Below are 72,089 nucleotides of genomic sequence, written 5' to 3' on the forward strand. Positions count from 1 at the left end.
TTATAAAATGTAAAAACGACTAAATATGCTTGCAACCCTAGTAGCAAGGTTGTATATTTGCTCTAGCAGTTTCATATTTTCTAATGGGTTTACTTGTTGTATTTTACACTATAGAGGTCAATCATCCTTACTGTAAGAAAACACCCACTATGAACACTGCACACTAGCCATTTAGAGGGTTGTTAGATACAGATCTCAAATACCGTAAAACATTATACTAACAGGTGTTGGTTGTACTTAATAATTCAGGTGAAGGCAGGTGTCAATGCAAGTGTTAGTGGTACGTCTCAACTGAAGGCATGTGTAACGTTTTGACAGAGGGTTTAGAAAGAGCTGAAAATGGCATGCAAGTTCATATCAGTCATACAAGAAGGGCTTTCATGGGTTTCTTTAAATATTTTGCTCTTTTTGTTGTTAACCATTGTCACAAGTTGACTTCCATCTACATTTTATTACAAAGTAGGCCTACGGTTTCCTCTGTGCTTGAAGTTCCTATGGACTGGACATAGAGACGAGACCTGCAATTTTAGAATATCTTACAGTGCATAATCCTGATTGAACCTTATAATTACCAGGGCTTTAATCACTGTTTGTAACTTTAATAACGCCTGCTAGCATACAGAGCACACATCATAAGGCCATTCTAATGATATGGCCCTACACAGGAGCCAGGTTATATGGGTCAGCTACCCACAGAGACCTGGGGACGTCCCAAATGGCACCCCATTTCCTACAAAGTGCTATACTTTTTTTGTACCAAAGCCTTCTGGGTTCTTGTCAAAAGTAGTGCACTGTGTAGGAAATAGGGTGAGTCTTTGGTCCAAATGACCACTGACTGTAGTGGACTCTTTCCTCCCCTCGAGGTGGGATAAAGGTTATTTTTTTTACATTTCAGAATGTTCATAAGCTCCTCATGTGGCTTCATATTTCTATTTTCCTCATAGCTTTTGATCAAAGGGGGCATGGAGATTAAACCAACAGTGGTGCAGTCAGTAGTCCTGTAATGTATTGCACTTGCAAGCCACCCACATAGGCTACAGTAGGCCTACATGTGTTCCTGTACTTGTTTGTATGGGCTACAGTAGTAGGCTCAAGGGCTACTTAATTGGCCAACGTTCCTTACACCTGTTGGACATCTCCTTTATAGTGCCCCCTGGAACTCTCTCTCTCTCCTCTTGACAAATGTTGACGTGTGAATAGCAGGTTCTACTTTACATTTTCCTTGATGGCGAGTGAAATGAAAATGAGAAGTAGTTGTTTGAATGAGAGAGGTATTGAGTACAGGATATAATGCAGTACCATACGGGTGGCGCCCATGCTCGTTTAGTGCTGATGCGCTATATAACTGTAGCGTTGTGGTCCATCAGTTTTTTTTGTAACATAAACGTAGTCTACCGGCAGAAGAAAATGTTTATTATTATCTCGGGTAGGGAATCATACTAACGCGCCGTGCAATTCTAACATAATGCAATTATGTTTATAGCGGAAACGGTCTATCTATGGTCATATTGATAGCCATTCTGAGAACCATATCAGTAATTTTCTCTCTCTCTTTCTGAGCTGAGACTGGCTCTCCTTTCCTAGACTATACAGTGGCGGGATGGTGGGTATATACTGTAAGATACAACAGCCCACCTCGAAAATATTATCCAGGTGCTGTTAATAATTTCCTTCCTCTTTCCTTGTAGTTTGGTCATCTGTGCCATTTTCCGCGTCCTCGCTCTGCGCCGTAGTGCTATGTGGGTGCTTTCTACGTCACCAGGGGGAAACTCAACGAAAACAATGATCCTTCGCCAGAAACCGTATCTACGGAATAGCATGAGAGTAGATTAGACCTTCTCTATGCTATAGCCTACCCCACTCGTGGCTCAGCGTCCGGCGACCGCCACAATAGCCAGCTAGACAAGGGTAGAACGAAGGGGGATAAATAGGGTTGCCATCTCAATCGCCTCCAGATCACACGGGACTGGATGTAGCTTAGTCTGTTTAAAAATATATATATATATATATCGAAGTCCAGCCTGCAACTTTCCCCAGGGTACCGTCCTGATGGCTGGACACGAGTGGGAGTATAAGGACTGGTTCGAACGGGAGGAATTTATCGGACAGATCAGCGACATCCGAGTGCAGAATCTTCAAGGTATGTGGGGCAACCGTGGCTACCATGTGAAATAGAATGGAACCACGGCGTTCATTAGGCTTTATGTTAAAGCTTTGTATTGGTTGATTAGATTGAATCGGGGGACCCATAGTAAGTCAACCTCATCCGAATACCTTTCATGGTTGTAAAAAATAGTTTGTAAACATTCTACCGGTGCCATGCACAGACGGCTGAAGTTGGAACTTTTTGGGGTTTGTATTTTACCACACTCCGTCCGCGGCTATGGTTGATCTCATATCTCTCATCTAATTTCATCAAATCAGTTCGCGACGTGTAGGAATCTGAAAATGAAAGGGAGAAAACGTGACAATGATAAACTGAAGACGGCTATGCACCACTAGAAACCTCAAAGACAGGGAGACCATGTTTTCTTTTATAGCAGACAATACACTTTCAATGAGGGGGCAGACAATATTTGATTGCTAATTCACAGCTGCGTGTCTGTAAAACTTATAGAGCTACAAAGTTGCACGTCAAATCAAATTGTTTTTGTCACATGCGCTGAATACAACAGGTGTAGACATTACCTTGAAATGCTTACTGACAAGACCTTAATTAACCACTATGTAGTTCAAGAAATAGAGTTAAGAAAATATTTAAATAAAATAAAGTAAAAAATGAAATAAAAAGTAACACAAAAAATAACAATACCGAGGCTATATACAGGTGGTACCGAGTCAATGTGCGGGGGTACAGTTTAGTCGAGGTAATTTGTACATGTAGGAAGGGGTAAAGTGGCTATAGATAAATAATAAACAGCAAGTAGTAGCAGTGTAAAAGCAAACGGGGAGGGGGCGGTTGGTCAATGTAAGTAGTCCGGGTGGCCATTTGATTCATTGTTCAGCAGTCTTATGGCTTCGGGGTAGAGGCTGTTGAGGAGCCTTTTGGACCTAGACTTGGTGCTCCGGTACCGCTTATCTTGCGGTAACAGAGAGAACAGTCTATGACTTGGGTGACTGGAGTCTTTGACAATTTTATAGTCCTTCCTCTGTCCTTCCTAGTATATAGGTCCTGGATGGCAGGAAGCTTGGCCCCAGTGATGAACTGGGCCGTACGCACTACCCTCTGTAGCGCCTTACGGTCTGATGCCGAGCAGTTGTCATACCAGGCGGTGATGCAACCGGCCAGGATGCTCTCAATGGTGCAGCTGTAGAACTTTTTGAGGATCTGGGGACCCATGCCAAATCTTTTCAGCATGCTGAGGGGGAAAAGGTGTTGTTGTGCCCTCTTCAGGACTGTGTTTGGACCATGATAGTTTGTTGGTGATGTGGAAACCAAGGAACTACAGCCCCGTCGATGTGAATGGGGGTGTGTTCAGCCCTCCTTTTCCTGTCGTCCATGATCAGCTCCTTTGTCTTGCTCACATTTTTGCATGTGACATTGTTACTTCTCTTTGACCTGTTGTTTCTGACAGTTTCCCTGTGGTGTCAGTCTGAGTCGGTAGCCTATAACCTGCCCTACGGTAGCATAGTCTGTAATGACTAGGCTATGTGCAGTGAATAAACAAGAATTGGGCAGCAAATTGGAAAAAATGTATTTAATGAGTGTTGAGAATGAGAGCTTTATCTCAGTCTCAAGAGGACGGATCACACATTAACTGAGGCCTCCGCAATGGACACACACACGCACGCACACACACACACACACACACACACACAAACACAAACACAAACACACACACACACACATTTCTCCAGACGGACATATGAGCCTTCAAACACACTTTGTGGCTGCTATAGCCTGCCAAATGCTTTTCACTGAAGCCAGATTGAGCCATCCACTACAACAAACATTACGTCTGTCTCTGTGGTTCACCTAGTAGTGCAATGAAATAAATGTAAAACGGTCTGATAATGCATAAGATATGTAAGACGTGTTGGATTGTTTGTGTGTGTGTGTGTAATGCACACGCTATAGGCCTATGCATATCCATGAAGAAGAACCTAAGACATGCTCTTGACATTTGAAGTGTGAAATGGTACACGAGGAGAGGTACCTGTTCCTGTTCTGCTCTGTCAAGCATCTGGGGTTGCTCCCCCCAGCTCTCTGTCGTTTTATCTTCCCCACTTTCTCTCTCCCTCCCTCTCTCCTTCCCTCTCATAACACCAACTGGTTTGACACTTCCATCTGATGACTAGCTGGCCCTGGAGGCTTTGTGGTTGGAAGAAAACATACTGAGGAGAACCCAGTGCATTAAAACAATGCTCTGAAGGGCCTTACATAAGTAATACTCTCTCACCCAGCAGAGAAAAGAGCAATGTCCCCCCTCTCTTTCTGTCTCTGCATTAGAGCGCTGAAATCTCAGAACTGTATGTTCCCACACAGCACACAAACCCACTCACTCACTCACTCACTCACCACCACTCACCACCACCACCACCACCACTCACCACCACCACCACTCACCACCACTCACTCACTCACTCACTCACTCAGGATCTACCATGGTCCACACACACCAACACAGTCATGAAGAGGGCACGACACGCCTCTTCCCCCTCAGGAGACTGAAAAGATTTGGCATGGGCTCAAAAAGTTCTACAGCTGCACCATTGAGAACATCTTAACTGTCTGCTTCACAGCTTGGTATGGACACTGCAAGGCGCTACAGAGGGTGGTGCCTATGGCCCAGTACATCACTGGGGCCAAGGTCCCTGCCATCCAGAACCTCTATACCAGGCAGTGTTGTCAAAGACTAAAAATTGTCAAAGACTCCGGCCAGCCAATTGACTCATCACATTGACTCATCACATACGCTGCTCCTACTGTTTATTATCTGTCACTTTATTCCTAGTGATATGTACATTCATTTAAAGTCATAGGTTTACATACACTTAGGTTGGTGTCATTAAAACTCGTTTTTCAACCACTACAACAATTTCTTGTTAACAAACTATAGTTTTGGCAAGTTGGTTAGGACATCTACTTTGTGCATGACAACAATTGACAGATTATTTCACTTATAACTCACTGTATCACAATTCCAGTGGGTCAGAAGTTTTACACACACACTAAGTTGAATGTGCCTTTAAACAGCTTGGAAAATTCCAGAAAATGATATCATGGCTTAAGAAGCTTCTGATAGGCTAATTGACATCATTTGAGTCAATTGGAAAAAGACCTCAGAAAAAGAATTGTAGACCTCCACAAGTCTGGTTCATCCTTGGGAGCAATTTCCAAACACCTGAGGGTACCACGTTCATCTGTACAAACAATAGTACGCAAGTATAAACACCATGGGACCACGCAGCCATCATACCGCTCAGGTAGGCGTTCTGTCTCCTAGAGATGAACGTACTTTGGTGCGAAAAGTGCAAATCAATCCCAGAACAACAGCAAAGGATCTTGTGAAGATGCTGGAGGAAACAGGTACAACAGTATCTATATCCACAGTAAAACAAGTCCTATATCAACATAACCTGAAAGGCCACTCAGCAAGGAAGAAGCCACTGCTCCAAAACCGGCATCAAAAAGCCAGACTACGATTTGCAACTGCACATGGCGACAAAGATCATACTTTTTGAGAAATGTCTTCTGGTCTGATGAAACAAAAATAGAACTGTTTGGCCATAATGACCATCGTTATGTTTGGGGAGGCTTGCAAGCCGAAGAACACCATCTCAACCGTGAAGCACCGTGAGGCCTACAAACCTGACTCAGTTACACCAGCCCTGTCAGGAGGAATGGGCCAAAATTCTCCCAACTTATTGTGGGAAGCTTGTGGAAGGCTACCCGGAACGTTTGACCCAAGTTAAACAATTTCAAGGCAATGCTACCAAATGTTAATTAAGTGTATGTAAACTTCTGACCCACTGGAAATGTGATGAAAGAAATAAGAGCTGAAATAAATCACTCTCTCTACTATTATTCTGCAATTTCGCATTCTAAAAATAAAGTGGTGATCCTAACTGATCTAAGACAGGGAATTTTAACTATGATTAAATGTCAGGAATTGTGAACCACTGAGTTTATATGTATTTGGCCAAGGTGTATGTAAACTTCCGACGTCAACTGTATCTACCTCAATTACCTCATACTCCTGCACATCGACTCGGTACAGGTACCCCGTGTATATAGCCACGTTATCATTACTCATATTTATTATTACTTTTATTATTATGTTTTTAGATTCATTATTTATTATTATTTTACTTTTCTGGTATTTCTTTTTTTCTTTCTCTCTGCATTGTTGGGAAGGGCCCATTAGTAAGCATTTCACTGTTATTCTACACCTGTTTACGAAGCATGTGACAAAAACAATTTGATTTGATTTGACCCTGAGAGCCTCCCAGCTCATTGAGATGCTCATGGACCTCTTTCTCAGCTGGTGGGTAGTTCTCTGTACTGACCTGAAGCATCTTTCATTTGAAACACTCCACTCATCACTAGTTTACAGAGAAGAATGACTATTGAAACATCTCAACTGCCTACAGTATATAGGGAATAGGGTGCCATTTGGGATGCAGACAGTGGCTGGAGGGGGATGTGTCTCTGAGCTCAGCATGAATAAATGATGCATAAAAGAGTTAATCAATATCGGACATGTTGTGCTGGACAAAGATCGTAGTAGCTGAGCTTAGGTCACTAGCACAGCTCAGGAGTGCATGTGTGTGTCTGTTTTGTGTACGTGGACACACCTGCTGCTAAGTAGAGAGACCAGTCGGCAACATCAGTGTGTACACTCTACCTTTAGGGACTGGACATCTGTTGAAATAGTTTATGACAGTCCTCCACTGAACGGAGCCTTCTGCTGATGCCATACAGTACCTCACAAAACGCTCTAACAAGCTAGAGCCGCTGAGCCAGAGTGAAAGTCTGCAGTCACTGCTGCGGTGGACTTGACTTTCTACTCGGAGAGAGAGAGAGAGAGAGCGAGAAGGCTTTTCTTCTAAAGCCCAGTGACAGAACAGATTTTCATACGATGTGTGGGGCGAGGAACTGCCTCAAACACTCACACTTGTTTGAATGTGATGTTCTTGAACGCTCACCAGGCCAGTCGAGTCCCCCACATCTCAACACTTTTTCAACACAGAGTGACTAAGGGGGAAAGGCTGAGCACACACAGTGCTGCTTCCCTCACATTCTGGTTTGAGTTTGAGGAGGGTAGGGTATAGAGAGAGATGGGGGTGGAGGCGAAAGGACAATGGTCTCTTCTCTTTCACTCACCCCCTGGCTTATTATCATTTTTGTTCCTCCTAAATTCTGTGTTGATATTCAGGCAAGGCAAGTAAACGAGCTCAGATGTCCTCTTGATTCAGAACAAATTCAGTGTCCCTTTGATTCTCCCCCTGAAGCCCTCCATGTTTATTCAACTATACTGAAATCGTTGGTGAGACAAACGAAACGCACTGAGTAATCACTATCAATGCACGCCATCCATCGCAGTGTTTGGATAACCTAACAGCAGTACAACCTTACATTATTTGTTGTGTTCCAAATGGAACCCTATTCACTATATAATGCACTACTTTTGACCGGGGCCCATACGGCTCTGGTCGAAAGTAGTGCACTATCTATGGAATAGGGTACCATTTGGTTTCCGTATGTTGTGTGCATGACCATCACTGACCTTCAGCTTGGTTTTCTCTTGGACAGAGCCATTATATTGCAGTGTAAAAAGGGAACCAACTCAGATTAAATCAGTGCATAGTAGAGGTCGATCGATTATGATTTTTCACCGCCGATATCGATACCGCTTATTGGAGCACCAAAAAAGGCAGATTGCGATTAATCAGCCAATTTTTTTATTTTATTTATTTGTAATAATTACAATTTCAACAATACTGAATGAACACTTACTTTAACTTAATATAATAAATCAATAAAATCAATTTAGCCTCAAATAAATAATGAAACCTGTTCAATTTGGTTTAAATAATGCAAAAACAGTGTTGGAGAAGAAAGTAAAAGTGCAATATGTGCCATGTAAGAAATGTTTAAGTTCCTTGCTCAGAACATGAGAACATTTGAAAGCTGGTGGTTCCTTTTAACATGAGTCTTCAATATTCCCAGGTAAGAAGTTTTAGGTTGTAGTTATTATAGGAATTATAGGACTGTTTCTCTCTGTACGATTTGTATTTCATATACCTTTGACTATTGGATGTTCTTATAGGCACTTTAGTATTGCCAGTGTAACAATATAGCTTCTGTCACTCTCCTTGCTCCTACCTGGGTCTCAAACCAGGAACACATCGACAACAGCCACCCTCGAAGCAGCGTTACCCATGCAGAGCAAGGGGAACAACTACTCCAAGTCTCAGAGCGAGTGACGTTTGAAACGCTATTAGTGCGCACTCCGCTAACTTTGCTAGCCATTTCACATCGGTTACACCAGCCTAATCTCGGGAGTTGATAGGCTTGAAGTCATAAACAGCTCAATGCTTGAAGCATTGCGAAGAGCTTCTGTCAAAACGTACGAAATTGCTGTTTGAATGAATGATTACGAGCCTGCTGCTGTCTACCATCGCTCAGCCAGACTGCTCTATCAAATCATAGACTTAGTTATAACATGATAACACACAGAAATACGAGCCTTGGGTCATTAATATGGCCAAATCCGGAAACTATCATCTCGAAAACAAGACGTTAATTCTTTCAGTGAAATACGGAACCTTTCCGGAACCGTTCCGTATTGCAATGAACGCAAGAGAAGTGACACAATTTCACCTGGTTAATATTGCCTGCTAACCTGGATTTCTTTTAGCTAAATATGCAGGTTCAAAAATATATACTTCTGTGTATTGGTTTAAAGAAAGGCATTGATGTTTATGGTTAGGTACAGTCATGCAACGATTGTGCTTTTTTCGCAAATGCGCTTTTGTTAAATCATCCCCCGTTTGGCGAAGTTTGCTGTCTTTGTTAGGAAGAAATAGTCTTCACACAGTTCTCCACGAGCCAGGCGGCCCAAACTGCTGCATATACCCTGACTGAAGTGACACAAAGAAATTCATGTTAGCAGGCAATATTAACTAAATATGCAGGTTTAAAAGTATATACTTGTGTATTGATTTTAAGAAAGGCATTGATGTTTATGGTTAGGTACATGTTGGAGCAACGACAGTTGCGAATGTGCACCGCATCGATTATATGCAACGCAGGACACGCTAGATAAACTAGTAATATCATCAACCATGTGTAGTTAACTAGTGATTATGATTGATTGTTTTTTATAAGATAACTTTAATGCTAGCTAGCAACTTACCTTGGCTTCTTACTGCATGTGCGTAACAGGCAGGCTCCTCGTGGAGTGCAATGAGAGGCAGGTGGTTAGGGAGTTGGACTAGTTAACCGTAAGGTTGCAAGACTGAATCCTCGAGCTGACAAGGTAAAAATCTGTTGTTCTGCCCCTGAACAAGGCAGTTAACCCACTGTTCCTAGGCCGTCATTGACAATAAGAATGTGTTCTTAACTGACTTGCCTAGTTAAATAAAGGTGTAAAAAAACATGTTTTTTTTTTTTAAATCAGCCAAATCGGCGTCCAAAAACATCGGTTACCGATTGTTATGAAAACTTGAAATCGGCCCTAATTAATCGTCCATTCCGATTAATCGGTCGACCTCTAGTGCAGAGGATTTTAATATTGCTCTGTATTATTGCAGCCTATCCTGTCTGCCTGTGCCGAGTGAAGTTCATACAGTATTCAGACATTATCATGCAGTATTCATTTGCTTAGACAGTTCTGCTGCTGCCTTCGCCTCCTCATCATCTCTTTCTCTCCTTTTCTCTGTCTCTCGCTCCCATCCACTCTGAGCCTCTATGTAAAACCGTGGGATCCGCGGTGGGTAAAAGAAAATCAGAATTAAGGTCATGTGCACTCTCTCTCTCTCTCTCTCTTACAATGCAGTTCTTGTAAGCACAGGAGAAAGAACCACTTTCATCCTCCCCTGCTCCTCCTCCACCTGCTCGTTATTCGAGGATTGCCTCGCTGCACGGTTCTCTAGAGCATCACTGATGTAGCGAGGTTCCGGGAGGCCGTAGATGTACAGCAGTGGACTTCTGAGTTCTGACGTCTATATTTAGTCTATTTACCACTTTCTCTGAGTAGCATGCATGAGGGGCTGACTTCCCTGACACGTACCAAGTGTGTGTAGTGTGTTGAAAAATATGCAGCTGAGAGCTAGAAGCCTGCGCAGCAGAGCTATTATGTAAGCCGTGTTAACCCTGTCATATCTGGATACAGGAGCATGCTGTTGCTGACATGGACTAAGCGTGTGTGTGTAATGTGTGTGTGTGTGTGCATCTAGGGCTGGGTTGATACCAGTATCGCGATACTCGATAGTATCGTGGCAAGGAAACAAAACGCGAAGCGAATTCACATTGATTCATTTTCCAACTATAGCACACAATATTTTACATACAGAAGGTGTTTTAAAGGGCCAAAGAGTTAGATCTGCTTCGTGTTTTCATTTATGCCATGGAAAAGATATTGCAATACTGTTATCGTCCCGGCCCTAGCGCATGTGTGTGTAGTACAGAGGTTCAGTAGCATACCGTCACTGTAGCAGCCAGACAGTGAATGTGGAGTTATCAAATATGGACGATTGCATCACTATTGCAAAGTCTCAGTTGACATGCAAGAAGGGGAGCAATGTTATTGTGAACTGAATAGTGAATAAACTCAACTGAATGGTGTCTGTATCTTTGAAGAAGCAAGTATAATGTGGACAACACTGTCCTCATAGCGGTGGTTTTCTAATGGGCAGAGATATTACTAGGGCCAGACCGACAGTTCCAGGATGATGGTCGGTCCAAGTCAACTGTTCTTATTTTATCTTGAGTGATGATAAGTCTAAAGTTACGGTTTATGCTTCAAAAAGCACTCCTTTTGTAGAAGGCCCATTTTCCACTCCAAAAATACCATGGCGCATTTTAAAAGGTCAACGGTTATATTGTCAAATAAACCTGCGGAGAGAGAGAGAGAGTGACGTACACGGGGTGAGTTTACTCTTTGTCTGAGGTCTGTATAAGTGCCAGTTTTATTAGATGCAGGTGTTTCTACCAATGGGCTGAAGAAAGAAATGGTCCAACAGAACTTTGAATAAGTAACTCTCATGGATTGCAGTGATGATGACAAATCAGGGCCGTGCTCTCTCTGCCGACAGCTCTGTTTTTATAAAAAGCAATGATTGTTGTTCTCGGGTTGACCTGTAGCTGTCAGGGTAAGGTAATCAGTAACCAGGTTTCTATCCAACCTTTTTATGCGATTAAAGTACATGTGGGGAAGAAAATGTGATGACAGGACGGATGGAAACAGAACATTTGTCGGTAAACTTTCAAATGTTGACAGAACTAAATACGCTAGACAAGATGGGATCTTTTTGTGTCAGTAAAATGTATTATTCAAGAAATGTCCATGGAAATGCTTTTATGCATGTTGTGTGGTCCTCCCACTACGACTCGTGAGGAACGCTTGCAATTTATTAGGGTTCAGATTCAATAATTTATGATGAACTTCACAGGGTGGTGAAAGTGCCAGGTGATGAGCTTGATGCCCCTTTGCAATAAATATTGAGGGTCATATTCTGGCATGATCATTGATGCTTGTCTGCCGTTTGACACAAAAAAAATATCGCTCTTTAATAATGTAACATAGACGCTGGGAGTTGAGAAGCAGTCGCAGGTGGTAAGTTTAATTAATATAACAAGTAACATGGAACGATACAATGTAGGAGTAGCATCTAGAAATGGACAACGGAAACAATACTGCCTGGGGAAAGAACCTAAGGGAGTGCCAGAAAAAGGGGTGGTAATGAGTGAGGTAATAGAGTCCAGGTGTGCCTAATGATGAAGCACAGGTGCGTGTAATGATAAATGCCAGGTGCAAGTAATGATGGTTCCCAGGATCGGTGGTTAGTAAACCGGCGACTTCGAACGCCGGAGGGGAGGAGCGGGAGTAGACGCGACAAAGAATCTCATCATGTAGGCTATACCCGCACTGTATCTGTGAGCTGTTGGCTACAGCACACATGCCAATACCAGAGTGGTATCGCTATATAACGCAACCTTTTTTGTAAGAAAACCATCAGTAGAGTTGAAAATGCGATGGAAACCCATTTCACTTGTATTTGTAATTTGGGGGGGGGGGGGGGGGTTAACCATTCCAATTGATTATTTATGTACACTACGTCATCACACAGTCTTTTTATCCCAAACTATTCAATTGGATGGAAACACATCTCTGATGGGAAAATGTGCATATTGTTTTTATGACAACTTTTTTTTTTTGCATGAAAGTCTGTCACTAATTGCATGGAAACCTAGCTAGTGAGTAGGTATGATCGGAGGAAAGAAAAACAAACACACGAAGGCTTTTTTTCCTTCCTTCTTCTTTTCACCAAGTTATGCTCTCCTTGCATATAATCTGATTTGAACTTCACTTTTAAAGCATTACTGATCTATAGTGCACTATATTTGGGAAGACAAAACAAAACAAAATTCCCCTTCAAATTGTTTTTACCAAAGATGACTCCTTCCACCTGATCCCTCGAAGTTATTCATGATTTGAACTTCACTTTTCATGTAGGTTACCTGAATGTCATTACTACATAATTACTGATGAGGCAAAGATTTAGCATGGGCCCTCAGATCCTCAAAAGGTTATACAGCTGCACCAGTGAGAGCATCTTGACTGGCTGCATCACCGCCTGGTATGGCAACTGCTTGGCATCCGACCGCAAGGCGCTACAGAGGATAGTGTGTACGGCCCAGTACGTCACTGACCGACCTTCATGTGTTAAAGTAATGATGGACTTCTGTTTCTCTACTCATTTGAGCTGTTCTTGACATAATATGGACTATTTGACCAAATAGGGCTATCTTCTGTATAGCACCCCTACCTTGTCACAACACAACTGATTGGCTCAAGTGCATTAAGAAGGAAAGCATTTGTACAAATGAACTTTTAAGAAGGCACACCCGTTAATTGAAATGCATTCCAGGTGACTACCTCATGAAGCTGGTTGAGATAATGCCAAGAGTGTGCAAAGCTGTCATCATGGCAAAGGGTGGCTACTTTGAAGAATCTCAAATATAAAATACATTTGAATTTGTTTCACAATTTTTTGGTTAATACATGATTCCATATGTGTTATCTCATAGTTATTCTACAATGTAGAAAATAGTCTAAATAAAGAAAAACCATTGAATGAGTAAGTGTGTCCAAGCTTTTGACTGGTTCTGTATATATTTAACATTTGTACCCAAATTCACCCTAACTAACTTATCTGTATACGAGCAAACAGCACAGTGCATACAATAAGCATGGGCCACGTTGGTTTTTGTTCAAAATGTGGACTAGATTTGTATCTTTTTGGTTTAGTTTAGTGGAAGCTTGTCTTTTGTATCTTTGTGACTGTACTTATCTTGTTTAGATATTTAGTCTGTTTGGAATGAGGAAGATGCAGCCTGTGACATCAGCACATATTTTCTTTATCTTCTCGAGCTATTCAATTGCCGGTGTGGCTAACATTTTCTTTAACTCAATCGTCTTTGGGAACAATCATCTTGTTCTTCAAGATAATGCCACTGTCAAAAAAAGACCTCTGTGATTTGAAGAATCAACCAGCGCATTGTTGCCATTTATGTGTCTTTCTGTCTCTGTTCTCCTTGGGAGTCTTTCTGTCGTCGCCCAAAGCACGGAGAGGTAGAGCCCACACTTTTAACCCTGATCTCTGTGAAAGGAATCTACCTGCACTTCAAACAAATTACACACCAAAAATGTGGGTTCCTCAAGGGTTCTTTGTGAAAGGCGATGGTTCTATGTGTGACCATAATGACTCAAAGTACCCTTTGAGCTCTTCAATGGTCCTTTACAGTTCACAAAATAATTTTTTGCTTTATTAGTGATAATTCAAATGGTTTGCGCACAGCTCTTATTGTGAAACTGTGAGTGAGAGTGTTATTCCAGTTTGTCTAATGTGTTGTGGTATGCCATTACGTAGTAAGTCTTGTGCAAGACTCATGTATGGGCTTGTGTCAATTGAGAACGGTTGACTAAATCAGTCAGTGGCTCTCTCCTCAGGGACCCCCCAGCTGTTCCAGAGCTGCCACACCTGATTCAACTAGTCAATTAACACAATAATAACAGCTACGGAATTTTACAATATAATATGGCTGACCAGAATAGGTTCTATAAAAAAAACATAGAGGGTTCTACATAGCTCCAAAAAGGGTTGTATCCATAGTGGAACCCTTTTTTGGTGTTTCTTTATAGACCCTTCGGGAAGGGTTCTTTATAGTGCCATACAGATACAATTTAGAACCTTATGAGCATGGTTCCTTACAGATCCTTCAAAAAAAGGGTTCAATATAGCACCAATGGTAACAACAAGCCAAAGAACCCTTACCTGGTACTACAATTTTTAGAACCATTTTTTGGGGATGTGTAGCTTTGACCCCACAAACACACTGGCTGAGACCCAAATGGGAGTCACATTTAGATTGAATACAAAATCCTGGAATTGTTTGCATATGGAAATGCTTCCGTGAGAGTGTTTTGGTTTCCCGGTATTGTCCATGTTGAATTCCCGGCACTCGCATTTAGGTAAGGTTTGAACAGAGGTTGTGTCCCAAATGGCTATGGAGCTATGGAGTTTAAGAAGCTACAGGTCTGTACTTCAAAAGTAGTGGGACCCATGCTTTCAGCTATTCAACCATGTTGGACCAGCTACCTCAAGGAAGAACGTTATGCCTTTCTGGTATGAAGAGTGATTGTGAAACATAAGCAAATACTAGATAAGGTGAAGGAAGGAGTGAACACACTTTTTTAGTTCAGGTATAGTTCAGGTTCACAGGTCTCTGTCTCACCCAGCTAATAATGGGTGATCGAATCACTACACCCCTCTCTCCTTTTATAATGGTGTGAATGGCTGAGTTTATAGGGCCAAAAAAGAACCTGATTGATCTTGGCTCTGTGACAATGAATCTGCACCAAGAATCACAATGAATGTATCCCACACTTACTGCTCATTAGTTTGCTGTATTAGTGATTGTAGTTCAGAAGATGTAGTTATTCTTCAGATGAAGTAGGCTAAATGTTGATTTCCTGGCTGCCAGTTATGCAACCAAAGGCAGCATTAATTCACAGTATATGCAGAAACTGGCCTGCCAGATCACATCCCTGGATTTTATTTGTGTGTAGCCTATGCATGTGTACAGTGTGTGTGTGTGTGTGTGTGTGTGTGTGTGTGTGTGTGTGTGTGTGTGTGTGTGTGTGTGTGTGTGTGTGTGTGTGTGTGTGTGTGTGTGTGTGGAGAGTAACAACACTTTTTGAAAGATAGATAAGGAAATTGATTTCACAAACCTCTGTTTGAACTATTGGTTACCTGTCAAATCATGTTGAGTCACGCTTGGAAAGAATCAAAATGTTATTCTTCTTTTCTGTTCGCTAATTTTCCCCAGTGGAGGTGTGCAGACAAATGAACACTTCCTTTTGAGTCATGTTCCTTTCGTCTATAGGGGCCATCCGGGATTGGTACAGTACATCAATTTTTGGACTTTTAAATTAATGCTGTATAGCCATTGACTCGAGTGACCGCTTTGTTGCTTTTTGAATCCGAGATCCCCCCCCCCCTTTTAAGGCGTGAGCTGAGGTAATTATTATGACACTGGACTGTTTCTATTGTAATCATACGCTGTTGGGAATAGTTATTTGTATCCCATTATCTTCTTACAGAAAAATACATATGCTGCATTTATATTGGCTAATCCCAAACATGTAGAATAAGATAAAGTCATTTTTCAATTCGACGTGGATGGTGAGGCCTATATAGAACCAGGAAAGGCACTCTAAAATGTGAACTAAAGAGAATTGATATTATACACCCTAGCAACTCTTCTAGTTATACAACCCCTTTGGTTAAGAGTAAGACACCAGCAGCAGTGTCTTTAGGGAATCCCCTATCATGGCAGTTTTTGTTTTAATATTTTAATATAAGATGAGCTCCACTTTGTGTAGCACAGTTGTATTTGTACTCTACACAGTGCAGAACGCAACGGCAGTAATGTGATGAATCCCAGCCAACCCACTGGGCACAGACGTCAGTTCATCGTTTTGGTTTTACATTTGAAATCGACAAAATATTTCACAGTCTCATTGGATTTAGGGTGAAAGTTGGGTGAAAAGCAAATACAAAATCCCCTTTATGTTGTTTCAACGTCTTCACATTGAATTTTTGTTGTTGAAATTATGTGGAAACAAGGTTGATTCAAGCCGTTTATGTCCAGAGGGGACCTCATCTCAATGCAAAGCAACATGAATCAACAGCAGGGATACATTAGGGAGGGTGAACCCATCACCCATCCGTCCAGCGTATTTAATTTCATCCTTCTTTCTGTAGATTTATCCAGCACATTTATTTCATCTTTCTCGCCTACTTTCAAAAGGATTCTGCACTTTCTGTTCCTTCCGAGTGTTCTGAGGTGCGTAGGAGGTGGTGCCAGGCAGGCAGTCAACCATGGCTTCTTCCGACATGGCACCCTAGTCACCCTATGCCCCCATAGGGCTCTGTCCATATGCAGTGCACTATATAGGGAATAGGGTGCCATTTTGGTTTGAGACGCACCCCAGGACATCTGGAGACATTCTGTTACCCAGGGAGGAAGATTCCTGTACCTCCTCCTCCCCGTGTTTTTCCTCCTTGTCTTCACAGCCTCTAATTGGCTGGTAGTGAGGCAGAACTCTGGAGAGGCGCTAGCTGCCCACAGAATTGCCCCCAATCAGACTTTGTTTTGTTTATTAGTGGTAATTACTCTCAGATGGAGGAATGGGACTGTTTGTCATATGGTGTACTTTGTTGGTGGTGTTGTTGTTGTTGTTGTTGGTGTATCTATTGTACACACTCCAATGGTCAGTGAAGGGAGTTATGTTGCTGAAAAAGGATGTCAGTATTGGATCAGATACTTTTCTTTTAGGCCGGGATTCAATCCGATCTCAATTTTGTTGACAATTCACCATTTAGAGTTAATTCCCAGTTTAGCAATCATATGCAGCATTTACCATGAATGAGGGAACAAAGCTGCATCGCCGACAAAGCGCGATCGGATTGAATCCCAGCCTTCGTCTCTTACACTTGTTTTTGCACACTTCCCTACGGAATATCTGCAGATTATTTTGATATGTTTACATCCAGAATGCTGATGCAGAGTTTGGTTGACTCTCAGCTCTCACATCTACTGTTTGTTCCTTTAAATGAGTGGATAATCACATGAACAGTAGGTGAATTTACACTGCAAAGAGACACTAACTAAAAGGCCTCGAAGAAGTGCCTTTATCAGCACACAGCTAGTATATTCAGATCTGTGTCAGTGTCATTATACACATCTAGCATGTACAGATCTGTGTTCAACAAAAGCACTGAGTTAATTGCCTCCTAATGATATTTGTTCAGTCCTACAGGGTTGTCCCTTCTCTGTTCAACTCTCTGCGATAGCATGAAAGAGTAACATTATGACCGCGTACCAAATGGCACCCTATTTCCTGCATAGTGCACTACTTTTGACTAGAGACCTACGGGCCCCGGTGAAAAGTAGTGTGTTATGTATGGAAGAGTGTGCCGTTTGGGACGCTGTTGCAATGTTTATCAGCTCATTCACATCCCAGTTAAAGGCTTTCTCTACCATATGATTGAGGAGTCGCAGACTTGCTCCCCCCACTCTGCATGTCTAGAGCCAGTCCCACCACACTGAGACAAAAGAGAGGCAAAGGGGTTATAGAATAGAATATGTACGTCTGGTTGACAACTTACTATATCCCATTTCGTTATATGATCATTTAGGATTATTAGATTGCAATCATATGATTTTCTCTGCTTCTCCAGACAGTGTTGCTTCAGTTTCCCCTCGATACCGAGTTAAATCCGATCAATCCTAACAATAGAAATGAGTATCAACGGCAACAGCAGCAATATGTAGTAATGTTTGATCCGCCTTCGATACTAACAGTAGCCTAGATAAGATTAGGGAAGATAGAGTGCAGAGAGAATTGCTTGTCACACTGTACACATTGACACGTCAACATTCACAGTAAGCTTGTGTTCAACATGCCAGTCAGACAAGAGGTACCGGTCCTTGGCAGTGTCCCAAATGACACATTATTCCCTACATAGTGCACTACTTTCTACAGAGGAAATATAGTGCACTATATAGGGAATAGGGTGCCATTTTGGATGTATCCCTCATGTCAGTCAGTCTGGCCTTATTTCCACACAGAGAATGACCTCATCTTTAATGGCAGTGCAGCCAGAGAGCTGAAATAATGACACCGCTCTGCATTCACCTGTGTTACTCAGGATGTGACATCATCCATGTATACAGTATGTATCCTATTCATTGTGCTCTTACCTTCTGAGACAGAGAGGGAAAACCATAACAAAACCACTGAGAACATTGTGTTCACGTAAACTAGTGCTAGTCTATGGATTAAGGTTAGAGTTGGACTCTCTGTGGGTGTTAACCCCGATGTCCCGGATACATTCCCAATCTGGCCCATACCAACATGGCCACCTAATCATCCTCAGCTTCAAATTGTCTCATTCAAAAAATAATGTGTTCTCAGTCAAATAAAGGTAATATTTTAAAAACACTCCCCCCACCCCTTACCATACTAGAATGGGGACCTTCCAGGTGACTGCTGTTCTAAGGACAGACCCCATCAAGGCTTTCTAAGAAATGTAAACTTCTGTGTTGTACTGTGTCTATAATAGAAAACACCTCACCAGAGCTGACTCTTAACGCTGCTCTTTCAGTGGGGAAAAAAAGCTTCGGCTCAGCATCCTGTATTTTTCCCAGTACAGAACCTGACCTCAACACTTGACTGACTTACTAAACTCATGCTCTGGCTTTACAGCGTTATTTCACAGTACGGTGTCGTGGGAGAAGAAACAACATAATCGTAAATTCCTCTATTTCCACCCCTGAGTTCAAATGTCAGGGGCTCCTGAACACATGGCTCTTGGAAGGCAGTGTCCATATTTGCCTGTGGACTGGTGGAGGCTTTCATTGAATGGAAGACATCTGGAGTTGACACATGTTGGTGGGCTAACAGACAGATTCCCTGGAGAATAGGGCCTGATTATACAAGCCTTTTGACAGATTGTCCCCAGACTGTCCCTAACAGGCAATGTTTCAACCAGCCGAGTCCACACTCCCCCGGACTCCTCTCCGGCGCAGCACTTGTTAGTATTCAAGAAGTGTCACCTTTTGTGTGGTAGGAATCTGAATCAGACACAGCGCTGTGACAGAGAGCGAGAGAGCGAAAGTAGGGATCATTCTTTTCCATGTAGGCCTGTCTCTCATTGCCTAGACGTTAGGTGTCATTCCCGTCATTCAGCACTGTGCTGTCCACACATTTGTGGGGACGGAAAAACAAACGAACGGTCTGGTTAGGAATTCTAGGCGCACAGCCACACACATGCTATAAATCACCACCAGCGCACAATGGTAGACATTCACAGCAGCACACACACTCCAACAGACTGAGGTATCCGAGTGGGTCCGGATGCAGCGTGCCATAGTAAGTCTCTCTGTAGAGCCCTCAGATCTGACAATACGTGCACCTTTCTATTTGGCCCAGGCTCTGTTATTCCTAAGAGAAACCAGTGCACCGTTTTGGATAATGTACCTGGAAAATTAGGTCAACAGTTATGGATGGCCACGGTTATTAATATTTCCAGTGGGCAGTTGGGTTTTCAGACATTTTTATTTAACTAGCCTTTCATGACGTTTTCTCACATTGGCTAATTGACTACAGAAATGACTCTTCTCATCACAGGGGAGGTGTACATGTCATGTACAATACCGTTCAAAAGTTTGGGGTCACTTAGAGATGTCCTTGTTTTTGAAAGAAAATCACATTTTTTTTGTCCATTTAAAATAACATCAAATTGATCTGAAATACAGTGTATACATGGTTAATGTTGTAAATGACAATTGTTGCTGGAAACAGCTGATTTTTTAAATGGAATTTCTACATAGGCGTACAGAGGCCCATTATCAGCAACCATCACTCCTGTGTTCCAATAGAAAATTGTGTTCGCTAATCCAAGTTTATAATTTTAAAAGGCAAATTGATCATTCGAAAAACCTTTTGCAGTATGTTAGCACAGCTGGAAACTATTGTTCTAATTAAAGAAGCAATAAAACGGGCCTTCTTTAGACTAGTTGAGTATCTGGAGCATCAGCATTTGTGGGTTCGATTACAGGCTCAAAATGGCCAGAAACAAATAACTTTCTTCAGAAACTCATCAGTCTATTCTTGTTCTGAGAAAAGAAGGCTATTCCATGTGAGAAATTGCCAAGGAACTGAAGATCTGTGTACTACTCCCTTCACAGAACAGCGCAAATGGGCTCTAACCAGAATAGAAAGAGGAGTGGGGAGGCCCCCAGTACACTAGAGTGTCTAGTTTGAGAAACAGATGCCTCACAAGTCCTCAACTGGCAGCTTCATTAAATAGTACCCGCAAAACACCCGTCTCAATGTGGCAGCTTCATTAAATAGTACTCGCAAAACACCAGTCTCAACGTCAACAGCGAAGAGGTGACTCTGGGATGCTGGCCTTCTAGGCAGAGTTGCAAAGAAAAAAAACATATCTCAGACTGGCCAATAAAAAGAAAAGTTTAAAAGGGGCAAAAGAACACAAATACTGGACAGAGGAACTCTGCCAAGAAGGCCAGCATCCCAGAGTCACCTTTTCACTGTTGACGTTGAGACTGGTGTTTTGCGAGTACTATTTTTAATGAAGCTGCCAGTTGAGGACTTATGAGGCATCTCAACATTTTCATAGACTATGAACAAAGAGGATACAATAGAATAGAACAGTCTCATAGAATGTAAACATTAGTTTATGATGACTAATAGTCTTATAAGCATAGTGTGATACTACAAACAGAAATACATGGAGAGTACATTGTTCATCTCTTGGGTTTCTCCAGACTGAAGCTCTTTCTCAGAGCAAGAGCAGGAGCCTGCTTTTACTTCTGTGTGTGTGTGTCACTTTTTTTCTGTGTCTGCATGTCTCTGCCTGATGTGTGTGTGGAGTGTCTCTGTGTGTGTCTAAGTTTAGGTGTAGGTGTGGCTGTGTGTCTGTTATTGTGTCCGTCTGTGTGTGTATAGGGCATGTCGCTATAATAAGGGGGCCATTTCCCAGCGCTCCAGCGCCAGCAACCAGCCAGCAACCATAAAGACACAAAGAGCCTAGCTGGTCTGGGCCAGGGGCTGGGGCTGGGTGACGGCTTTGAGCACTCAGCTGTGAAAAAGAGAGAGCGAGAGAAAGAGAGGGAGCGAGCAAGGGAGAAAGAGAGCGAGAACGTGAGACAGACAGAGAGAGAGAGAGAGAGAGAGCGCACATTGCCAAGGCTGAGAGTGAGGCCTACTCAGGGTCCAGTGATAGCAGCAAAGAACAGTGTCCAAACTCCAGATTAAACTTTTTGTTGATATGAAGACTAGCAGTACTTCTGTGTCTCAGCTGGAGTCAGCTGTTTGTGTTTTGCTGAATGGGGTGAAGGAACTCCTACATCTGTGAGTAAATGCCTCATTTTAGAACAATCACACACCAGAGGAATGAACAGATGACCCCATACTGAGAATTGCCTGGTGGCTGGTCATGGCAAATGAGGTTGTCATGAACACGAATGTTATTTTGAGAATGAATAAGGATGACGATTTCAGTGCTGCTGGCAATTGTTTTCTTAATATGGCACGTTATTAGCCTGGTTGCCAGTCTGTTTCTGCTCTCTTGTCAACTCCTTATGTAATTATCATGTTTGGTTTGAAAATAGAGTAGGCAAGAGCACAAACAGATCTGGGACCAGGTTGGGACATTATTGATTGTCTCTCCTTTTGTCTAATTACTACTCACAGTATGACTGTCTGTCTCTTCCCTATGTCTATCAGACCTCAGGATAAGACCTAGATGCAGACAGTTCGAAATAACAAATGTTTATTTACAAACAGGGGGCAGGCAAAAGACAGGTCAAGGGCGGGCAGAAGTCAGTAATCCAGGGCAGAGTCCGTAAAGTACAGAATGGCGGGCAGGCTCTGGGTCAGGGCAGGCAGAATGGTCAAAAATTGGGGGAACTAGAAAACAGGAACTAACGAGAAACATGAGTATGGGGGAAAAAATGTGCTGGTAGGCTTGACGAGACAAGACAAACTGGCAACAGACAAACAGAAAACACAGGTATAAGTGCACAGGGGATAATTGGGAAAATGGAGAGGGGTGGAGACAAACACAAGACAGGTGAAACAGATCAGGGTGTGACATTACCTCCCCTCTGGGGATGCTACCTGGCGTCCTACCAGGGCACGTACCTGGTTGACCGGGGTGCCGGCGGTGGAATTCAGCGATGAGGGCTGGGTCCAGGATGTTCCTAGCGGGGATCGAGCACCTCTCCTCTGGACCATAATCCTCCCAATCAAACATGGGATCCCCTGCCCCGAGGTCGAACACTCAGGAGACACCTCACCGTGTATGCCGGATGGCCATCGATGAGACGGGGGGAAGGGGTGGGCCTGGAAAGTGGAGACCGAAGGCTGTGAGACAGAGGTTTAATCCTTGATACATAAAACGTGGGATGTATACAGAGGGTGCGGGGCAAACAGCAGAGGGGCTAAGGATCTTGGCGATGGGGAAAGGTCCGATAAAATGAGGGGAAAGTTTGTGGGACTGTACCCAGAGGGTCAGATCCCGACTGGACAGCCATACCCTCTGCCCAAGACAATAGCAGGGAGCCGGCGTCCGATGGCGGTCCGCCTGTCAACGATATCTGGAGGTGGTCTTGAGAAGAGCGGACCAAGCTCTCTTCCAGGTACGCCGACAGCGGCAGACGAACATCTGGGTCGAGGGTATGTTGACCTTTTCCTCTATCTCTGGGTAGAGTGGGGGCTGATGCCCTTCGAGTGCTCTGTGGGTTGAGAGCCCAGTAGTCGAGCAGGGAAGGGTGTTCCGGGCATACTCCACCCACACAAATTGCTGTGTGGGTGATAAAACCTGGAGGACAGACTGGCCAACGACCCAATGAGTGTGCAGAATGCCTTTCAGAACCTGGATGAAAACTGAGGACACTGGTCAAAGACCATTTCCACCGGAAGTCCATGGATCCGGAAGACCTGCTGCACTAAGAGCTGGGCCGTCTCCTTTGCAGAAGGTAGCTTGGGGAGGGGAATGAAATGGGCAGCTTTGGAAAACCTGTCCACCACTGTGAGGATAGTGGTGTTGCCATCAGTTGAAGGGACACCAGTGATGAAATCCAGGGATATATGTGTTTAGGGCAGGTGAGGGACAGGAAGAGGTTGAAGGAGGCAAGCCGGAGCTTGCCGAGGAGTCTTGTTCTGACCACAGAGAGTACAGGCAGTGTCTGGGACAAACATCTGGTTAGCCAGAGCCCCTCCAGGGTCAAGCTGGGAATGCTGCACCTCACGGACCTGGTTCTATACTCCAGACACGACGTCGGAATGGTGGTTTCGGGGTCCAAGGGTGTAGATGCAGGGCTATAGCAGCGTGAAAGCGTGTCTGGCTTAACATTCTTAGACCCTGGGCGGTAGGAGATGGTGAAGTTGAACCAGGTGAACAACAGGGCCCATTGAGCTTGCCTGGAGTTGAGACGCTTGGCGGTGCAGAGATAGTACAGGTTCCTGTGATCCATCCACATTATATATGGAAGTTCCGCCCCCTCTAACCAGTGTCTCGATTCCCCACATCATTATTCCGCTCTGTTAAAACGATGGGAAGAGAAGGCGCAGGGATGCAGCTTAAGGTCCAGGGCAGAGCCCTGGGACAGGATGGCTCCCATTCCGGCATCCGACGCGTCTACCTCCCCCACAAACTGACTGGATGGGTCCGGATAGATCAATATGGGAGCCGTGGTGAAGTAGTGCTTAAGGTCCAGGAACACCCGGTCAGCAGCTGGTGAGGTGAGTACTGACAGGGGCAAAGCCAGGGTGCTGTAACCCCGGATAAAACGGCGATATAAATGGGCAAACCCTAAGAAGCGTTGCAGCTGCACTCTGGATGTGGGTTGAGGCCAATCCACCACCGCTCTTACCTTTCCGGGATCCATCTGCACATTCCCAGCAGCTATGATGTAACCAAGGAAGGAGATTGTGGAGTGATGGAATTCACATTTTTCGGGTTTGACATAAAGCTGGAGGACCTGTTGGACGTGGAGAACGTGTTCTTGAGCCAAGCGGGAAAAGACGAGGATGTCGTCAAGGTAGACGAACACAAACTGGTTCAACATGTCACAGATAATGTCATTAACCAGGACCTGGAACACAGCAGGAGCATTGATCAGACCGAATGGCATCACCAGGTATTCATAGTGTCCTCTAGCAGTGTTGAAGGCTGTCTTCCTCTCGTCACCTTCCCGTATCCGTACCAGGTGGTGGACGTTTACAGAGGTCCAACTTAGAAAGGTAGTGGCCCCCTGGAGCGGCTCGAAAGCCGAGGCGATGAGTGGTAGCGGGTAGCGGTTCTTAACCGTGATGTCATTGAGGCCCCTGTAGTCGATGCACGGGCGCATGGTTTTGTCCTTCTTCTCCACAAAGGAGAACCCTTCGCCGGCGGGGAGGCAGAAGGACGGATAACCCCTGCAGCCAGGGAGTCCTTGATGTACGTCTCCATAACCTTGGTCTCCAGACATGACAGTGAATACAGGCGTCCCCAGGGTGGTGTAGTGTCCAGGAGAAGGTCGATCCCGCAGTCATAGGGTCGATGCAGAGGAAGCGAAGTGGCCCGGGCCTTGCTGAAAACCTCCCGGAAGTCCTGGTACTCCGCGGTCTTCAGGCAATGGGCATAGCAGAACGGGCTCCAGCCCATACCAGCAGTACAGTTGATAAGGAGTTGTGGCACTGGAGCCAAGAAAACCTCAATACCATGGAAACCTGAGGAGACTTGATGAGCATAAACTGTATAGACTCACTGTGGTTCCCAGACACACGCGGGTGGATAGGAGTGGTATTGTGGGTGACCCTGCCTACAGAGCGCCCATTCGGTGCTCTAACGTCCATGGGAATGGAGAGAGGCTGAGTGGGGATGCCCAGCTCAGACACCAGGGTGGCATCCATGAAACTCTCGTAGGCCCCAGAGGCAAAAACCCAGAGAGATTTTGATTGGTCGCCCCACAGCAGGATGGCATGGAGAGGGGTGCGAGTAAGGGGAGAAGAAAAATTCTCTGTATGTTACACCAGAGTACTCATACCTACTGATGAGCCTAGTCCTTTTAATTGACAGGTAGACACATAATGATCGTCAGTTTCGCAATACAGACAACTCTGGGTGTTAAGTCTACGTATTTGCATCCAGTACCAAAGTTTCAATCCACTAAGAGAAATAGCCGTAGAATCACACTCCTCTGGCTAGGAAATGAGGAAAGATATTCATGAGGTTGTTGGATGGTACTCCAGTGAGACATTTAATGCACAACGACACACAGGTTAAGAGGTTTTTAAAAATAGCCAAGGAGTGAGCATGCAAGATATGACCATGATTCACCAACTACCTTCACCGTATTGTGTATGGAAATCAATACAATATATGATTGGATATACATTGGTGTGTGTGTGTGTATGTGTGGTGTATGCATGTGAGCATGTAGATGTGTGATGCTGTATGTTCATGCAAAGGTTCACATGCGAGGGTTGCATGTGTGTGTTTGCACGCTAAGTGCACCCCCTTGTTGCTATGGTGTGTTGACAGGTCATGACTGCAGGGTAGAGGTCTTGCTGATTAACGACTGGGGTGTGTCACAAATGGCAACCTATTCCGTATGTAGTACACTACTTTTGACCAAAGCCCTATGGACCCTGGTCAAAAGTAGCGCACTATATAGGGAACGGGGCTATTTGGGATGCTACTTGGTAGTAGATGAGGCTGTTGTCTTGCATGAGTCAGTATTGATGCTGCTGGTCTCTTCTCTGTATTCCCATCTTTTATTCACAGCCACCATATTCACATCCTCCTCTGTGTTTCTGTTACTTTTCTCTTGCAGTTGAAAGAGAGGTCGTTCAGAAGAGGACGTTCACGCGATGGATGAATCTGCATTTAGAGAAGGTAAGTCAGTCTACAGATCAGGGTTTGTGTCAATTCCATTTTAATTGAAAACGAAATTCCTATTTTCTTCAGAGCTCTATGAGAATTTTTTTGTTGTTGTTTTGTTTACTTCCTGAATTGACTGAATTGAAATGGAATTGACCCCAACCCTGCAACAGTTCCCCCCAAAAAATCCATCCCTCAAAATAAGCGTATCTTACCCAACACCACAAACTGGAGTATGTATAGACTTATTCCTAAACCTGGGTTATTTTACGTTTCCGAAGCATCTCATTTCAATTTTACTGCCCTTTTTCTGACAACACTTTGAGTCTGTCCCTCACACAAACTGAGTTGTAGCCTCTCCCTCTACCCTATAAATGATAAATGGAGACTGCTAATGCAGGGAGAGACCATGTAAAAAATTAATTTGTCGGTAAATGCTAATCTGATAGAATGTGTAGATGCTATCTGTCTGCCCTAGAGTAGATTTACTTCTACTTAATGATGTACAGGTAGTCCTGTGGGACTGCATCTCAAATTGCACCCTTTTTCTTATATAGTGCCCATAGGGCTTTGGTCAAAAGTAGTACACTATATAGGGAATAGTGGAGCAGACTGTATATGCAAATAGTGCTAGATTAGATGTAATAGGGTGATTCCATGCCAGCATGGCCCAAAAATAGTTCTGGTATCACAGATTTTTCTGGCAATTCACATTACAATCTTCATTGGGAGGAAAGGACGTTGAACAATTTTATTACATTTGTATTTTTTGGAAAATTGTGTTGAAAGTGGCAATTTCTACAGGCCCTTTTTAGACCTATACATGCCTCCTGTAAGACCCTATGATCCGTGAACCGTACATGGCACAGACAACATCTTGGTGTCATTATTAGACCCTCCAGGATTTTGCATGGCAAAATGCTATGATTTTGTCCAATTTGTCGTGAAACTGCACTGATGAGGGAAAAGGTTTGTTGACATTTGGCTTGATTGAACCATATTATTTTTTATTTTTTTAACTACGCAAGTCAGTTAAGAAAAAATTCTTATTTATTTTTAGACATATTATTTGGAACAATATACTCTTTAAAGACATCAGATTTCCAGAGTGGGTTCTCTGGTACTTTGAAGAAATTATACATTTTATACATACAAATTGACATTATAGATCATTAACCAATCACAACCCTCCTGTAGGATTGCACATTCAGCAAATCACCAGCAGAGGGTGTTCCCTTTAAATCCATTTTCCCATTCACTGTTTTGGTGGCGCTCATAAAATTGCTCATGACTTTAAAAGTAGGAGAGAGCCCACTCTGTAAATTTGACGTACGTGTAGAGTATATTGTTTAAAATAATATGTTTAAAAATGAACAAAATCAAAAAGGGTACTTTTGAGATAATAATATTAATAGTTTTAATGTTGAATAAATGAACGTGTTAAATTGTATTTCAGAATGTGGCGATACTCCATATTTTATAGCACAGTATTAGGAGTATAATGACCCTAAGGTGTTGTCTGTATCATGTACGGTTCCCTGATTATTGGGTCTTATAGGGGGCACGTATAGGTCTGAAGAGTCCCCAACATGGCTCCTTTTATCGGGATAAAAAAATGGTTTGTTACAAAAGTAATTAGCATATCAAACATCCTTTCTCCCAATTAAGTTTTTATGTGAGAATTGCCAGAACAATCTGAGATGCAGAAATATTTTTGGGACATGCTGACATGGAATAATCGCCAAAGGCCTTTTTTGTACTTTTTCCCCTCCTTTCTTCTCAGATTGCATTGTGTAATTTGAAGAACTGCTTTATTTACATGAATAGCATTCCTGAACAAATTACCAAGGAACTATGGTGAAAAGGCCCCCACATACGTTCTCTTTGTCAGCTAACCCACACGTACCCTCAGCCGTTCTGTGTTCCCTCCACTCTCAAGCACACATACACTTGTGCTCACAAATTGTTTACATATTTTTTTTTAATCTTTCCTTCCCTTCACCCCCACCTCCTCTGCTCTCTCTCGCTCACAAAGACACACACACACACACACACACACACACACACACACACACACACACACACATGCTGCCATTAGTCATTCAGTGAGTTTCACTACTCTAGCCTTACACCATTGTTTGCATTGGCAAGGCTGTTTTGTGCTTCTAAGGTTTCAGGCGACAGAGAGATGAGATGATAACAGAGCAGAGCCATGAGGCTGACTGAGAGAGAGGGTCCAAATAGTGATTAAGTCTTTGTTTCTCTCACACAATGAACCTCTCTTCTCTGACACTGTCTGGCGTTACATCAAATCTCTGACCCACTAATCGACAATCATACATTTGTCCGCTGGGTTTCGATGGAAAGTTTTGCTCACTCCCTCTCTCAAGTAAGCGTTCAGATGTAGAGAGATTGGTTCATGCATGGTTCGGTTCGATGTCATAGCTATTACTTAATAGCTGTTTTGACAGACTGCTCATTATACTGATAAGATCCATCTTTTGACAGTTATTGGCAGTCCTACCAGCCAGCATAAAACCAACACCAGAGAAATGTCAATGGTCGTTTTACTCCACTGCTTATGCTACATGTGCACTTAAGTCAGACATCAGACACACCCACTTTTAGCGGTTGCAGCACAATAGCATCATCAAAGGAAGACTGAAATGTGTTTTTAACATCATCAGGTCTGTTGAAAGATTAACTCTCCTCTCCTCCTGTCTTCAGTGCACTCCTCCGATGGAGGTAAACGACCTGTTCAGAGATATCCAGGATGGAAGAATACTCATGGCCTTGCTGGAGGAACTGTCCGGATGCAAGCTGGTGAGATTTCCACCAACAATATTACACCATCCACACAGTATTCAGATGTTAGTGAGGCTTTGTTGATTCATTCGCTTGCGTCACAAATGACAACCCATTCCCTAGTCAAAAGGCCCCGGTCAAAAGTAGTGCACAATGTAAGGGATAGGGTGCCATTTGGGAGGCAGCCCATGGCTATGCTAGATATGGAGAAGTTATGTGTTAAAGATTGTGCTTGAGTTCGATTTTGGTGGCTAACAATTCACCCAGCTGTTTATTGTATGGTCGGTGTCCTCCAGCTTCATGGATGGAAACAGTCCTCACATCGTATCTTCAGACTGAACAACATCGCAAAGGTCCTCACCTTCCTAGAGGAAAGAAATGTGAGTATCACAGCCAATCACTAATCACCTATTTAGGGAAGTGTCTAATAAACATCTTATAGAAGAAGGTTCAGCTTTATTCCCTTCAATGATATTTATAGCTGAAGCAATTTTCTTCATATTGGGAGGAGCACCAGCACACCACTGTCTAAATATCCTGTTGATTGGTTGGATTGTTTTCCTTGGATGTGATTACCTGCACAGGTGAAGCTGGTCAGTATTGACGCTGCAGATGTCGCCGATGGCAACTCTTCCATCGTTCTCGGACTCATCTGGAATATTATCCTGTTTTTCCAGGTAAAATCTCTCTCTATACTGTCTCTTTCTTCTCTCTCCTCCCTTTCTCTCTCCCCCCCGCCCTCTCTCTCTCAGATATTAAGTAATGAAATAAGTACAGAGTCTTCCTCCTTCTCTCAGATCAAGGAGCTGACAGGGAACATTAAGAGCCAGTTCCCCTCGTCCTCCAGCCTCTCTTCGCTCCCCACCAGCTCCGACTCCGACACCTCCCACTCCAGCACGCCCTCCGATGAGAGGCCACGCTCCATCGCCATGAGGGATCATGGGAAAGCCATCAAGACGCTCCTGCAGTGGGTCCAGAGACGCACCAGGAAGTGAGTTGTGATTGGACAGCAATCATATGTCAAATTCATAAGAGACAAACTCACAAATAGGATATGGTATTTGATGAACCTGTGAAAATTCTGTAATACATACACACAAGTTTGAAAGTTTGACTGCAGTCATGTTCAAGTGTTAGTGTCAGATGTTGCTGACTTGCGGAGTCTTGTCTTGTCAGGTATGGTGTGGCGGTGCAGGACTTTGGGAAGAGCTGGACCAGTGGGTTGGCCTTCCTGGCCGTCATTAAGTCTATTGACCCCAGCCTGGTGGACATGAGGAGAGCTCTGCTGAGGACAGCCAGGGAGAACCTAGAGGATGCCTTCAGGACAGCCCACTATAGCCTGGGCATACCCAGACTACTGGAACCAGAGGGTAAATTATTCAATTGAATTCAGTTAAATTCAAACCAATTCAATTCAATGAATTGAGACTTTATTCATTGCCACAAGGGGCAATTATGCCAGCCTGATCCCAGATCTTTTCGGGCTGTATAGCCAACTGCTATAGACGTTGTCTTGCCAAAATAGTTGACATGACAACGGCCATAGCAGTTGACAAGACAGCATAAAGAGATCTGGGAATGGGCTACAATTAGGCTGTACAATCAGAGTGTATTAGACGATTTACCACCAGTCAATCTTAAGTCCCTCTGTTATCATTCCCGCATTTCCCTCTCCACAGACGTGACCATTAACCCTCCAGATGAGCAGTCCATCATGACCTACGTGTCCCAGTTCCTGGAGCACTTCCCCGGGATGGAAGAGGTGAGAGAGACTGCATCCCATGGGCTCAGGTCAAAACTAGTGCATTATATAGGAAATGTGGTGCCATTTGGCTGCATAATATTTATCTCATGATCAATATATGATATTAGTTTATACAAACCACTAGATCAGGGGTGTCAAACAAATGTTACCCCGCGGGGCCGCATTCGGTCTTCACCGAGGTCTGGAGGGACGCCCTTAAAATCTATTATATTTCCCCAAAATGTTCCTTTATCCTTCGCTTTTCGTTTCCCTGATTGTGTAGCTTTCGTTTCAATGGCTATTAGCAGGCTGGACAGAGTGAAGAGACTATAAATGTCAGTCTATTATGATTTCTACACAGCTTTGATTTGGTTTTAGTCATTTCAATATTGATTAAAGATCGTAATTTTTTTAAAATTAGGCTCGTGGGCTAGATATTTGACACCCCTGCACTAGATACACAAACCACAGATAACTCTTTTTCTCTCTCTCAGCCCCAGGAGAATGTATCTGATGTGATACAGAGGAGTGTGTCGTCAGGTAGACTCAGCTGTCGTGTCAACGACTCCTCCCACGACCTGAGGAATGGCGTTCACCGGAGTCGGGACCGAGAGAGGCCCTTTGTGGTCCGGAGAGACTTAGTCCAGCACCCGCCCAAAATCTTAATCTCCTCTGTCTCCGAGGAGCTCAAGTCCCCCACATCACCGTCTGTGGTGGAGCGCTCCCCGGTCAACGAAGGCTCGACGGTAGGGACCACACCCAGCCCTGTCTTCACCGTCTCCACTTCCAGCTCTCCGCAGCCTTCATTTGTCAACTCCGTCATCGGCTATGTGTCCTGTGACTCCCCGATCAGTGACTCTGTGATCGGTTCGCCAGACTCCTGTTGGGAGTGCCTGCCGAGCGAGGCAGTGACGCCAGACAGGTCTGTGGAGAGCCGTAGCGATGGGTCGCTATGTGACAGCGGGGTATCCTGGGACATCCCTCCCTCCACACCCCATGGGGTCACACCTGATCTGGAGGATCCGTTGCCGTCGGTTATGGGGCCAAAGGCAGGAAAGCCTCAGGATGAGGAACAGGAAGTGATGCCGGAGCTGTTTATCGACGAGGGGAACTACTCTTTTAGCTCAGTGGAGAGCACACAGTACAGGACCAATACACAACTAGAAGAGGATGGGGAGGGAAGGGAGAAGAAAGAGATGGAAGATGAGGAGGAGGCGTATAGCTACATTCTGGAACTGAGTGAGGACAAGGCAGCCAAGCAGAAGCCTGATCAAAGAGAAGGAAAGAACATAACAGAGAGAACAGAAAGTGACTCAGAAGGAATAGACACAAATACACGTCAGAGTAATGGCGTCAACAAGGAGCAGGGGCGGCCATCTTTAGAGTTCTCTGACAAGCCTCAGCAGACTGACTCTGACCAGAAAAGGGAGAGTGTGTGTGTGGGTGAGAGTGTGTGTGAGGGTGAGATAAGTGGAGCTGTGTGTTCTCCTCAACACAAGGATACCAGCCATTCACAGCAGGAGACCCCTGACCTGCATGAAAAGCCAATTCAGCAGGACGGTGTCCTGGAGAAGACAGACAGAGCATCAGAATGTGCCAAGAATGAAACAGTGGAACCATCTACAGATTCCAGAAAGGCTGGAAACCCAGAGGAGGGGTTAGCTATGGAACGTTCTGATAAAGCAGAGGGTCAAGCAGAGGAAAGGCACAAGCAGGTCACAGAAGAGTCAGAAACACAAAAAAAGATAAAGGACGTTCTGAACGGCCACATAGAGTCACAGGAGATCACTACGACTCAGGAGGTCACAGAGCAGTCACAACCGTATATGGAGATGGACCAGACTCGGACTATCCAGGGGGGATCCTTAGAACCAGAAGAGGAGAGCCATACTGGGCAAAAGAACCCGGAATCTCTGTCTTGCACAGACAATCGGCAGAGCTCCACACTCCCAGCAGAGGACAGAGAAGATAGGACCCAGAGCCCAGAGAGAGAGGCAGAGGTTGGGGATGAAGACCCAGACCTGTGTGAGCCCCCTGGAGGTGGCTTGGTTGAAAAGAGCGAGACAGCCCCTTGTGGTGGAGATGCTAATGTGAATGTTGTAGTTCCTGAGAAGAAGAGAGGGGCAGAAAATGGCCATGACAGGGTGGATGCTACTGGGTCTGGAGCAACAGACAACAGAGAAACAGTAGTGGAGGTCCCCCATCAGGGCACACCAGTGTCCATTATCCCCTTGGACATGGTGTACTACCCCCACTATGATGTCCCCATCTCCCATGTCACTGAGGCCTTCGTGGAGCCTAACCCTGGACTGGTCCTCACTGGGCCGGTTCCTCGCTCTCCTCCCTCAGACACACACACCAAGAAACAGTCTTTATCCCTACCGCCTGGTCAAGAGAGAGACATAGAAAAGGATGCAGAGGATCATACTGAGGGCAGTCATAGTGAGACAGAGGCCTCTACTGTTGAAGAGACAGGGGACAAAATGTCAGACACAGAAAAGAGGGAAACCAAGAGTGTCAATGTGGCCTATACAGAGAGTGAGAGGAGCAGTGCAATGGAGAAGCCTGAAAGTGAACCAATGGACTTGTTCCAAGCTGACATGAGTGGGGCCCTTGATCAGACAATGACATTAAGTGAGACTCTGGAACCCATGGACCTGTTCTACCCGGATACAGATGACTGTGGTCCTGTAGAGGAACCAGAGAACGACGTGGAGACCTCACCGTGGTCCTCTTCCTTCAGCAAGTCAGTAGAGACCTGGCCCTCAACCTTTAGTGTTGCAGCGCTACAACCAGCACCGTCCTCAGAACCAGAACCAGAGACACACACAGACTTGCACACACATAGCCAGGGAGAGACTCATACAGAGACACACGCACACAACAGTCCAGACTCACACATAAAAAGCCAACTGGATCAAGAAGCTCTCAGAGAGGAGTCAACAATGCAGAAGTATGATAAGGTAAGCCAGTATGGATGGACAACAAGGACAGATCTGCGTATGTGTGTGTGTGCATGTATGCGCGCCTCCTGCCTGCGTGTGTGTGTGTGTGTGTGTGTGTGTGTGTGTGTGTGTGTGTGTGTGTGTACAAAGTGATCCAAACAACATCAGAGTGACGTGACATTTCACACATACACATAGGACAATGTCACTGTCTCATAACGTGCAATAATCTGTCTGCATGTGTTATGTTATCGGTCGTCCTTTTCTCTGGTTTCTATCTGACGTGTCTGTCTGGGCGTCTGATAATATATGCATTGTTTTGGTGTGCTAGATGTTCTGCATACCAAGTCTAATTTGGAAGTCATTTCATAAGCTGTGTTGACCAACCATGAATCATGAATCAATCATGAGAACGTTACCCCATGATTTAAAGGAGGGACATTGGAGCTACTGTTCAAGACAGTTAAAAAGAAAGAGTGGTATTTTTTTATCAAGTGCTTTATTCTACTCTATATGACTACTAAGGCTGGGAATTGAAAGGGATGTCATGATTCGATATTATCACAAAACTTAGGTGCCGTTGTGATATGTATTGCGATTCTCACGATTCTATAGGTATTTCTCACTATATGTCTTCTGCAGAGACAGGAGGGAGCATGATAGATGGGTTTTGATCAGTTATGGAAATAAAAGTCATGAAAACATGTTGGCTCACTATTTAAAAAGAAGATGAAGAACAAGCTATAGGATGAAAAATATTTGAGTTTTGGCACAGGCACACCTGACCAGCGTTAGCTAATGCTACCTAGCAAAAACAAAGAAACAAACAAAAACATACATATACATATTTATACACTAATGGTCAAAAGTTTTAGAACACCTACTCATTCAAGGGTTTTTCTTTATTTTGACTATTTTCTATAACAGTGAAGACATCAAAACTATGAAATAACACATATGGGATCTTGTAGCAACCAAAAAGTGTCAAATAAATCAAAATATATTTTATATTTGAGATTCTTCATTGCCTTGATGACAGCTTTGCACACTCTTGGTATTCTCTTAGCCAGCTTCACCTGGAATGCTTGCAGTATGCTGAGCACTTGTTGGCTGCTTTTCCTTGACTCTGCGGTCCAACTCATCCCAAACCATTTCAATTCCCAAACCATTCAAATTCCACAAATTCACTTTTAAGAAGGCACACCTGTTAATTGAAATGCATTCCAGGTGACTACCTCATCAAGCTGGTTGAGAGAATGCCAAGAGTGTGCAAACCTGTCAAATTTGAAGAATCTCAAATATAAAATATATTTGGATTTGTTTAACACTTTTTTGGTTACGACATGATTCCATATGTTATTTCATAGTTTTGATGTCTTAAACTATTATTCTATAATGTAAAAAAATAGGACAAATAAAGAAAAACCCTCGAATGAGTAGGTGTTCTAAAATTTTGGACCGGTAGTGTGTGTGTGTGTGTGTATATATATATATATATATATATATATATATATATATATATATATATATATATATATATATTTTTTACAAATCAATACTTAGAGTCAAAGTAGCTATATAATATTGTCCAAAATAATATTGTGATATGTAACTGTAGTGATTTTCCCCCATCACTGATGACTAGCCAGTAACCCTTTACCCCCGCACCCACTACATCCATACCCTATTATCCTATCCAACAACCTCCACCTTCCCCTTACACTCTAAAGTAGTCTCTTCCTCCCCCCCATGTATGCCCAGGAGGTTGAAGTGAGAGGGGGCTCCAGGCTATCGGGCCCACAGGAATGGTGCTCCGTGCTGGGTGAGCAGACGGGGGGAGATGGGGGTGTGGTGGAGACAGAGATGAAGACCCACCGTGGAGCTGCTGAGAGCAGTGATCTCACCAGGACTGATGAGGAGAAGTCTGCCTCTGCTGCCAGAGGAAACAATGAGACTATGAGGTAGGATACTATTCTTAGGTCCCTGGTACAGCTGGGCTGTGTCCAAAATGGCACCCTATTCCCTTTATAGTGCACTACTATGGGCTCTGGTCAAAAGTAGTGCACTGTATAGGGAAACGGGTACCATTTGGGACGCCGCTTGAGAAACACAGCACAGAACATTATTTTTGGGGCAATGTTAAGCAGCGAAAGACATGACTTCAGAACTGGGCCTCCCAGTTTGATAGAGCAAAATGCCTTAAATTTACTCAATGAAATGTGTTTAGATCTGGCTAGTCATTGATTAGATCTGGCTAGTCACTAATTTCCTCTCCACTAACATTAAGAAGCTCTAAGCAATTCAAATTACATAATGACATACAGTGCATTCGGAAACTTTTTCCACATTTTGTTACTTTACAGCCTTATTCTGAAATTAATACAATTATTTTTTCCCCTCATCCATCTACACACAATAACCCATAATGACAAGGCAAAAACCATTTTTTTGCCATTTTAGCAAATGTGTAAAAAATAAAAATGGAAATATCAAATGTACATAAGTATTAAGACTTTGTTGAAGCGCCTTTGGCAGCGATTACAGCCTCAAGCTTTCTTGGGTATAACGCTACGAACGTGACACACCTTTATTTTGGGAGTTTCTCCCATTCTTCTCTGCAGAGTCTCTCAAGCTCTGTCAAGTTGGATGGGGAGCGTCCCTGCACAGCTATTTTCAGGTCTCTCCAGAGTCCGGGCTCTGGCTGGGCCACTCAAGGACATTGAGAGACTTTTCCCGAAACCACTCTTGCATTGTCTTGGCTGTGTGCTTAGGGTCATTGTCCTGTTGGAAGGTGAACCTTCACCCCAGTCTGAGGTTCTGAGGGCTCTGCAGCAGGTTTTCATCAAGGATCTCTCTGTACTTTGCTCCGTTAATTTTTCCCTCGATCCTTACTAGTCTCCCAGTCTCTACCACTTAAAAACATCCAACCAGCATGATGATGCCACCACCATGCTTCACCGTAGGGATGGTGCCAGGTTTTCTCCAGACGTGACACTTGGCATTCAGGCCAAAGTGTTCAATTTTGGTTTCATCAGACCAGAGAATCTTGTTTTTCATGGTCTGAGAGTCTTTAGGTTTTGGAAAACTCCAAGCGGGCTGTCATGTGCCTTTTTCTGAAGAGTGTCTTCCGTATGGCCACTCTACCATAAAGGCCTGATTGCTGCAGAGATGGTTGTCCTTCTGTAAGGTCCCGCCATCTCCACAGATGCTCCACTCTGGAGCTCTGCCAGAGTAACCATCAGGTTCTTGGTCACCTCCCTGACCAAGGCCCTTCTCCCCCGATTGCTCAGTTTGGCCGGACGGCCAGCTCTATAACTCACCATTTTAGAATGATGGATGCCACTCTGTTCTTGGGGACCTTCAATGCTGCAGACATGTTTTGGTACCCTTCCCCAGATCTGTGCCTCGACACAATCCTGTCATGGAGCTCTACACACAATTCCTTTGACATCATGGCTTTTGGTTTTTGCTCTGACATACACTGTCAACTGTGGGACCTTATATAAACTGGTGTGTGCCTTTCCAAATCATGTCCAGTCAATTGAAATTACCACAGATGGACCCCAATCAAGTTGTACAAACATCTCAATGATGATCAATGGAAGCAGGATGCACCTGTGCTCAATTTCAAGTCTCATAGCAAAGGGTCTGAATACTTTTGTAAGGTATTTCTGTTTTTTTCCAAAAATGTCTAAAAAACAGTTTTTGTTTTGTCATTATGGGGTATTGGGTGTAGATTGACGAGGAAAACATATAATTTAATACATTTTAGAATAAGGCTGTATTGTAACAAACTGTGGAAAAAGTCAAGGGGTCTGAATACTTTCTGAATGCACTGTAATTCAATTATATATTCAATGCTGATGATGACTGATTCCGAAATGTTTTATTGCAATAGTAGTGGCTTTTTTCTCTCTGCTTTAATGAGTAAGATGAACAGTATGTTAGTCACTGTGTAAATAATAACTAACAAGATGTTTTCTTTGTTCTGAATGATAGTGTTCGTACATGTTATTATCTAGTAGAAACATAAATATAGCGCTCTCTCTCTGTCTCTCTCTCTGTCTGTCTGTCTGTCTCTCTTTCTTTCTCTCTCTTTGAACAGGAGGGAAGCTGACATTGATGGAACCACAGATGAACAGTGTTCTATGTGTTCTACACCACTCCACCAGAGGAAGGTGGCTGGCTCTAATGAGGTTTGTTGCAAAACATTTCAGATATGTAGGAACTATAATTATTTCCTATGTAAGTATTTTACCATAAGATGAGCCTACAAACAATACCTGTGCTTTTATCATCATCACTCATGTTTTTGGGATTGTAATCCCTTTGTCCCGTAGAAGGACAATCAGAAGAATGGAGCATCCAGCCGAACTCACAGTACCAAGTCTGACACCAGGTAAGAATATGAGTCAGTTGGCCTCTAGCCCCAAAGGGCAGGGTGCAGCATAACTGTTATACATTTATAGCTTATTATGTTTAAAACAGAGGTTTGTTGCACGAACTGTTTCTCTCTTACTCACTTGTCTGAGCGCTCTTGCTCACTTGTCTGAGCGTAAGTCACTGGGTGGGGCTATCGTGTAGTTGCCATGACAACCCTCCTGTATGAGTGTTGAGGTGACACATCGTGGGAATCAGAGACACACAATATTCGACTGATACCATCACTCCTATGGGGCACAGCTTGGCTGGTGTTGTAATTGTGTGAAACATTTACATCATTACATCATCTACAGCCCTCTGGGGAGGGAGATGCCATACAGATAGGCTGTGTCCTAAATGACACCCTATCTCCCTTTATAGCACACTACTTTTGACCAGGGCCCATAGGGTGCCATTTAGGTCACAGCCATAGAGATAAAGGAACACAGCTGTCTGTAGCTCAGGAACAAAGATGTTGTCTTAGTAGTTATTAGGAGGACCAGGAGGAAATCTGACCAAGAAAAACATCAGATGCTAGTTGTATGAAGGGTATAACTAGGACCCATAGTTGTTCCTGGTCGTGTCAAAACTCCCGTACCTAGTTACAGTATTAGTATGAGACTAACCTTATCCCATATCTCTTTTTGCTCTTGCAAACTCCATTGCTCATGACAATGAATGACAAGGAGTTGGCAATATAGCACAAGCAGGCTGGCATTCAGCCTATCCCAGACATAGTTCAATTATTAGTATCAGAAAGCTATTCAACATGAAAATAACTCTTCAGTCTGGATAAATGAAATCCATCCTGGGCTTTTGTTTTAGTGTCATTAGAGAAGCCTAACATATAACAGTTTTTTGTATTCTAAATTTTTATTCAATCTTTGACCCATTTTACCCTGAATTGTAGCTCTGCAGTTTATGTTGACATTATCTCTTCCCAGCTAGCACATAATGTTCTCAGAACCATATGTTTCATAGAGCTTGGTGAGGGGAAGGTTGTCCTATGATTATTTTCATCTAACCTTCTCACAACATTCTAGGAATGTTGCAGGATAGCCAGCAGGCGCATAACATTCTGAGAACCATGTTTCTTTGGTGGGAATTTCAGTACCTAAGCCTAACGTTTCCCACAGGTTTACTCATGGTTCTATATAATGTTCTCAGAATGTTCAGAGAATGTTAAGAAACAATGTTCTGTGGGGATTTCAGTACTTCAGCATAGCATTTTCTGCACCTTTCCTCATGGTTCTATTTAAAGTCATGTTCTCAGAACGTTAAGAAAACTTTCCAAAACAGTAGTAACATTCAAAGAACGTTCTAAGAATGTTATTTAAAAACATATACATTCCGTTCGCAGCATCAACAATACTCTCTTTAGCCTATCTTGTTAATTAAGTGTGTTCAGGTGTGTTGGCCGTGCCCACTAATTGGCCACACATAATCTTAATGAGTGTGTTTATTTCCTCGGATGGAAATGGGGTCTGCTTGAATAGACTACAATGAACAGCTTTGTATGAGTTTAAAAAAAAACATGGCACGCTAGCTCCATCCTGGTGGCGCAGTGAACTAATTCCATTGATATAGAACAAAAGATCATAGGTTCAGAATCTCACTGATGCCATGGCACAATAAAACAAATACATGTGTTTGCATGATTAATGCCTAAGCAAATTAATTTCCAGGTGTCAAATCTGTGTTGGAGTTCCAAACAGTTGACCTAAGCTGTCATTATTATTAAAAGTCTTATTGAAACATGTTCTCAGAAGATTATTTAATTGCCTTCAAATAACCTATTATTTCCGTTCTCAAAAGGTTAGTAAACCTCCTAGGAAAACTTTCAGAGAACCATAGTAGAATGTTTTCAGAACCTCCCTGCAACCTAAAAATTCAAGTTCTCAGAACAGGCAAAGTGGAAACCAAAAATGTACATTCACACAATTTCCAAGGAACCAAATGTGTTAGCTGGGTTTAAAGTCTGTTTGGTTCTGTCGACCTTCTGCTAAACCCGGTTTTCTCTTCCTTTGTGTGTGTGTGTGTGTGTGTGTGTGTGTGTGTGTGTGTGTGTGTGTGTGTGTGTGTGTGTGTGTGTGTGTGTGTGTGTGTGTGTGTGTGTGTGTGTGTGTGTGTGTGTGTGTGTGTGCGTGTGCTTGTAGCTGGAGGGAGATGAGGACTCCTACTTCATTGACAGAGTACTACATTCTCCTACTGCTGTGGCTGCTCCTCTACTGCCTGTTGGTGTTGCCACAGATCGACTACAGGAACCTGCCAAGCCTTCTGCTCAACTTGGAAAAATGAATACACACACATACTGCGACACATGTACATACTGATACACACATCGCAAACATGTCACACACACACGACACATACACACTCATGTACACGCAACACTTTTTTTTTATTCCAGAATAATTTATAAAGCTGTTTAGAGATTCTGCTCTTTGGCTTTTAATGTGGCTTGAATTGATATGCTTAAATTGTAAAGACAAACCTATAACTTTGTATGTTTTTCTGAGTTTATTGATGTACAAAGAAAGAAGCACTCTGAGGGCTATTTAATCCGTAGCGCTGAAGATCCTCTTCATAGCGCGATTGACAATTAAAGTCAATGTTCCCGTGGTCGCGGAGACAGCATTCACGGTAAATGCTGCATATGTACGTGGATCGTCAGCGATACTTTGGCAATACGGATTGAATCCAGCCCTAAGAATATAGGATTGCACGGTGCACAATTATAAAAAATGTTTTTGTAGGTATACAGTCCATGAAGCGTTGCAGTGGCCCATTTACATAAATGGCAATTTGGTGAGTGGAATAACATGTATGTTTCAGAAACGTCCCCGATGTCCTTTTTGAATTTACATGGAATTTGATAAGAAAAAGTGTGGCCAATGAGTTATGCAGAAATATTTACACATTTAAGATAATGCACAACCTCCATTGAGCGATTAACTTATTAAGGTCCTGCGTTCTCTTGAAGGTACTTGTCTTACAAGCTCAGTGGATTCTGTACAGGCTTGGGAGTGTGTCAGTTGCACTTTTGAACCAGAGTATGTGAACCGCCAAAGATACAGTGTTTGGAATGCTGGATAGAAAATACAAAAACGAATTCACCATTAGCAAATTATGAAATATAAGTGTAACACAGTTGAAATAGTTTTGAAGTGACAATACTGATTTACTAATAATGTTGGTTTTATTTTAATAATATTTTAAGAATGCTGGAGTAAATGTCTATGGATCAGTTGAAAATACAGTATATGAATGGATTTTTAAAGTGTGATTAATAATTCCTTTATTATATGCTATGTTTGTATGCCTGTGGGTTGTTTTTTTAAACTGCTGTTATTGATTCAGCCGTGCTTGAACTTGTTAGAGCCTTTCAATAAAAAGAGAATGCTTTATGATTAAATGTTTATTTATAAAATACCTTTTATTTTTAAACAACATCTGTAATTAAGTACAGTACTATCATCATTTTTTGCTGTTGCGTTCTTAATCATTTTATCGGCTTAGTTTACAGCCACCTAAATCTTCAATATAATTCCCCTAACAACAAGCACAGAATTCCTACACATGGATAAACCAAACTGGATTTACAGTGGGACAAAAAAGTATTTAGTCAGCCATCAATTGTGCAAGTTCTCCCACTTAAAAAGATGAGAGAGGCCTGTAATTTTCATCATAGGTACACTTCAACTATGACAGACAAAATAAGAAAAGAAAATCCAGAAAATCACATTGTAGGATTTTTCATGAATTTATTTGCAAATTATGGAAAATAAGTATGCTTCCTGCTTTAGTTTTTGCTTGTGAACAGGAAGCAGGAGGATAGAATTATGGTCAGATTTGCCAAATGGAGGGCGAGGGAGAGCTTTGTACGCGTCTCTGTGTATGGAGTTGAGGTGGTCTCCACACACAGAGGTTTTTTCCCTCTGGTTTCACATTTAACATGCTGGTCGAAATTAAGTGGAACGGATTTAAGTTTCCCTGCATTAAATTCCCCGGCCACTAGGAGCGCCGCCTCTGAACTAGGGTTTTCCTGATTGCTTATGGCCTTATACAGCTCATTGTGTGCTGACTTAGTGCCAGCATCGGTTTGTGGTGATAAATTGCCAGCTACGAAAAGCATAGGTGATAACTATTTTTTTAATGTTATTTTACTAGGCAAGTCAGTTACGAACAAATTCTTATTTTCAATGACGGCCTAGGAACAGTGGGTTAACTTCCTTGTTCAGTGGTAGAACGACAGATTTTTACCTTGTCAGCTTAGGGATTCAATCTTGCAACCTTTCAGTTACAAGTCCAACTCTCTAACCACTAGGCTACCTGCCGCCCCGGCACTCTTGATATATAGTGTGGTCTACAGCTTATCATACAGTTCTACCTCAGGTGAGCAAAACCTCGAGACTTACATATATTACATATATTTTTTCCCGCTGCCCTTGTTTTGAGACAGATGCATGATAATGGTCCATTCTAAATCAAAACCAATTTCACACATATATTATTTAGTATATGTAAAGATTAAATCAAGAATAGTCTGATGGGTGACAATATTAGCCTATCACTTATGAATGATGCCCAGCATAAGAAACAATGCCTTTTTTTGCCACTTTTTTGAATCGTTGTCGCACACTTCGTGTAGCCTAGCCCATAGGCCTATATGTTTTGATAAGGTTTGTAACACAACTCAAGTGGCCAAATAACGTTTGACCTTTTTTAGGAAATGGGTCAGCATTCTGAATTTTGGATGAGAAGTGTGCCCAAACTGCCTGCTCGTCAGGCCCAGAAGCTAGTATATGCATATAATTGATAGATTTGGATAGAAAACACTCCAACATTTCCAGAACTGTTCAAATAATGTCTGTGAGTATAACAGAACTGAAATGGCAGGCGGAAACCTAAGGAAAATCCATCCAGGAAGTGCTATTATTTTGAAATGAGTGTTTTTCCATTGAAAGCCTATCCACCATAAAATGGTTATGACCCAGATTGCGTTCCCTATGGCTTCCACTAGCTGTGAACAGTCTTTAGACATTGTTTCAGGCCTTTATTCTGAACAATTAGGGAGAATGAGCAGTTTCAATGAGAGGCCAGTGGAAAGTCCCCAACCTGTTTGGTGCTCAATCCCGAGAGCGCACCTTTCGTTGATTTTCATTTATATTGATGACGCTATTGTCCGGTTGAAATATTATCGATTATTTAGGCTAAAAACAACCTGAGGATTGATTATAAACATTGTTTGACAAGTTTCTACAAACTTTACGGATACTATTTGGAATTTTCGTCTGCCTCTTGTGACCGCATTTGAGCCATTGGATTACTGAACAAAATGCGCCAACAAACTGGAGGTTTTTGGATATAAAGAGGGACTTTATCGAACAAAACAAACATTTATTGTGTAACTGGGAGTCTTGTGAGTGCAACCATACGAAGCTCATCAATGGTAAGTGATTAATTTTATTGCTATTTCTGACTTTCGTGACTAATCTACTTGGCTGCTAACTGTTTGTAATGTTTTGTGTGCTGAGCGCTGTCCTCAGATAATCACTTGGTTTGCTTTCGCCGCAAAGCTTTTTTGAAATCGGACACGGTAGCTGGATTAACAACAAGTTAAGCTTTATTTTGATGTATTGCATTTGGGGTTTCATGAAAGTTAAATATTTATAGTAATTTGAATTTGGCGCTCTGTAATTTCATCGGAAGTTGTCGAGGTGGAACGCTAGCATCCCACTGATCCATAAGAAGTTTTAAAATTAAGCAGATCAATCCGCTTTACAATGGGGTTGGAACCTAACTGGCATATATAAGCAGCGCTTGAGTTTCAAGTTTGGGGAAGGTAATTTTCATTTAAAAAATGCGCCCTTATAATAAAAACATTACATGCATAATCGCATTTGCGGTCAGTTTTTTAATAATGGTGTTTTCCTGCTAATGGAACATTTGCACTTTTAGCCTGTTACCATGTGCTCATTGCTGTGCTTATAATGTGAAGAAATAGCCTCATAGTTTATTAACATTTTAAGCTAAATGTTTTGATCTGTTGCGACAGCCTCATTGCGTGAAAAAAGGGTATTTTGATACTAGTGTTGTATTCATTTGGGATCTATTGCATCCCACAACAAGGCCCTCAACTTTTGTACTATGGGATATAGCAGATTGCCATAGGCTAGTGCTTTTGCTGTTTGTTAGGCCTACTCATCTTGTTGGCTGATGAAAAGTAAATATGGACAGTTCTTCCAATATCTTTAATATGCACCTCGGAATTGGATAAGGACACAAACAGTTGCATCCCCAATGGGTCTGTCTTCACTTGTAGCCTGTGAGATAGACCCAATCACATGATGGAGAGCCATGTGAGGGAGAGATGCTTAGGAGCTCACAGCACTCCGGGAAAAGGGCACAACGGCCACTGGTCACAAAAGGCATGGATTTTTTTAGGGTGCATTACTGCCACAAAGGGGATTCCGACCATGAAATTTGAGGCATTATCAAGTGCTTGTCAAATTGTGAATGAGAGACTAATGAAGAGTGTACAGCCTGTGCAAAAAAAACAAAGAAGAGCTCATGCAACTTTTTTTCAAATCATCATTAGAGTTGTATCATGCAGCCTTACAATGTATTAAAAATCTAAACATACAGCCCAATGTTTGTAGAACAACTTAAGTTAGATTAATAACTCTAAATTAAGCATATAGGAGTACCTATTTGTTTGTTAACTTCTCAACAAAAAATAGCTGCATGTGCGCATTCCCTCAAATCGTTTGGAGAGCTTATGTATATTTTATTAAATTTTATTCAATTTCATTCTTCATACTATAAAATAATATAAATAATGCCATGGAGTTCTAAGCAAATCTTGTCTGCTAAGTTAACTAGAGTAGCCCACAGCCATTTGGCATAGCCAGATCAGGACCTAACATAAGGACAACTCAGAGTATGCTATTCTTCTGAAATAGACTACATTTGCTTCATATTATGCTTCTTTAGATCTGTCTAAAAATAAATAATGGATTTATTGTGAAGGTGTCGGTATATTACATGGATCGGCTATGTGTGGAAGCCAGGAGATGCTAAATGTGTTTATGTTAATTAACGGTCAATTACTGAGACCGACAGTTATTTGCTTGACAATGACGAAATGTCGTGACAGTCACAGCCCTAGTTGGACCATGTTAAACTCCTTAGTGATGTGGACACCAGGGAACTTGAAGCTCTTGACCTGCTCCACTACAGCCCTCGGCCCTCCATTTCTTGTGGTCCACGATCAGCGTGTTTGTCTTGCTGATGTTGAGGAAGAGGTTGTTGTCCTGGCACCACACTGCCATGTCACTGACCTCCTCCCTATAGGCCGTCTCATCGTCGTCCGTGATCAGGCCTACCACTGTAGTATCATCAGCAAAATTAAAGTTGTTGGAGTTGCACGCAACCACGCAGTTGTGGGTGTAGGGAGTACAGGAGGGGACTAAGCACCCACTCCTGAGGGGCCCCAGTTTTGAGTCTCAGCGTGGGGGATGTGTTGTTGCCTACACCAATCACCTGTGTGCGGCCCGTCAGGAAGTCCAGAATCCAGTTGCAGAGGGAGGTGTTCAGTCCCAGGGACCTGAGCTTAGTGATGAGTTTGGAGGGCACTATGGTGTTGAACGCTGAGCTGTAGGCAATGAAAAGCATTCTCACATAGGTTTTCCTCTTGTCCAGGTGGGAGAGGGCAGTGTGGAGTGCAACAGAGATCTGTGGATCTGTTGGGTTGGTATGTGAATTGGAGTTTGTCCAGGGTGTCTGGGATGATGGTGTTGACCAGCCTTTCAAAGAATTTAGTGGCTACAGATGTGAGAGCTACAGGGAGGTAGTAATTTAGACAGGTTACCTTCGCGTTCTTGGCCGTGGCAATTTTAGCATGTAAACCTTGGTGGGGCAAACAATAAAAGAAAATATGGGATGCATGTCAGCAAAGCCACTACACAACACTAAACAATACATTAATTGCACTATAACGGCGACAAACGGTTCCCACAAACTGTTCAGGAGTACATTAAGCTGTCCCAACACCAGAGCTTTTTTTCTCCACACCATGGAGTGAATCCTTACCACTGCTACATCTGGCTATCAGCGGAGCCTTGTCTGGTAGGGAAACAGTTAATTCAGTGTCATTTACTGTCTTTTTAAAATAGATAGCTGATATGGCTGACATGCCTGAACAAATGTGGTTTCCACTGACAATTGAGATGTACAAACGTTGTATCATGTTGCAGGTAAGACCCAGATGCAGACAGTGTCGAAGTAACAAAAGTTTATTACTAGTACAAGGGCAGGCAAAACGACAGGTCAAGGGCAGGCAGAGGTCAGTAATCCAGATAGGGTGCAAAAAGTCCAGAACGGCAGGCAGTCTCAGAGCAGGCAGGGGTCAATAATCCAGTGTGGTGTGGCAAGGTACAGAACGGCTGGTAGGGTCAGGGTAGGCAGAATGGTCAAAACCAGGAAAAACTAGAAAACAGGAACTAAAACAAACAGGAGCAAGGGGAAAATGCTGGTAGGTTTCACGAAACAAAATGAATTGGCAACAGACAAACAGAGAACATAGGTATAAATACACTGCGGATAATGGGGAAGATTGGCGACACTTGGAGGGGGGTGGAGACAAGCACAAAGACAGGTGAAACAGATCAGGGTGTGACACTATGGCATAAGAAACGATGAGCGGATAAGCATCAATCCGTAATTTCCATTAAGATATCAATGAGCGAGCTAAGACGAATGTAGTCAGTATAACTATTTGTTAAGCACTTTTGAAATGTACAGCGACAGAATTCAGAACATGGGCTGTTCTTACAGTATTATCCACGTACACCAAGTCAAGACTGTAGGAAAATAAAGGCTGCATATAAGCAGGCAACAAAAGCTCTTACAATAGTTGATGATGACATTTCTCTAAAACAGGCATTAGGCTACATGTGCACCACCAAGTCAGAAAGGTAGGTTAAGTTAAGAGGGGTAAAAGGGACCAAAGTATTAGGGTGAGGCACATGGCTACAGCTTACTACACAAGATATTACTTCTTAGCTACAGTATACATACAGTATCTCCCTGGCATATTACATAATTTATACAGCAGCCCACAATACATTTTTTGGACACTTGAACAGGAAGGTGGCGCAGTGCTCCTTCTTGTGGGCAAATTTTTTCATCAAACTTTGTCATCAATTTCTGGTTTTATGGATTTATGGCTCCGTCAAGACAAATGGGAACTCGGGGAAAAAACATCAGTAATCTTCAAGGTCTGCACTCTAGAAAGAAGCCCGAATTCCAGACTTGGAATTCCGAGTTTGATGACCGTTCAAAATGTATTTCCCCAGTCGTTGCTCGTTTTTTTCCCCGAGTTCCTAGTTGCCTTGAATTCGTCAGAAGTCATGATGGACTGACTGCATGGCTAATGTATCCACCCTTTTCACATGGTGTTGCATGTGAATGTGTATCCTATTAAGCTTGGATAAGAGACCCTTAAACTACACTTGGACCACATACGCTCTCCAATGAATAGCAGGCTAATGATTGCCTTGCAATGCTTGCAGTTGGCCACTGATTTGTTCCAAACCACTCATTGTTGAATTTGCCATTCCCAACTTGTTGAGTAATGTTTATGTCCAATGAGCGCCAATACATTTTATCTATAATTTCTCTTCATATGACAGGGATTGAAAAGGATTTGCCAGTAGATTTTCGACTTGATTCATGAGGATGACTGCTTGTCTAGCTTGCTAGCTAAGATTTTGAAGGTATGAGGTTGACATGATCAGTGCAATCAAAAATACGGTAGATATATCGGGATTTAATGTAATTTTATCCCTGTCCAATGACCTTGAGCCTTCTTGTATGGGCAGTTCTAGAGTAAATCTTTGACAGCACCCAAGGACCTTGAATATTTGAGCTCTCCCCTGTACATTTTGCATTGACGTAGTTTCCCCATGACTGACAGAACACTGAGCCAATGACGGCGCAACTAGAGAACATTACCAACCCTTATACCTCGTATTTTCCCGCTGGCTGCCCCACCACCACAGAAAGCACTGAGCTAGGCTGAAACACCTGCATTTTGGAGCTGCCTTACTTAAGAAGTAAAAAAGAGACCCTGTTTGTATGTGACTTTATTAACTCAATATTACATTTTTTTGTTTTTTTGTTTGCAAACTGATATGTGACATGCATTAATGTCAAAATAACATGCAAAATGAGCTCTGCCCCACCTGCTCTGAATGACGGGTTTCCACTGGTACTTGGGCACAAGGACTACGGTATTCTGCTTGAAACATGTTGGTATTGCAGCATGGGTCAGGGAGAGGTTGAACATGTCAGTGAAGATACCAGCTTTTCAGCGCATGCTCTGAGTACGCGTAATGGTAATCTGTCTGGCCCAGCGGCCTGATGAATGTTAACCTGTTTAAAGGTCTTACATCGGCTACAGAGAGTGAGTGTCAACCGTCTTAGATTAGAAGTGCTGATTTGGGGTCAATTTAGCCGTTTGGTCACTATTAATAAGAATATATGGACAGTGGGGATCTAATCCTAGATCAGCACTCCTACTCATACATATGGCCACCAAAGTTGAACTGTATGGTCACTCTGCCTCAGTTACCTTGTGCATACTGCCATCTAAAGGACAACATCAGTCATTAACCATCATAAGGCTTGAGAAAAGCCTAGATTTGTCTATGGTTACATAATTTATTGTGTTGATATAGAGGCATCAGTGTCCCTTTTGAAACCATAAGGGAGGTAGATAGGATGGGTCACAAATGTCTTTGAATACTGCTTTATTGGAATATAAGAAGAATCCAAAAAGCAAGGAATTCAATGTCACTGATGACAGACAGATTAACACTTCACACATTGTGTCCAATGGATGATGGTGTTGTCACTTTCTAAAGAGAACATCATGCTTACAAGCTAAACATAAAATTTGTCCATCCACATTGTTACAAGAGAAAAAATTAGGGTAGTCCACTGGACACAACCTTAATGAAGGAAGGAAATATTTTCTCAATGATGAAGTACTGTATATTATAGTAATCAAAGTATCAATCATTGTTGTGTCTATTTGTGTTGTCTCCTAAGTGGTATTGTTGACAACCTTCCATTGTCAGTAACACCACTTTGAGCAAATAAAAATGGTAGGTTGTCTTTCAAATATGTTAATACGTAACCATTTGAATAGTATTTACTGATGGCCACCACCCACTACCAGATACTTCAACCATGTAATTGTATTCTTATGATGAAAATCCTTGCCTTATTTAACTGCCTAGAATAGAATAGAGATTGACACCAACTCTGCAAAGGAAAGTCTCACACAAGAGGGTAGATGGAACGGCCTGCGATTCCACAATGGTTGTATCCTCTAGCGATGATCAAAAAAATCAAACAAGCAAAGCGTCAGTATAGGGACAAAGTAGAGTCGCAATTCAACAGCTCAGACACGAGAGGTATGTGGCAGGGTCTACAGTCAATCACGGACTACAAAAAGAAAATCAGCCCCGTTGTGGACCACGATGTCTTGCTCCCAGACAAACTAAACAACTTCTTTGCTCGCTTTGAGGACAATACAGTGCCACCGACGCTACCAAAACCTGTGGGCTCTCCTTCACTGCAGCCAACGTGAGTAAAACATTTAAAAGTTTTAACCCTTGCAAGGCTGCCAGCCCAGACAGCATCCCTAGCCACGTCCTCAGAGCATGCGCTGACCAGCTGGCTGGTGTGTTTATGGATATATTCAATTAATCCTTATCCCAGTCCACTGTTCCCACATGCTTCAAGAGGGCCACCATTGTTCCTGTTCCCAAGAAAGCTAAGGTAACTGAGCTAAATGACTATCGCCCCGTAGCACTCACCTCCGTCATCATGAAGTGCTTTGAGAGACTAGTCAATGGCCATATCACCTCCACCCTACCTGACACCCTAGAACCACTCCAATTTGCTTACCGCCCCAATAGGTCCACAGACGACGCAATCGCAATCACGCTGCACACTGCCCTAACCCATCTGGACAAGACGAATGCCTATGTAAGAATGCTGTTCATCGACTACAGCTCAGCATTTAACACCATAGTACCCTCCAAACTCGTCATTAAGCTCCAGACCCTGGGTCTCGACCCCGCCCTGTGCAACTGGGTCCTGGACTTCCTGTTGGGCCGCCCCCAAGTGGTGAGGGTAGGAAACAACATCTGCTGATCCTCAACACTGGGTCCCCACAAGGGTGCATTCTCAGCCCTCTCCTGTACTCCCTGTTCACCCATGAATGCGTGGCCATGCACGCCTCCAACTCAATCATCAAGTTTGCAGACGACACTACAGCGGTAGGCTTAATTACCAATGGCCTACAGGGAGGAAGTGAGGGCCCTCGGAGTGTGGTGTCAGGAAAATAACCTCACACTCAATTTCAACAAAATGAAGGAGATTATCGTGGACTACAGGAAACAGCAGAGAGAGCAGCTCCCTATCCACATCGACGGGACAGTAGTGGAGAAGGTGGAACGTTTTAAGTTCCTCGGCGTACACATCACGGACAAACTGAAATGGTCCACCCACACAGACAGTATGGTGAAGAAGGCGCAGCAGCACCTCTTCAACCTCAGGAGTCTGAAGAAATTTGGCTTGTCACCAAAAACACTCACAAACATCTGCAGATGCCTGGTACAGCAACTGCTCCGCCCACAACCATAAGGCTCTCCAGAGGGTAGTGAGGTCTGCACAACGCATCACCGGGGGCAAACTACCTGCTCTCCAGGACACCTACACCACCCGATGTCACAGGAAAGCCAAAAAGATCATCAAGGACAACAACCACCCGAGCCACTGCCTGTTCACCCCACTGTCATCCAGAAGGTGAGGTCAGTACAGGAGCATCAAAGCTGGGACCATGAGACTGAAAAACAGCTTCTATCTCAAGGCCATCAGACTGTTAAACAGCCATCACTAACATTGAGTGGCTTCTGCCAACATACTGACTCATCTCTAGCCACTTTAATAATAAAACATTGGATGTAATAAATGTATCACGAGCCACTTTAAACAATGCACTTTATATAATATTTACATACGCTACATTCCTCATCACATATGTATATACTGTACTCATTTCAATTCAATTCAAGGGCTTTATTGGCATGGGAAACATGGGTTAACATTGCCAAAGCAAGTAAGGTAGATAATATATAAAGTGAAATTAACAGTAGACATCACACATACAGAAGTTTCAAAACAATAAAGACATTACAAATGTCATATTATATATATATACAGTGTTTTTACAATGTACAAATGGTAAAGGACACAAGATAAAATAAATAAGCATAGATATGGGTTGTATTTACAATGGTGCGTGTTCTTCACTGGTTGTCCTTTTCTCGTGGCAACAGGTCACAAATCTTGCTGCTCTGATGGCACACTGTGGAATTTCACCCAGTAGATATGGGAGTTTTTCCAAATTGGATTTGTTTTCAAATTCTTTGTGGATCTGTGTAATCTGAGGGAAATATGTCTCTCTAATATGGTCACACATTGGGCAGGAGGTTAGGAAGTGCAGCTCAGTTTCCACCTCATTTTGTGGGCAGTGAGCACATAGCCTGTCTTCTCTTGAGAGCCATGTCTGCCTATGGCGGCCTTTCTCAATAGCAAGGCTATGCTCGCTGAGTCTGTACATAGTCAAAGCTTTCCTTAATTTTGGGTCAGTCACAGTGGTCAGGTATTCTGCCGCTGTGTACTCTCTGTTTAGGTCCAAATAGCATTCTAGTTTGCTCTGTTTTTTTGTTAATTCTTTCCAATGTGTTAAGTAATTATCTTTTTGTTTTCTCATGATTTGGTTGGGTCTAATTGTGCTGCTGTCCTGGGCTCTGTAGGGTGTGTTTGTGAACAGAGCCCCAGGACCAGCTTGCCTAGGGGACTCTTCTCCACGTTCATCTCTCTTTAGGTGATGGCTTTGTTGTGGAAGGTTTGGGAATCGCTTCCTTTTAGGTGGTTATAGAATTTAACAGCTCTTTTATGAATTTTGATAATTAGTGGGTATCGGCCTAATTCTGCTCTGCATGCATTATTTGGTGTTCTACGTTGTACACGAAGGATATTTTTGCAGAATTCTGCGTGCAGAGTCTCAATTTGGTGTTTGTCCCATTTTGTGAAGTCTTGGTTGGTGAGCGGACCCCAGACCTCACAACCATAAAGGGCAATGGGCTCTATGACTGATTCAAGTATTTTTAGCCAAATCCTAATTGGTATGTTGAAATTTATGTTCCTTACTCTATACCATCTACTGCATCTTGCCTATGCAGTTCGGCCATCACCGCCTGGTGATGTATATTTTTGTTCCATATATTTTTATGTACATATTCTTATTCATTCCTTTACACTTGTGTGTATGAGGTAGTTGTTGTGAAATTGTTAGATTACTTGTTAGATATTACTGAATGGTGGGAATTAGAAGCACAAGCATTTCGCAACACTCACATTAACATGTGCTAACCATGTGTATGTGACAAATACATTTTGATTTGACTTGATTTTGAGGAGATACCTTTATCTCCCCAAGTGGTACCCCAGCTGTGAAATGTAAAGACAACACATACTTTCAATTACAACACAATTAAGTTACCCTTTAATCAACTGAATTATATTTGTTTGTCGCTGATTTTACTTCATGGAATTTTGTTGTCTTAAAACATACACAGATAAAAAATATTAGATAAAGTTTCCATTATCATGCCATGCCTGTCTTGGATACTGATGTCATGACAACAAACTTCACACTCTGACAACCGGCCAAAATGTGTATATCACTTGCATGTAATGTTTTATTACATTTTGGTGACTGACCCGTTCTTCACAATTCAGTAGCCAATGTTGCGTCTGCCATACCCAACAGCCAAAACATTATGATTATAATTTTTGGAGCATGCTGGGTTATAGAGGACTCCTAAAAGTAATTATTGTGGTTGTTTTAATACACTTGTGCTATAATTCAGCATTGCAATGAAATGTAAAACCAACATTAAATGTAAGGTCCCTCCCCTCAGACCTTCTTCTCTAATGTGTTTTGAGAAGTAGGTGAGGAGAGGGAGGATGCGAGGAATTGAGAAAATGCTCACCTGGAAGGTCTGAGAGCTTAAATTCATGTGCACAGTGACTGGGCCCACATTGTGCAGACCGTCACACATGTGCTCTTTCGTTGTCAACAGGAAATCTCTAGTATCCCTTGACACAAAAAAATAAAAAATAAAGGAAGTTCCTATGAATATTAGTCATGCAAAAATAATAATGTACTACTACACCATGACACCATTGTGTAGCTTTTCTGACACTTTACCTTGGGGGGGGGGGGGGGGCAGGCTTTGTACAGCATGTGTCAATTGTCCGATTCCCTCTCATCTATAAAGCAAGAGCAAATACGGGGGATGAAGTTTTGGAAGGTTACCTTGCTTCACTTTTCTCCAGCTACATCATCAGTGTCTATTACATGTGAGATACGTAAAGGATGTATTGTGTGTGTGTGAAATTAAGGAAATATTTGTTGTGTTCTTCTAAGGTAACATATTCGTAATTATGCCAGTCCCATGATGACACGACTTTGACAATACAGTGGGTATCATAAGTATTCACTCCTTTTGGATTTTTTGTGTTACAAAGTGAGATTGAAATATATTTAATTTCGATGTCTTGTCATTGATCTATACAAAATTGTCACGCCTGCTTCCGCTCTTCCCCCCTGGCGCTCGAGGGTGCACCAGGCTCCCCAGCATTGCGCACTCCTGCCACCACCATTACGTACACTTGCCTTTCCCCCGTCACTCGCATCAACGATTATTGGACTCACCTGGACTCAATCACATCTGTCATTACCTTCCTATACAGTATGTCTGGTTCCCCGCTCTGTTCCCTGCTTCAGCATTGATTGCCGTATGTCCTTGTTTACCCGTTTCCCGACGCTGTGCCTGTCTTGTTACCTGTTTGTTCCTGATTAAATGTTGACTCCCCGTACCGTAATAAATCAAGTAGGTTACATAAAAGGGGTTCACGTGATTTTTTTAATGCCTACCCCTTCCTCTGTCCCCTGTACATACAACATCTGTAAAGGTCCCTCAGTCAAGTTTTGAATTTCAAGCACAGATTAAACTACAAAGACCACAGAACTTTTCAAAAGCCTTGTAAAAAAAAGGGCAGTGATTGGTAGATGGGTAACAATAACACATCAGACATTGAATATCTCTTTTAGCATGGTCAAGTTAATAATTATGATTTGGATGATCTATTAAACCACACCAACACATCAAAGATACAGTTGTCCTTCTGAACTGAGCTGCAGTACTGGAAGGAAACTGCTGAGGGATGTCCCAATTAAGCCATTGGGGATTTTAAATCAGCTACAGAGTTCAATGGCTACGATGGGAGAAAACTGAGGATGGATCAACAGCATTGCAGTGACCCCATAATAATGACCTAAATGAGTGAATAGAATAATACAAAATATTCCAAAACATGCACGCTGTTTGCTACAAGGCATTAAAGTAATACTGCAAAAAAACACAGCAAAGGAATACACTTTTTTTGGTGGTGGCTGCATCATGATATGGGTATGCTTGACATCGGCAAAGACTGCAGAGTTTTTCAGAATAAAACAAAATGGGATGGAGCTAAGCACAGGCAAAATCCTAGAGGAAAACCTGCTTCAGTCTGCTTTACACAAGACACTGAGACACATCTACACTGGAGTTGCTTACCAAGAAGACAGTGAATGTTCCTGAGTGGCCATGTTACCGTTTTGACTTACATTTGCTTGAGAATCTATTGCAAGACTTGAAAATTGCTGTCTAACCATGATCCCCAACACCTTGACAGAGCTTGAAGAATTTTGAAAAGAATAATGGGGAAAATATTGCACAGTCTAGGCGTGAATCGATCTTGGGGCCCGATTCAGACACAGGAAATGCATGCCTTTCTTACGCACGCCTTTCCTGTACACTTCTCAGTAGTTGATATTCAGACTTACCTTATGCAGGTGTGTAATGGGCTTTGCAGGCTTGGTTCCCTTGCGCATGCTGAATACATACAATTCAACACTGTAAAAACCCTCCCACCTGCTGGCCAACAGATTTTCTCATGGAGTTTTCATTGAACGGGGTTTACAGTACATTTATCTAAAGCCATCCCTTTAAATTTGGTGTAACTTGAATGAGTATTTTCTTGACAGACTCACTAGAATACAATACGGTTCAGTATATTAGAGATCAATGAAAGAAAGCCATGTAAATACATCCAGATACATCGTATTCTGAATGAATTCCCTCATAATTCCACCACCTTTAAGTGCAATGAAACAAGGAATAAGGTTGAGCTACCTGTTGGTACCAAGTGGAACAACATATACTTGATTTTTTCCAATAGAAATAACACCATTCTCCATGCACTGTAATTTACAAATTGAGAAGAGTTATTGATAAGAGCTAGGTAAATGAGTGAGCCATTTGGATAAGGCGATTGTAAACATAAATATACAATTGTTTTAAATGTATTTTAGCCTTAGGACTGCTGGAGACAAATATGGCAGCACACTGAAGCATATCAACATATCACCTTTTCTACAGTGAAATTTATGATATGCTGGCCTTATGAGTTATAGGCTTCTGTAGCCATGCACAAATGACAGATTAGTGCCAAACCTACCAAGTTGGATTTCTAAAATGTTTTAATTATTTGCCCGTACTTTTCACTGTATTTTTTACAATTTGTAACATGTTACATATGAGCCAGTATCGGTAGCCACCGTCAGTTATATTGGCAAAGGCTGGGTAGATTGTTGACAAAAAAGTGCAATTAAATACATTTTAATCCCCCTTTATAACAGAATAAAAAGTGAATAAATCCAAGGGGGTGAATACTTATTATAGGCACTGTAAGTCCAACTATAAATTGTGGCACAATATCTGTGTATTTATTTACATGGTAAATAATGTAAGTAGATATGCATCCCCAATAGCACCATGTTGGCTAGGTTGTTTAATTTTATTTCACCTTTATTTATACAGGTATGCCAATTAAGACCAAATTTTTATTTACAATGATGACCTGTCCAACACATCAATAAACAACAGATCGTATTGACCAGAGCCTACTTTTGGTAATGCTATTTACTAGTGCAACACATTGAATAGGGTGCCATTTTTGACATAAGCATAGATACCGGACTTACCATGTCTCCAAGGTGCTTCATTCTCAGGGTGTAGGTGTGCTTGCCCTCTGCTGCCTCCAGGTTGTGTTGGTCGATGAATCGCATGTTGTCCTCCCAGACCATCTTCCTGTGGCTCTCCACCTGGGCCATACAGTAGACACTTTACTACTGGGTTGTGTCCCAAATGGGATTATATTTATTACATTTATTTTGACCGAGACTCATACTGTAGGGTTCTGGTCAAAAGTAGTGCACTATGTTCCCAGCTAACAATTCTAGCGAAAGATAACGTTTTTATAATAATCCCCGTAATGTTTGAGTGTCCAGTTTTACGTTAGTTATGGGAACATTCCACCTATGTTAGCAAAAACTTTTCTGAGAACCTTTTTAGAATGTTTTGGTGTTAAAGTTAGAACGTTCCTTAATGTCCAGCAGAATTTATATAGAATCTGGCTACAATGTTCTCAGAATGTGCAACATTCATGTGTCCAATTAGGAGAATATGCCATCAACATTCCACCAAACATTCACAGAATAAGACTTTTCTGGAATTTCGACAGTAAAATACTGTATAATGCAGAGTATAATACCATAAATTATTCAACTGATCAGTTTCAGGTGTCAACATCATGTTGTCGGGTGAGACATGACGCTTAGACTATTTTAGTAAAATATAAGTGGCTGTGAACTGTAAGAATATTTTCAGCAGCTGCTGGGTAGGTACCTTGGCATGTTTATAAATTAATTCATTTCTAGCCAAGTAGAATGTTTATTGCTAGTAGCGTGTTTTCTTAGCTAGCTAGCTGGCTAACGTTTGGAAGCTAGCTAATGAACACGATGGGAGACAAAGCTGTTTTCAAGCGCAGGGCGCAGCAGGTGTTTATTTGTAAAGGACCACAGGAGGAGGCAGGTAGCTGGGTCCAGGGGCAGGCAGAAGGTAAAACACGAGGGGTCCACAAAGGGAAAAGGCTAGTAACGTCGTCCGGGAGATCCGGCAATAGGTTAATAACAGGAAATCTGACTGGCTACGGTACAGACAGGGAATAGGCAAAAGGCGTCATTAGTGGGACAGACAGAAACTATCATACACCGGAGGATTAAATTATGGTAAAAGCAGCGCTCCAAAGTGTGTCGCAAAACAAACAATACCTTACAATGATGGGGTGCAAAGAACTGAACTAAATAGTGTGTGATAATGACATGTAGGTGTGTGAACAGGTGATCAGAATTCACGTGATTGGGATCTGGAGAGTGAGTTGTATTCAGGTGATCTACGTGTTTGAGAGTGAGTTGGAAACAGGCGTTACGATAGCCTGTATCGCAGCCCCTGAGTGCCATAGAGAATACGCTAAGCGCAGATTCGTGACCATGATGTTTTTAGCTACCAATACTTGAAAATGAGATGTTTATAGCAGTTCAAAATATATTGCCGGCGCAATGTTTTTTGGGGGACTTAACAGGCCGCATATTATACATAAACCACGTCGCTGCGAGCTGCTAAATCCGATAATGCAAATGACAAGAACACTGTTTTTCATTGAGATGCCTGCCGACGTAAGAAGGTACAGTACCACTGGGCAGCTGTAGCCTATTCACACTCAGTGTCGCCGGCATAGCTAGTAATGTGGCCAGTTATTAAGTACAATAGCATCCTACACAAGAAATAACTAATATTGGTAGTTATCTAGATGTCACTGTGATATAGTCTACTCAATGGGGAGAGCATGAACGGCAAAACACTGGGACACAGTGTCCTCCTTAAAGGTGTCTGCATGCTTCCCTGCCCAAACAGTTTGGCTAAGTTCGTGCATATAAACTCAGCAGAAAAAAGTCCCTTTTTCAGGACCCTGTCTTTCAAAGATAATTAGAAAAAATCCAAATAACTTCACAGATCTTCATTATAAAGGGTTTAAACACTGTTTCATGTGCTTGTTCAATGAACCATAAACAATTAAATGAATATGCACCTGTGGAACCATCATTAAGACACTAACAGCTTACAGGCGAAAGGCAATTAAGGTCACAGTTATGAAAACTTAGGACACTAAAGAGGCTTTTCTACTGACTCTGAAAAAGACCAAAAGAAAGATGCCCAGGATCCCTGCTCATCTGCGTGAACGTGCCTTAGGCATGCTGCAAGGAGGCATGAGGACTGCAGATGTTGCCAGGGCAATAAATTGCAATGTCCGTACTGTGAGACGCCTAAGACAGCGCTACATGGAGACAGGACGGACAGCTGATCGCCCTCGCAGTGGCAGGCCATGTGTAACAACACCTGCACAGGATCGGTACATCTGAACATCACACCTGCGGGACAGGTACAGGATGGAAACAACTGCCCGAGTTATACCAGCAATGCACAATCCCTCCATCAGTGCTCAGACTGTCCGCAATAGGCTGAGAGAGGCTGGACTGAGGGCTTCTAGGCCTGTTGTAAGGCAGGTCCTCATCAGACATCACCGGCAACAACGTCGCCAATGGGCACAAACCCACCGTCGCTGTGTCAAGACAGGACTGGCAAAAAGTGCTCTTCACTGACTAGTCGCGGTTTGTCTCACCAGGGGTGATGATCGGATTTGCGTTTATCATCAAAGGAATGTTCGTTACACCGAGGCCTGTACTCTGGAGCGGGATCGATTTGGAGGTGGAGGGTCCGTCATGGTCTGGGGTGGTGTGTCACAGCATCATCGGACTGAGCTAGTTGTCATTGCAGGCAATCTCAACACTGTATGTTACAGGGAAGACATCCTCCTCCCTCATGTGGTACCCTTCCTGCAGGCTCATCCTGACATGACCCTCCAGCATGACAATGCCACCAGCCATACTGCTTGTTCTGTGCATGATTTCCTGCAAGACAGGAATGCCAGTGTTCTGCCATGGCCAGCGACGAGCCCGGATCTCAATCCCATTGAGCACGTCTGGGACCTGTTGGATCAGAGGGTGAGGGCTAGGGCCATTCCCCCCAGAAATGTCTGGGAACTTGTTGGTGCCTTGTTGGAAGAGTGGAGTAACATCTCACTGCAAGAACAAGCATGAGGAGGAGATTCACTGCAGTACTTAATGCAGTTGGTGGCCACACCAGATACTGACTGTTTGTTCAGGGACACATTATTCCCTTTCTGTTAGTCACATGTCTGTGGAACTTGTTCAGTTCATGTCTCAGTTGTTGAATCTTGTTATGTTCATACAAGTATTTACACATGTTAAGTTTGCTGAAAATAAACGCAGTTGACAGTGAGAGGACGTTTATTGTTTAGTATGACAACATTTTGTGACATTTTGCGATGTTTTTGTTCGTTTTGGACTTCGGCAAGGGTTTTTTCGGCTGTTCGGGCAACCCATAACAATTTCTGGACGCAAGCCGAAGTCTAAGCCCCTTCATCGAAGATTGGTCAACAGGTATTCTTCAATAAAGTCTTTGTTGTCATTCAACAAGAGATGACTTGTTTTCATGCACATTTTTCATAGAGAAATAGTGCACCAAACATCTTAGTTAAATTGCTTGATTAAGATCTCCTTGGCAAAAAACTCAGAAATCTGTCATAAATTATATTAATTCAGACTATTTTGAGGAAGTGAATACTGGCTACGGTGTCTCAAAATGGACAAACAGTAATATTGCAGCTTGTTTCTCTTGTTTTTTGGCTAGCCGAGTTTGGTCTGGCGCCATGCCGTACTGACACCATTTAGCTGTCACAACCCTGTGTGATTCGGTTCTAGCTAACTAATGCAATGTTGTATTAGTTAGCTAGGGTTTTAAGTAGGTGTATCTGTCTTATTTGTATTTGTTCAATGCCACAATTGATTTCATAAACTGTATTGGCTACATGTTGTAGGTTTGAATCAACCCAAGATGATAAACCCTAAAGTTGGGGCAAAGTGCATGACAAGCAGACCCAGAGAAAGCCAGCTGTTTGTTCTTAACCCCTACATTGTCCCATTATTCCAAGAGCTCACTAAGTTTGAATGAAGACCTTGTGTGAGGTAAGTACACACATACACGACACCAGCTTGATATGTCCCTTGTCCCCTGTCTTTTTACCCACAGAGTAACAGCCCTGGTGCTCTCTGTCTCTCATTCTACTCTTTATTTTTCTATGCTTGTCCTGGAAGTGAGAAGATCTGACAAATAAGAACTGATGAGGATTGTTACTGAGCCCCATAAGGGACACCTGATGCTGACTTCTCTCTCCTGGATGCTCTCCTGCCAAAACTGTCCCGTTGTGTGTTTCATCCCCTCTGAACCCCCTTACCTTGAATAGAGTTGCCCCTGATCATACATCTAGGAATCGCAAATTTTAACTCCATCTCCCTCTCTCTTTGTCTCCCTCCCCCACATCCCATACACATAGGCACACAATATTTTTACATTAGTGTTGTCATGATGGTCTTATTTGGTTGCGTATGTGTTTTTGTTGCTTCTATTGTCAATTTTGTTGTTGATTTGTTGTTAATGTTGTTACCAACTGTATTTTAATAAATAAAAGTATTTTAATAAACAACATAAAAATGTGACTATAAGAAGCGCTCATAATTTGAAATAGGATACATGTCTTATTAAACGGCATATAAAAACTCCAAATAGGCCAGGAGCCAGACAGGTGTGATTAAAAACTACATATTTACCTGGTTGGTTTGATATTAATTGTTAGCAAGTAATACTTAACAAGGACATTTCTGTTCTGTTTAATTCTGTAAAGAGATGGTTTCCACTCTAGCTTCCTGCAGATAGTCTGCTAAAGATGATTGTTTGAAAAAATGACCAAGTCTCACTCAGTGAATTTCCACTACGTTTTTGGGGACGAGGATGGGATCTGCAAATTCACCTGTTGACCGCTCCTGAAGATCTGGGTAAACTGTGCACAGGGGATCATAAATTGGGATCTCAGGGTAAACCACGTGTATTATTGAGCAGCAGGACCCGCCTATGATCTGAGAAGTAGTGGGCACGGATGGATACCAGATCTCTGCTGGGGTACTGAGAGAGGTAGGCTTGGACAATCTATCAATAAGTCATAAATAAAAATTAAAAATAATACAAAAAGAAAAGCCCCTGTTGAGGGTATACTCTGAGCGAGGTCTTCCTTAAGAGGGCCACAGCTGAGGCGACTTGCAGGACTGAGTTGAGTTGATGAGTGTTCTTAACTTCTTGACGCAACCCATTCTCACTATTTTTTCAAAATAAAAGCATGAAATTATATATAAAGACTGACACCTTGAGGAAGCGATAGGAAAAGGAATCTGGTTGATATCCCTTTAAATGGAGCGAAGGCAGGCTATGGAACATGGAGCTTTCAAAATAGAAGCCACTTCCTGGTTTGATTTTCCTCAGGGTTTTGCCTGCAATATCAGTTCTGTTATACTCACAGACAATATTTTGACAGTTTTGGAAACTTTAGAGTGTTGTCTATCCTAATCTGTCAATTATATGCATATTCTAGTATATGGGCCTGAGAAATAGGCCGTTTGGGAACATTATTTTTCCAAACATAAAAATAGTGCCCCCTAGCTGAAAGAGGTTAAGTGAGGTATCCTTGGGCACAATGGTTAATTAGCCAGTTGCGGGCAACCAAATGTCCAGATCCGTAGTACTAGGTTGATCACAGTAGGACTGGTGAGGTTAACATACTAGCGCTGGAGAAAATTGAGCATCAGATTGAGGAATAACGATGAACGATGTCACCTATTGGATGTGCAGGCCCGTAGAGCTCTACAGGAATTTGAATTTATTGCCAAAGACCTGGCACAGCAACGGCGGCACTGTCAAGCAAGAAGGGAATTGGAGGAGGCACGGATGTTCTCATCCTTCCTGGAGAGGAACGGACAGGGAGTTGACCTGACCACCCCTCCACATGGACCTTTCTTTCCCAATCTGTTCCTCTGGTACAGCATGGCACACAGTCCCTAGAGGCTCTGAGGTCAACTGCCAACATGGAGCAAGGGGGCAGGCTGCTCCGCCAACGCCTTATATGCCAGTGATACAAGGTAGACAAAGCACCACTCCTTTGCCTTTCCTCCAATTACCAACAACGGCAAATCATTCTTCTCATCCAGGTCCTTGGCCATGCCAGTCATCAACCATCAGGTGGGAGAGCTCTCACTCAATTCAGGCGCCACCAATGGAGGGTCTCGGACAGTAGGGGACAGGCCCAATGAGGCCACAGTGAGCTCATCAGCAGTCCTGGGTTTATCCTTCATGCAACCAGAAGAGGGAGCCAACATCTTAAAACTGCTAGTAGCCTCAGCCTATGAATTCCCAGACCTAAACTGCTATACTTTGAGAGTGGAAAGGAGAGTGACTTTGTCCTTTTGGAAATAGCATTGGAGAGCCTCCTGGGTATTCACAGCCATCTGTCAGAACGCTACAAATACCAAATACTGATAGATCACTTGCGGTTTCCCAGTGCATACAAGCTGGCCAAATCCTTTATGCACTCCCCAACACCATACACTACCACTCTCTAGGCCCTGAAAGCGAGATATGGTTAGCCAAGCCAGCTAGTCCAGAATGAACTAAACAACATCCTGAACACGTCTCCAATCAAAATGGGAGACCATGCTGCCTTCCAAGAGTTCTCCCTTGCTGTTCAATCCCTGACATTGATGCTCCAATCCATTGGAGGAGAAGACGGGAACAAGCTGGAATGTGGCTCTCGTGTGGACAGGCTTCTTAGCAAGCTTCCAGCCAACCTTAGTGACAGTTTAATCAAACATTGTTTGAACAAAGGCATCCTGAAAGAGGGCTTGAGAGGCTCCTATGACCTCAAAGACCTGGCAGCATGGTTGCTGGTGAAGGCGAGGGCAAAGAGCATCGCTCACCAGGCCAGAATCTCAGCCTCAGCCTCCGGGGTAAGGAAGGAGTTTGAACGCAAGGAGGGTCATAAAAGGCCAAATCCCACTACCATGTACTTAAAACCTCTCTGGGCGCTAGCGTCCCACCTCGACAACAGCCAGTGAAATTGCAGGGCGCCAAATTCAAAACAACAGAAATCCCATAATTAAAATTCATCAAACATACAAGTATTATCCACCATTTTAAAGGTAAACTTCTTGTAAATCCAACCACAGTGTCCGATTTCAAAAAGGCTTTACTGCGAAAGCACACCAAACGGATATGTTAGGTCAGTACCTAGTCACAGGAAAACACAGCCATTTTTCCAGCCAAAGAAAGGAGTCACAAAAAGCAGAAATAGAGATAAAATGAATCACTAACCTTTGATGATCTTCATCAGATGACACTCATAGGACTTCATGTTACACAATACATGTATGTTTTGTTCGATAAAATTCATATTTATATCCAAAAATCTCAGTTTACATTGGCGCGTTATGGTCAGAAATGCATTGTCTCAAACAAACATCCGGTGAAAGTGCAGAGAGCCTCATCAAATAACAAAAATACTCATCATAAACATTGAAAAGAATACAAGTGTTAAGCATGGAATTATAGATAAACATCTCCTTAATGCAAACGCTGAGTCAGATTTCAAAAATGCTTTACGGCGAAAGCACACTTTGCGATTATGTTAGGTCAGCTCTTAGACACAGAAACCCATACAGCCATTTTCCAAACAAGAAGAGGTGTCACAAAAGTCATAAATAGCATTAAAATGAATCACTTACCTTTCATAATCTTCATGTGGTTGCACTCCCAGTTCTCCATGTTAGACAATAAATGTTCGTTTTATTTGATAATGTCCATCTTTATGACCAAAAACCTCCTTTTTGTTCACAAATTCTGTCCAGTAATCCGAATGCAGAAGGCGCGTGCACTAATTCCAGACGTTGTTGTTTTTGTCATAAAAAATCAATAATAAAAAGCTTCATCAATAGGAAAGGAGAAACAAGAAAGGCTGAATGAATGTTTGGAAAAATAACGTTCCCAAAGTAAACGGCCTATTTCTCAGAACCAGATGCTACAATATGCATATAATTGACAGATTAGGATAGAAAACACTCTAAAGTTATTTACGGTAGCGTAGCTTCTCAAGGTCCGATAGGAACCATCCCTTTGTCCTTCATTCTTCCCACTCTTTCATTCAAAACCAACCCCCTTCTTTGGGTAACCAGCCGTCATATCGGGTTAGCCCACTAGGGGCCTTTCATGACATGATTAGTAATCGATGTGTGCTCTATCTTGTGTATATACCGTTGAAGTCGGAAGTTTACATACACTGAGGTTGGAGTCATTAAAACTCGTTTTTCAACCACTCCACAAATTTCGTGTTAAAAAACATATCGTTTTGACATGTCGGTTAGGACATCTACTTTGTGCATGACACTATTTTTTTTCGACAATTGTTTACAGACAGATTTATTTCACTTATAATTCACAGTATCCCAATTCCAATGGGTCAGAAGTTTACATGCACTAAGTTGACTGTGCCTTTAAACATCTTGGAAAATTCCAGAAAATTATGTCATGGCTTCTGATAAGCTAATTTACATAATTTACTTAATTTGAGTCAATTATAGGTGTACCTGTGATGTATTTCAAGGCCTACTTTCAAACCCAGTGCCTCTTTGCTTGACATCATGGGAAAATCAAAAGAAATCAGCCAAGACCTCAGAAAAGAAATTGTAGACCTCCACAAGTCTGATTCAACCTTGGGAGCAATTTCCAAACGCCTGATGATACCACGTTCATCTGTCCAAACAATAGTACGCAAGTATAAACACTATGGGACTACGCAGCCATCATACCGCTCAGGAAGGAGACGTGTTCTGTCTCCTAGAGATGAACGTACTTTGGTGCAAAAAGTGCAAATCAATCCCAGAACAACAGCACAGGTACAAAAGTATCTATATCCACAGTAAAACGAGTCCTATATCGACATAACCTGAATGGCCGCTCAGCAAGGAAGAAGCCACTGTTCCAAAACAGCCATCAAAAAGCCAGACTACGGGTTGCAACTGCACATGGGGACAAAGATCGTACTTTTTGGAGAAATGTCCTCTGGCCTGATGAAACAAAAATGGAACTGTTTGGCCATAATGACCATCATTATGTTAGGAGGGAAAAGGGGGAGCATTGCAACCCGAAGAACACCAACTCAACTGTGAAGCATGGGGGTGCTTCTTCTAAAATTGTGTGTACACCTGTATATCTAGACTTCGATTTAGCTTTCCCTGACTTAGTCGCCATACTAATTGATATATAATCAGCTGAATCTGCACGTTTACCAAACAATGCTGTGCGTAATATGCGTAGCTCCTTCCAGTATAAAACTTCAATAGCGAATGACTCTCTTTACGCCTGAGTTTACTACATGGGTTGGGTCTTTCAACACATAACCATTGCATATTGCCATTTACCTCAGCTCATTGGCTATCTACCCAGCTAGATTTCAAGACGATCAGTGGTCATTGGGTTAAAATACAGTCAATCAACAAAACAGTGGTCATATCATTGGTGCACAGTGATGTCATTACTTGTTGTCTTCAAATAGGTTTCTTTCAGTCAATTTGTCCCGCGAAATGGCCCATCAGGTTTAGTTGTGTTACAAACAAACCAGTTGATTGCAATGAAACCAAACATGACTGGAAAAGTCACGTTTTGTGTGGGTATTTACCCTCGAATGTGTCGTCGAAAATGAAATGAGACGGAATTCACGACACAAGCGGTTCACAAAATGTTTTGTGTTAGGCTATAAAAAAACGGATTTTATCAAACAAAAGATCATTCATTGTGTAACGATGAGCATTGGGATTGCAAACAGACGAAGATCATCAAAGGTAAACTTTATTTTAATGCAGTTTGTGATTTTGTTAGCCTGTGCTGGTTGAAATAAATAAAATAAATATGGGGCTCTATCCTCAGATAATCGCATCGTATTATTTCACAGTAAATCCTTTTTTAAATCTGACAACGCATTTGGATTAGCAAGATTCTAGGCTTTCGATACATGTGAGACACTTGTATTTTCATGAATGTTTAATATGACTATTTATGTAGCGAGCACCGTATGTTGTGGAATTTCAGCCCGCTACCGGGTTCCGTGCTCAGAGAGGTTAAGGTTCTTCCAATCAAATTAGACACTTTTAAACTTTTCATATTAACCTGGATGAAGCAACATCTCAGGTTAATTAAAGTTTAATACCCAGATAGCCTACCCAGGTAGGATTAATCATTGGCATTGATTAATTAATTCAATTTGCTTTTGCAAATTCATTCACGTCCAACTTCCACATTACTGGTACGGTACTGATGGTTCGTCAACATCTATAAATAGATTAAACGTGTCTTTGCAGCTTCCAATGAATTCCAAACCAAAACTTTAAAAAAAAAATAGAATAGGAACATTTTCCTGTAAATTTGTCTAATAATGTGCAAGGTATCAAAGGAGGTGGTCACCACTCTTCTGCTAATTAGTGAACCTCCACCCATAAAAGGATTCATCTCTGACCTCAGCAGCGATACCAATCCTAATTATACCATTAGCGAAAAAACAGCGGAAATTGCAAACACTGGGGCGGCAGGGTAGCCTAGTGGTTAGAGCGTTGGACTAGTAACCGGAAGGTTGCAAGTTCAAATCCCCGAGCTGACAAGGTACAAATCTGTCGTTCCGCCCCTGAACAGGCAGTTAACCCACTGTTCCTAGGCCGTCATTGAAAATAAGAATTTGTTCTTAACTGACTTGCCTAATTAAATAAAGGTAATATAAATAATGTCAATTGGATACGTTGTTGTGTGATAGACGGTATACTCTGTCTGTTCCTTCCTAACCCTCGTTTGTAGTTGCTGTTGCTAACTCAACGGCTAGGAGGTAAGAAGAGGTAAGAAGAGGTAAGAAGAGGTAATAAGAGTTCAAAGTTCATACCATTCACAACCAGTCTTTTCTTTCCAAAGCTGTCAATTATATGCATAGTCGAGCATCTTTTCATGACAAAATATCTTGTTTAAAACGGGAACGTTTTTCATCCAAAAATTAAAATAGCGCCCCCTATATCCAAGAAGTTAAGTGATATGACATGCTATTCTATAAAATAATTTCTCTGTAATTAATATTATACCTAACTAATCACACAGAATTACACATACACATAATTAATCATAACTTGATTACAAATTACGTCATAAAGGAAAACATCCCTAGCGGGCGGAACATATATGACAGCTTGTTACACAAAAGAAAAGGGGCTGGGTTTGAGTGAAAGAGCGGGAAGACTGAGGAACAAAGGACGAAGCTGTGCTATCGTAAATATAGTATCATATGCATTCTAAATTACTGTCCATTTGGAAAAGGAAAATGCAATAAATATTTTCTCTGTGCTGCGCTTCAGTAGATTGGTGGTAGGTGGAAGGCCGTGTTGCCAAACCGAGTCCTTTGTCCTTTGAAGAATGTCTCTGGTTGTCAATTGGATACGTTGTAGTAACGTCTTTGTGTGGTAGACGGGATACTCTGTCTGTTCTGACATCGGACCGTTGTCCTCACATCCTGTTCCAATACTGAATGAACACTTATTTTAACTTAATACATCAATAAAATCAATTTAGCCTCAAATAAATAATGAAACATGTTCAATTTGGTTTAAGTAATGCAAAAACAAAGTGTTGGAGAAGAAAGTAAAAGTGAAATCTGTGCCATGTAAGAGAGCTAACGTTTAAGTTTCTTGCTCAGAACATGAGAACATATGAAAGCTAGTGGTTCCTTTTAACAGGAGTCTTCAATATTCCCAGGTAAGAAGTTTTAGGTTGTAGTTATTATAGGAATTATAGGACTATTTTTCTCTATACCATTTGTATTTCATATACCTTTGACTATTGGATGTTCTTATAGGCACTTTAGTATTGCCAGTGTAACAGTATAGCTTCCGTCCCTCTCCTCGCTCCTACCTGGGCTCGAACCAGGAACACATCGACAACAGCCACCCTCGAAGCAGCGTTACCCATGCAGAGCAAGGGGAACAACCACTCCAAGTCTCAGAGCGAGTGACGTTTGAAATGCTATTAGCGCGCACCCCGCTAACTAGCTAGCCATTTCACATCGGTTACAACAGCCTAATCGCGGGAGTTGATAGGCTCAAAGTCATAAACAGCTGCTGGCAAACACACGAAAGTGCTGTTTAAATGAATGCTTACGAGCCTGCTGCTGCCTACCACCGCTCAGTCAGACTGCTCTATCAAATCATAGACTTAGTTAAAACATGATATCACAGAGTAATACGAGCCTTAGGTCATTAATATGGCCATATCTGGAAACTATCATCTCAAAAACAAGACATTTATTCTTTCAGTGAAATACGAACCGTTACGTATTTTATCTAACGGGTGGCATTCATAAGTCTAAATATTCCTGTTACATTGCACAACCTTCAATGTTATGTCATAATTACGTCAAACTCTGGCAAAATAGGTGGCCCAAACTGTTGTAAATACACTGACTCTGCGTGCAATTAACGCAAGAGAAGTGACACAATTTCACCTGGTTAATATTGCCTGCTAACCTGGATTTCTTTTAGCTAAATATGCAGTTTTAAAAATATATACTTCTGTGTATTGATTTTAAGAAAGGCATTGATGTTTATGGTTAGGTACACATTGGAGAAACTATACGCACCGCATCGATTATATGCAACGCAGGACACGCTAGATAAACTAGTAATAAACTAGTAATATCATCAACCATGTGTAGGTAACTTGTGATTATGATTGATTGATTGATTGATTGATTGTGTTTTATAAGATAAGTTTAATGCTAGCTAGCAACTTACCTTGGCTTACTGGATTCGCGTAACAGGCAGTCTCCTCGTGGAGTGCAATGTAATCAGGTGGTTAGAGCGATGGACTAGTTAACTGTCAGGTTGCAAGATTGAATCCCCCGAGCTGACAAGGTAAAAATCTGTCATTCTGCCCCTGAAAGAGGCAGTTAACCCACCGTTCCTAGGCTGTCATTGAAAATAAGAATGTGTTCTTAACTGACTTGCCTAGTTAAATAAAGTTTAAATAAAAAATTGGCCAAATCTGTGTCCAAAAATACAGATTTCCGATTGTTATGAAAACTTGAAATCGGCCCTAATTAATCGGCCATTCTGATTAATAGGTCGACCTCTAGTTCAAATCCGGGCTTTGGCTGGGCCACTCAAGGACATTCAGAGACTTGTCCCGAAGCCACTCCTGCATTGTCTTGGCTGTGTGCTTAGGGTCGTTGTCATGTTGGAAGGTGAACCTTCACCCCAGTCTGAGGTCCTGATCGCTCTGGAGCAGGTTTGTTCTTGGGGACCTTCAATGCTGCAGACATTTTTTGCTACCCTTCCCCAGATCAGTTCCTCTGCAAAATCCTGTCTCTGAGCTCTTCGGACAATTCCTTCGACCTCATGGCTTGATTTTTTCTCTGACATGCACTGTCAACTGATGAGGTATCCCACTTTTCCTTTCCCTTTCATCTGTGGGACCTTATAATGACAGGTGTGTGCCTTTCTAAATCATGTTCAGTCAATTGAATTTTCCACAGGTGGACTCCAATCAAGGATGGTCAATGGAAACAGGATGCACCTGAGCTCAATTTCGAGTCTCATAGCAAAGGGTCTGAATACTTATGTAAATAAGGTTTTTCTGTTTTTTAGTTTTAATAAATTTGCTAACATTTCCAAAAAAAATAATTTCTTTGTCATTATGGGGAAATGTGTAGATTACTGATGAATTATTTGTATTTTATCCATTTTATAATAAGGTTGTAATGTAACAAAATGTGGAAAAAGTCAAGGGGTCTGAATACTTTCCGAAGGCACTGTAGAAGCAGTAAAGAAATCTGAGATAGGAACAAAACATCTTTGAGTCCTAAGACACGTTTATCAGGAAAAACACCCAAATCTTACTATCCTCAGTTCAATGTTTTCACGTGTTGAGTTGATCATTATCAGGACATATAAGGGTCTGTTTAACCTGGGCACACCATTTGCTGGGTTGGGTTTTTCTGCCCTCCCAGACACCATCCATCTCAGAGCTCAGAGGTTGGATCTGAGAGGATGCTGTTGCCACGGCACCCAGGGCCATCAGCAAGAGAATCACCTTCATCCTGGTTTACAGATACAGAAACAGTAAATGGCCAAATAACAATTAGCATATGATTCAGTTGACTGGGGACCAGGCCCCAGGCAAATTAATCAGGTAAGAACTACATTTCACTCCAATTATTGTGCGTTTCCATAAGTGGAAAAAAGTATGACCTGGTGAATACTTTTATTTATTTTTTATTTTTTATTTCACCTTTATTTAACCAGGTAGGCTAGTTGAGAACAAGTTCTCATTTGCAACTGCGACCTGGCCAAGGTAAAGCATAGCAGTGTAAACAGACAACACAGAGTTACACATGGAGTAAACAATTAACAAGTCAATAACACAGTAGAAAAAAACGGAGTCTATATACATTGTGTGCAAAAGGCATGAGGAGGTAGGCGTATAATTACAATTTTGCAGATTAACACTGGAGTGATAAATGATCAGATGGTCATGTACAGGTAGAGATATTGGTGCGCAAAAGAGCAGAAAAGTAAATAAATAAAAACAGTATGGGGATGAGGTAGGTAAAATTGGGTGGGCTATTTACCGATAGGCTATGTACAGCTGCAGCGATCGGTTAGCTGCTCAGATAGCAGATGTTTGAAGTTGGTGAGGGAGATAAAAGTCTCCAACTTCAGTAATTTTTGCAATTCGTTCCAGTCACAGGCAGCAGAGAACTGGAACGAAAGGCGGCCAAATGAGGTGTTGGCTTTAGGGATGATCAGTGAGATACACCTGCTGGAGCGCGTGCTACGGGTGGGTGTTGCCATCGTGACCAATGAACTGAGATAAGGCCTCCTTATGGACTTGTAGATGACCTGGAGCCAGTGGGTCTGGCGACGAATATGTAGCGAGGGCCAGCCGACTAGAGCATACAGGTCGCAGTGGTGGGTGGTATAATGTGCTTTAGTGACAAAACGGATGGCACTGTGATAAACTGCATCCAGTTTGCTGAGTAGAGTGTTGGAAGCAATTTTGTAGATGACATCGCCGAAGTCGAGGATCGGTAGGATAGTCAGTTTTACTAGGGTAAGTTTGGCGGCGTGAGTGAAGGAGGCTTTGTTGCGGAATAGAAAGCCGACTCTAGATTTGATTTTCGATTGGAGATGTTTGATATGAGTCTGGAAGGAGAGTTTACAGTCTAGCCAGACACCTAGGTACTTATAGATGTCCACATATTCAAGGTCGGAACCATCCAGGGTGGTGATGCTTACTGAACATCACACAAAAATCAAGTGTTTAAATAAATCATCAAAAAATGTAATAATCAAGCTCCTGGCTGCGTTTCAATGCTCCAGTCACTGTATGAAGAGTATTTTATACAGAAATGTGTTGTTGACATAGATACACCTTTAACATATTTTATTTAATAATGATTATATTATAATATATTTTTTGACTACATAGTTACTGGTATTGAAGTAATGGGTATGAAAGTCATTCATTTGGTGGAATGAGTTTGACTCTACTTCATGAACTTGGACTCCCGACTGGTGCAGTGGTCTAAGAGGTGTCACTACAGTGCTAGAGGTGTCACTACAGACACGCTGGTTTGAATCCAGGCTGTATCACAAGCTTGTTTGGCTGGTGTAGGCTGTCAGTGTAAATAATAATTTGTTCTAAACTGCCTTGCCTAGTTAAATAAAGGCTTAAAAAATATATTATGAAGGGTGTGTATACATACTGTATGTGTAAAAAACATGCAAAAATAAGTTAGGATTTATGTGATACCCATAGTTGATAGATATAATTTTTTGAAATTGTTTA

General features: G+C 42.4%; 1 protein-coding gene and 1 long non-coding RNA gene across 2 annotated transcripts; both read left to right on the forward strand.

Annotated features, from left to right (window-relative positions):
• The first annotated feature begins 1,560 nt into the window (after window positions 1-1,560).
• On the forward strand, window positions 1,561-41,521 carry LOC135507946 (calmin-like). Its single transcript, XM_064927771.1, has 13 exons — window positions 1,561-2,140; window positions 26,144-26,205; window positions 28,918-29,013; window positions 29,292-29,375; window positions 29,580-29,672; window positions 29,793-29,986; window positions 30,172-30,365; window positions 30,675-30,757; window positions 31,234-33,702; window positions 35,446-35,645; window positions 37,790-37,880; window positions 38,025-38,083; window positions 40,263-41,521. Exons 1-13 carry the CDS (start codon window positions 2,050-2,052, stop codon window positions 40,402-40,404), a joined length of 3,858 nt encoding a protein of 1,285 aa, XP_064783843.1. The 5' UTR covers window positions 1,561-2,049; the 3' UTR covers window positions 40,405-41,521.
• A 17,926-nt stretch (window positions 41,522-59,447) lies between these two features.
• LOC135507355 (uncharacterized) lies at window positions 59,448-60,810 on the forward strand. Its single transcript, XR_010450649.1, has 3 exons — window positions 59,448-59,719; window positions 60,157-60,304; window positions 60,434-60,810. It is a non-coding gene; the product is annotated as an uncharacterized LOC135507355 (long non-coding RNA).
• Window positions 60,811-72,089: the final 11,279 nt, after the last annotated feature.

This window comes from Oncorhynchus masou, chromosome 21 (genome assembly GCF_036934945.1).
Source record: "Oncorhynchus masou masou isolate Uvic2021 chromosome 21, UVic_Omas_1.1, whole genome shotgun sequence".
Classification (NCBI taxonomy): Eukaryota; Metazoa; Chordata; class Actinopteri; order Salmoniformes; family Salmonidae; genus Oncorhynchus; species Oncorhynchus masou.

Bases quoted from the DNA above. Each gene is read 5' to 3' on its own strand.
- LOC135507946 (XM_064927771.1), top strand. From the start codon at position 2,050: ATGGCTGGACACGAGTGGGAGTATAAGGACTGGTTCGAACGGGAGGAA. The intron at 29,376-29,579 runs GTGAGTATCACA...TTACCTGCACAG, and splicing joins CCTTCCTAGAGGAAAGAAAT to GTGAAGCTGGTCAGTATTGA. The intron at 33,703-35,445 runs GTAAGCCAGTAT...ATGTATGCCCAG, and splicing joins CAATGCAGAAGTATGATAAG to GAGGTTGAAGTGAGAGGGGG.